Raw genomic sequence first — 63,081 nt, 5'->3', positions numbered from 1 at the left:
ATTTTTTTTACATTATATGACGTTCCTATATGGTCATTCATTTTTTTTTATGACCAGCAGACATCACTAGCAAGTAAGAGGGATAAAAACCAAGAAGCATTTGCTTCACTTGCAGGTTGGTATGTTGTTGTTAAACCTTCTTCACCACATACACCTCAGCTGCTACTCAAAGGATGTAGAGAATCTAAGTCTCGGTCTGGAATGAAAGAATCCATTAAAAGTAGCAGGGAGGTATGTCTTTCTTTACCATTGCAAGGCTTTTTTCTCTGACTTCCAGGAAATAACTCATGGATCTTGTTGAAAAAACAAACAAACAGACATTCTTCAGGAAGTGATATCTGTGAGTGTCTTCTATGTGGTGCAGCTTGCTTTAATTGAAGGGGACCTCTGGGCTTTTCCAGAGTTAGGCACTCAATTGAGAATTGCCAGTCTAGTTTTGGATTTATTTATCAATTCAAAATCAATATATTTTGCCAGTACTACTTTACCTACACTGTACTTACTTAAACGTTGTTACTAATAAAGGCTGATAACCTATATTGCATTAATCCATGTGGACGTTCAACAAGGGGTCATTAACTAACCTTCAGGCAGAAGAGAAAACAGCGAGGGAATCACCAGTCAGGTGGGAATCCCTTTCCCCAGGCACAGAAGACGACTGAGTTGAGTACATTTGGAGAATTACTCTCCTAAGGGCCCCAGTCCAGCCAGGATCGGCCCTAAGGCTATGAATGAGCCAGGCTTGAATGGAAATGAATTACTGGACTTGCATTGAAACATGACTCTATATTTTGTGCCGATGTTGATCTGTCTCTTTTGGAAGCTGCAAACACAGAATATTCTCTCTTTATGATGGCTTTTAATCTAAACTTTTAATGTCACATTATTTAGATTTCTGTCCAGACAGGAAGTTCTTGCAGCTTTAAATTGTTTGCGATCACTTTGTGCAGAGGAAGATGATCCTGCTGGTCTCAGAACATCTGTTAATATAGGAAGTTTCATTCCAGATGTGCTCTGTCATCTTTGACTACATACTCTCACCTTCTATTAAATTATCATGTTGTGTCAGTCCTGGGAAAAAAAACAGGTGTACTTAAAAAAACTGTCAAATAAGAAAGTCAGTTTCCCTTTTTTTTTTTTTTTTTACACACCAACAATGAAAGAGCTGATTCCAATTGAGCTATTCTTTCAGAGCACTGGTTTCAGTGAGACTTTTTCAGGTTTGAGAGGCGCTACTGGGCTGCACCCTTCACCTTCCTGTAGAGTGGAGCCATGTTCCAGTGAAAGCCACCTGCTGTTGTGAGGTGGAGGCTGTCGGGTGGTGTTCCATCAGTCCCAAAGCAAATCTCTTGGGAATCCATCACCGTAACCAACAAAATATGTAAAACCATAAATCTCAGCTCATGCAAACATACAGTAAGGGTGTACCCGTCATGTTTGAGATACAGTTTTATCTATGGTTACATCTGCCAAGACAATTAGGGGATGTAATCTGACTCGTCCTCCTTGCTATGGGCTAAATACACCGAAAATGCGAGAGCACAGAGCTGCTCCTGTCAGAACATAAAAGCGAACTTGATTCGGGATCAGAAGGTGCAGTGAAAAATACTTTTCCACGAAGCAGCTGGATAATCACCGGCTTTTGCCTGTTAATTGCAGTAATCCCGCTGCCTTCTATCAGATGGTAATTATATAGGTTGATTTGTTGTGTATCTACCCTCTGCTGTAAGAAGTCTGTGTGCATGGCTTGACTTGGCTGCAGATCTGGGACCAGCTAACCTTTACTGGAATCCCGCGAGGAGATAATGACGAGGAGAAGGCTGATTCTGATCTGGAGTCAGGAGTTAGGAGGAGGAGGGGGGTGGGTGGGGGTGGAGGTCTCCTCTCCGTCTTGCTGCGGCTTGTTCGCCAAGGCAGGTTGTCTGCCTGCACATGAAACATGTTTATGGAATTTGATTAATTAAAGGTGTGAGTTGGCAGCAGAATCTTGACATAAAGATTATAACTTTGGCACAAAAACAAGATTACCCACCACCCGACCCTGTATGTGCATCCAAACTGTGACAGCTCACACATGTTGCTGTCTGAATTCACAAAGGTATACAGGGATCGCATATCAAGCATTAATATGTCAAGGATGATGGTTTCTGGGGCGTGGAAATTGAAAAGGCTGATATTTGAGAGACAGACTCAGGAGCACTATGCTTTTAAATGATCTGCATTTCTCTGTATTTAGCACTTTTCTAATCTTGATGACCACCCAGTGTTTCACAGGTCAGATTGAGACATGTGCAGCACCTTTCTCTATGAGATGGGGCAATTTTGGGGGGTTCAGCATCTTGCCCGATGCATGTGGAACTGGGAAGACAGGGATCTAACCGCCGAACTTCTGGTTAGAGGACAACCAGTCTACCCCTTAGCCCAGTCGCCCTTAAATATATTGTACATACAGTATCTCGATTGTTATGTCAAAAAAAGGGAAATCACAAGACGTAGAAGGTCATGGGGTCGCTGTGTTTCAAAACATCAGACTATTGCTTTATAGGCCTGAACCATCTATATAATTTAGTGGACGCAAAATATGCATGACTGCAAATGTGAGAATTTCATATTATTGTAAAGCTGAGAAGTGGCTTGTCCCCACGAATCAGCAATAACACCGTTTGCAATGCATCACACGCTCCTCAATAAGTTGTGTTTACATTGTGATTTGTCACTGGAGTTTTCCAAACCCCAGAGACAGCAGCAGGGTTGCACCTCCACTCTAAGTGAACCTCAGGTAATGAATCAGATTCCACATGTTATCCTATGTCTGGAAGATGGAGTATGTGGCGGCTGCTACTGACTGCTCTGCTGCAGCTTCCCATAGAAGTGAGGCTTTTCTCCATTAATTATGTGGACGCGTCTGCAGACTGGAATATGGATGTGTGGAAACAGCTGGGACAAATGGAAAATGACAAACACACCTTGGAAAGATAATTATTGATTTAGTATATATCACTATATGTTCTGTCATACGAGTCAATACTTATTCGACCTTATTTACTTGACTCAGCATGGACATTTGCAGACACAGTATTTTGTCTCACTGCCTGAATCCCAAAGGCAAATGCAGTGTTTATCTAGAAGTAATAGGTCGCCCTCTTGTGGCTTAACACCTGTAATACAAACAATCAGGTCCATTTAGCAGCTGTTCTGGAGCTTCTGATCACAGGAAAATCCAAATGTCATCTTTTTTACTGCCTGAAAAATATCCACAAACAAATACTAAATATAATTTATATATGTAACATATAATAATTTAAGCCCTAATATAAAACTACCTATAAAAGTAACTCCGGACTCACTCTTACACTGAAAAACTGTTTGGGTATGGGCACTTCCTAGATTCAAAGCACGAGTAGAATCAGAATGATCAACTAATTTAAATAAGAGAATTTTATTAAAAATGCATTGTCATGCTTGTAATAAACCTCATTCAAAAGACTGAAGTGTTTCTGTTTTAAAACTTCACCAGGGACTACTGTACAATAAAGGCATTTATAATAGCTTTTTTAAGACAGAGTGTTCTTAGATTTAGAACTTAAATTAGCAGAAAATAAATCACTGAAGAGCCGGTTAATGACCTCACTCAAACAAAATCATCAACTGATTTGAATCGTAGAACATGTAATTAATTCACTCACAATGAAAACAAACAAATACATTTTTTATTTATTGAATTTTTATTATAAGAAACCATTTCAGCACTGGTCATCACTGCTTCACAGGCGGGCTCAATGCAATAACCTGAGTACAGTTTGGTTCCACTAGATGTCAGTGTGTGGCTAAGTGTCAGTGTTACTTCACTATAGTTAGTCAGCAGAATTAGGCAAAAACTACTGAACTGATTTCCATGACATTTTGTAAAGGGTTAGAAAAGTTTAGTTGTTCATATCAGAATTCAACATTGTGGTGATAATTGAAATTATGTATTAAAAATCCGATGCATGAAAATGTTTTTAATAACTTGCTCAGCTACAGTTTGCATTCATCATTAATGTTTAATATTTCTTTATCTCCATAATGTTCCTCATTAATATGAATTGTGTACAATGATCAATTAAATGATCTTTGGTCACAACCAGTAGACAAATGCACTTTGTGTGTTGGGACACTGCTGTATAGTACGGGGTCATGAGCAAGGAAGGTTGAGAATCCACTTTAACAAGAATACAAATTCAGTAACATTTGGATTTGCTACAGTGTGTGTAAAGTGCAAGATTATCACTATCATCCACCACTCATCACAATAAACCGGAATCAGCCTTACAAACCGGAATCTGTTCAAAAAGCAGTCATTAATGGCACTTGTAGACAATCATCACATTAGGTCTCCACTCAGACGTCTATTCTCCTCGATACACGACAATGTTCTTATCTGTCTCGTGGATCTTGATCTCGTAGAGCAGGTTGGGCAGCAGAGCCTTCACCATGTTGTCCCAAATGTAAACAGCCACGTTCTCAGTGGTGCTGATGGACAGATTACAAAAACAGATAAATCACCAGAAAAAAAACGAGTGCACACATGTAACCTGTAGGAAGCTGCTGATAAAGGAGTGTATTCACCTGACAATGCTGGCAAAGTATGGAACGTCCTTGTCCAGGTTTTTATGGTCCAGTGGAGTCATGATGACGTCCTGCGGGACAAGATCAATCAGTCACGACTCTGTTAAACGTTTCACAGTGACGCTAGTGATAAACTATCAAATGCAGACACAAAAAAACTACACAAACACTAAAAGAAATGAAGGAAAAATAACTAGGTTGTGTATTACAGCAGCCTGGACAGATTGAAAACTACAAAAACAGCTTCTAATCATTTAAGTGTTCAGTCATGTTGCAGATTACTTTAATTCCAAGTAAGAATAATATAAATGTTGTGCCACCTTTTCTATTTTATAACAAGGCCATTTCATAATGACCTTATTTATACAATGTGTTAACAAATCTAAATAGGATTTGCATCACTCCTGTAATTTACTACAAGACAATTATATTATAAAACATCATGATATCTGTCTAGCTGAAGAAGAATAACAAATTCTGGATTTGTGTATTTATTCACTGCAGTTTGGTGTCAGTTTCACAAAGTTTGACACAAACTGAGATGTAACAATGAACAAAAAAGAGCACAAAGTCTTATCTTATCCGCTCTTTAGTCTAGCAAACACACTGTAACTTGGCAATATCCACATGTCATCACTCTGATATAAAGTAACTTAAACTGTCAAAAATCAATCTCTAAATATCAATATTTGGCTAACATACTGGTAGCCTCTCTGGAGTCAGCACGACTATATATTGCCGTATCGACATTTAGTCCCATCCCCAGTTCACACAGAGGACACATTTGGGAACATTCAGTGCTGAACTTGGCTACCTCCATTTGGCCTGAATGGGTTCAGAGTCACAGCAGGTTTGAGGATTTGTCAGGAGCTAATATACACCTCAGGACAGACCTGATTTGTGTGTTTAGTGCAGTCTGGCTGGAACAAGTGAAAATAAGGAAGTAAACTGAGGCGAGGTGAGGAGGCACTTTAGCTTTTTCAGAGACAGTGGACATCCTCTGTAAAAAAAAACTGATGGTTAACATTTTGCTAAAACTTCCATCAAAGCCTGAGGAACCAGACTGCAAAACTTCTGCCTCTTTGGTTTTTAATTGGGGAGCATTTAAGCCTCCGTATACCAGACTTTTCCAAACCCAAAAGACAGCAGCAGGCAACATGTGTACCAATAAGCCTTTCCTTACATTCAGCTGAAGTGACGCTACTGCCGCGCCTGTGATTCGTGGAATGAGCGCGATAGGGACGCCATGAGATCAGCACATGTTTGCAGTCCTTTGTTGTAAGGATAATGGGTTAATGCAACCGAGGGGACGTGCGTGAAGAACAAGTCGAGGGTCTCACTCAGATGATCGACTGCAGTAGGATGGTGTCCCACCACAGGACTGAAAGTTGTCTTTGTTGGTGAAATAACACAGTGTTGTTGAGAAGATCTTACCTCAATGCATCTCTTTAAGTCAGTCAGGTTCATGACCATGCCGGTGACACGATCAATCTGTGGAAGGACACGAGACGAAGGTTAATCATCTGTCTGCCGTTCATGTTTTTATCCGCAAAAAAATATTAGCAAAAATTAGCTGAAAACACTGACTCCTCTTCTCTATGATGGAAACGGATATGACCCAGAGAACCTGATGAGACACTCACCTTTCCCCGCACCGTAACCTCCACTGTGGACAGAAATGAGAGCACTGAGTGTCTGGGAGACATGGAAATAGCAGGCTTACAGTTTTTCACACTATAATGTATGACATAAGAGGGGTGAAGAAATCAAAGGGCCTTAAAAACCTTTGTAGTTGTGTCCATGACCATGAGGGTTGTTGCACTTTCCATAGACTTTTTTATTCTCTTCGTCACTCAGGTGGATGCTGAAACAGAAAAGAGGACATGTCTGTGTAAGAAACTGTCTTTATTTGTGTTTTGGTTAGTCATGAGGACTTTTCTGGGATTTTTCTGGTCGTTTACTTATCCTTTTAATAGTCTCTACTTAAATAAACATCATGAACAGAAAAAGCTCTGTCTCCGGTTACTCAAAATTAATAGTTGGGTTATAATCACAGTTAGAGGCTGAAGAGAAGACTGAAATGATACAGACATACTCCAAGACAGACAATTACAGACAAAGACTGTTATTAAATACAATATGTGTTGAGTGAGCCCCAGTGGGAAATTCAGGTGTTACAGCAGTAAATCATATTATATTTAAACAATTTGGTAAAACATGGTAAAAAATTTTTATAGGAGAGTAGAAAAACAATTAGTATGAAGTGTAATAGTAGTAAAGTAAGTAAATAATACGATAACAAATGTGGTAGTTGTGAATGTAGGTTCATTTTGACTGGTTACAGGAGTAAAGGGCTTTAACACTATAGGATGACAATAAGCTAATATCGACTCTAAACAACACAACAGACTAATATTGTGCTACTGACTCACTCTGTCTCATGTGACTTAACAGGGGTTTTGTTTTTATAATGACAGTCAATTAAGGTTGCTCAATTACCCCCCTCCCCGACAATAGACTGTAGCCTATATTAAGATAAATACAGCCTATTGTTCTGAACTGAAGAACTACCAATTAAAATGTTTACACAAAACAAACGTTCTGCCAGTTTCAACTAATAATACATGGGCATGTATCCACAAGTATTAAGGAAGAAAAAATTGCCAAAACCCAGGTTTGATTTAATTTAACATGCATTTAACTAAGTTCAAATATGGGTTTAATTTAGTTAAACTACATTTGACTAGATGGAAACCAAAGTTAATCTAGTTAAACCTGACTAAATTAAAATCCTGGTTAATGTAGTTAATCCTTGATTTCTTAATTAAAATTAAAGTAAGGTTTTTCTGACTTCTTCCAGTATCAGAACATCAGTGATAGTAATAGAACATGAGTTCACCCGGACAACCCGCTGCTCCACTGTTTACTTGTGTGTGTTTACACTGGCCTGTCCAATATGGCGGACGCGTTGACGTATCACAGCAACAGAGGAAGCCAGCGGTGTCTTTGAATACGAATATTTATGTAAACATGTCTATGAATACATTCACGCGGTTTATAGACCTAAGGATCCAGTAGTAACGCGACACTTCTCTGTGGATCCCGTTACATCGCCAGAAGATCGTGGCTCTCGCGGAATCCCGTTGAATATTCTACATATTTTATTTACTTTTCCCTCGCCTATAAAAACTACTGCAGCGTATATTCAAATGCAAAGCCTCGCCGAGAGATGGCTGCTGCTGCTTTCATTCGGCTCAGAGCACAGTCAGCAATTCCGCCCAGGAGAGGCTGCTCATCCCTCAGTCCGAGCCGAAGCTGGGGGTCGGGGGGCCGGGTTACCTGTGGAGCCGGTGGCAGGCGCTGAAGCTCTGGATGCGGGTGATGTATCCCACACGCTCCGCGGAGCTGTCGCTGGTGACGGATCCGGCCATGGTCAGCAGCAGGAGAGAGGAAGAGAAGGAGGAGAAAGGGCAGAGACTGGGAGCAGATAAAGGCAATCCAGCCCTCCTTATGACTCACTTCAGCGCGTGATTGGCTCGGATCAGGGCGTAAATACAACTCACATGTCCAACATGTCCACCTCAGGCGGAGGGATCTGAAGGGACATTTGAGCCAGCGTTTCTAAATGGCTTCACTTCAAGCTCCTTATTGTCTGTGGTGCAGAACACAGCACAGGAGGCAGGGAAATATACGCCATTAGTTACGTTATCTTTACATTGATGATGTAAAAATGTCCATTGTTTATTCTCACCTAAGTGCAAAAAAGTGGATGCACATGCACCTGTTTTTTCAATCATATAAAAAGCCTGAACACCAGATTTATTAAGAGATTATCAGGGGCGAATCTAGGATATTTTGATATCAGGGGCTATAAAGGGGCCACAATTTGTAAGGGGGGGCTGTTCCTCTCCCTTGGCCCTACCCCTAGATATGAAGTGACCTTTGCTGGAAGTGTTCCTCTACAAACGGAGCAACAAGGTAGAGAGCTAGAAAACCTTCACTTAGGAACTGGTACACCACTAAGTACGTCACCAGCAGCTATCAAATGTTATTGCAGTTACAAACAACATCAACTAACGATTGTCTGTTGTAAAGCATTCAGGAATTTTCGTCTACCCCATCGTTTGTAGGGGAGTCCTGAATATACAATCACATAGAGAAATGGGACAACCACTTCAGGCCATGAGCAAAACAACTACTGATTTCAGAGACCATCTATCGATTAGGAGAGGGCAGTCAGACCTCCATGTTACTGATATGCATTTCCTGGCCACATCCAATTGATTCAAAGCCACACATCACTGAATATATTTTGAAAAATGTTCCTTGTTCAAGCACATTGTGTACTTCAGAAAAGCTTAGAAAATAAAACTTCTTAACAATTATCATATTTTTGGTTAACATTGTTGGTAAGTGACTAGTTTATAAAAAGAAAAAACACAAAAAGTGTCAGTACAGGCCAGGGGCACTTCGGGGCCAATCAGATTTCAGCTGGGTGCCACCTGGCCTGCTCCTGATGGTGATACGACTATTCTGAAACATACAGTGTGTGCATAGAGCATGTGATATCGCTCTTTGTCAGTTTGTGTGACTGTTGTGTGACAGGATTACGCAAATACCACTGAACTGATTGTATTAATAGCTTTGTAGAAGGGTGGGGTTTTGGCCAAGAAAGAACCCATTAACTATTAGGGCAGAACCTTCTTAAACATTGTGAGATAGAGCATGGGCCTGTGTCAACATTGTCTTGATTTATCATCAGCAATGCATGAATGCGTGAGAAGCATTTTAATGTTGAGTTGGTTAAGATGGATCTAAAGTTTGTATAAGGCTTTTATTTTGGTTTACTCTAGAATGCTGCAACATGTTGTACAATATCACCATAAGTTATGTTTGTAAAACTGCAATCTGTATAACACCCAACATCAGGAAATTATGTATTCTCGCCACATCTGGAATCAAGCCTGATACACATCTTACCTTAACCAAAGAGGGTATGTATTCACCCCTGTCAGTTTGTCTGTTGGTTGGTTGGTTGGTTTGTGAGCAAAATGAAACAAAAAAACACTGCTGGGCGGATTACCTCAAAACTTGGTGTCAGGATGTGTCAGGGAAAAATCCCTCCATGCAATATCGCTCTGGATCGGGATCAGGGGGCGGATCCAGGAATTTTCTTATCACTTCCTTTAACTCTGTGAGATAAGCTCTAGTTTTTAATGGTATTCAGTAGAGCACATACCTCCACCAAGGCCTAATAGTCCCCTTTAATCCAATCAAGCTGAAGAAAATGCTTTCTTACAACAAATAAGCCAACCGAGGGGGCTCCTTGGTGGAGGTAAATATGTCTGCTCTCCAAAAGGCTGCTTGTGACATATTATTCATGAGCTCTGTTATAAAGTCAGAACACCTTCTGTACATCATAGCACCAGTCTTCTCTGTTTTTATCTCTTTTCTGCTCACACACATCCCTGCTTGAATGAACAGGAAGACATTTTATGAGATGTAATTCCGCTGCTCTTTTATCATGTAACAAACCATGTTCAATGTGGTTCTGGAAGAACTGTATCGTGTCAGAATTTATAGCAAACACTTGGTCGTTGGTCATGGGGCACAATCAATCGTCATGATTGAGAACATGGGAAAATATGGCTTCGAGGAGCAATCTGGAGTTACTGGGGTGTGGAGGGCAGAGAGCTGTGGGCTCTGGCTGCTGCTGAAGCATTGGAGCGTCACCATATAAAACATGGTGGAAATTGGATTTTGTGCTGAGAGCAATGCAATTAGGAGCTAGCTCTAGTTTGCAGACATATTAACAATACGTCTTGGTTGTTAGACCCCTTATCCCTCTTCCTAATCCTCTACAAGTAAGAGATGCATCCTTCACATCTTGTCCCTGCCTCTTAGAGAGAGGATTGTTCACTACTGTAGAGATTCATGGGTATACAGATGATTCACCTGATCCCAAAAATAGAATAAAGAGAGCCAAGTTGCTCTCATGTTACGTTTCCCATTCGTGCAGTGTTTTGCCTGTACCTGTTTGGAATGGGCTGTGTGCTTTAAGCTTGTTGGAGCTTTCTTTTAAAAACTGTAAAAGTGACTGGTAGTAATTGATCTTTAGCATGTTAAGACCAGCAGGACTTAGTAAAGGATCCCTGAAGCTTCACCACCACTGCTTCACAAAGATTTGTTCACCTGTTTATTAAAATTCAACTCTTGCCATATGATGAAGAAGCAGAATAAGTAGATGATCCTAACAGTTGAGCCATAGTTTTATTTGTGCACATCGATTGCCGTGAGACTACATGTGCAAATCATGTGATAGTACAATAATTTCTTTGACACATTTAAAGCTTCATAATATCATGTAAAGCCTTTTTTAAACTTGCTGCACATAGAGCTTCATTATTTACATTCAGACAACAAATACATTGTATTTATATACACATTTCAACCCAGACGTTCCTCATATGGATACTTATGACTGGACTGACATCAGATGTTCATTTTCATAGTATAAATAAAACACAAATCTATGAAAAATACTGAAACTGCAATAGCATTTGTATAGTAGGAGATTCACTGTGCACATACCGATATCAAAAGTGAACATGATTTACCTGAAATGAGAATTATTGTATGTTATGCTGTAACTGTAGAGTAAGCAATGATATTGGTTTCTAACCTATAAACCTATAAAGCCTCTGTAGATGATTGACGTGGATGGTAGCGAAAATACATGATCACATTATTTATAGTGGTAAATGCCTGAACTTTCTTTTCGTCTGAATTATCAGTCCGTTATCTAATCAAATATAATTTATAAAGTCCATTTAATAATTCAATTCCCAACATTCCCAGCTCTGAGTACCTCACTAAATTACATGATGTTTCAGAGAATTCCATCTCATGAGGGAAGAACGTATGGCCAGATTAATCTGAAAGGGGGCCCCAGGGCTAAATGTTGTTTTTGGGCCCCTGTTGACCCCCTCGCCATAGGCCTCCTCCCCTCGTCCACCTCCACTTCCACTGTGCAGTGAGTATCTACACATGAAATGTGTCCCATCTAATCAACAACTAGAAATACATCACATTGAAAAAAAGCAATGATATTGTTCACATTTATCCGACTAGTAGTCCCGATGGACTACACATGGCTGATTTTGCATTTGCACCCAGACCCAGAGGCCTTGAGGCTTGGTCACATCAGCATTTCAAACAAAAACTATTTCGGTCCAAATGTATCTCAGTAAGTCACTTGAAGTGAGTAAATCTGCACTAACATATAATGTCCAACCAGCTTTCATGAGTAAACTACTGTAACGCCTGGATCCCGCCCGGTGTGTGTGCAGCACGTAACAGTTGCGTCCCCTTTGTTGATAACACAGGGAGTTTGCAGCCTGCCTTCTGTGCTACATGAGGTTTCTGGTATGGCCAGTGGTGGCTGGTTAATACAGGGCTCTGTGGCAACTCCAACATCCTGTGGCAAAAAAGCCTGTATAAAAATGTTAAACATAATTTAATTACATAATAATATTTTATTCGTACAATGCTCCTGCCTGTGAGCATACAATAGAAGTTGTTTTCAAATTGTTTATGGTTAACTTCTGTCCAAATACATAACACTTCCTGGTGTGGGGCGCCGGCCAAATGGATGTGAATGTGGGTCCTGAAAGCTCTCTGCACCCTAAACAATGTCTGAGGTACGTACCACGTCACTGAGTTACGTCTGCAAGTACCCAACGATCCACGTTATTTAAGTACCAGGTGACTAACAGGGATCAGAACTCGCTCTCCTCCAGAATTTCCTCCAAGGTCTCTCCGAGTGTCATCTCCCCATCACTGCTGGACAGGCTCTTCCTGGTGAGAAGGTCAAGCCCTGTCACGTTACAGTCCTTCAGCCCCTGACCTTTAACCTCTCCTAATCCAAGCCCTCCACATCCTCCATGTACAGCCACCTGATGCTGGTGCGGGTGAGTTGTGTAAGTTCCACTCTCATTGCAAGAGTCATTCTGCCTGGAGCAGGGGGGGCGGTGCCCTCGAGTGCACTTCCACAGGTGCTTAAGAGGCGCGCCCCTAAAACAGCCCCTGACCTGGAAGGGGTTGGTGAACAGGAAAAGCTGCCAGCGCTTCTTCAGCTCAGCTTGGACCTAAATACAAATTAAGAGATGACAATTATATTAAGTTCCAATTTCATAGGGAGCAAGCTGGCCATCAGAAAAAATTATGTCACCAATCTTAATCAGCAAAGGTCTGGTTTGCAGATTGTTTCTTGGCCACCAGTGAGCGTCACACCAGAATACTTTAAGATGCAGTGTGTTAGATTTAGGTGAAAGGGTTCTATTGGGAGAAATTTTATGAAAAATAATCATAGTTTTGAAATCACTCATGTGTTATCATCTACATTGTGCTATTTGTTGTTTTTCTGTACTCTAGAATGGACCCTATATATTTAAATACGTTACATTTACATTAGGAGCAGGTCCTCTCTACTGTGCTGCTATTCATATGTCAGGAATCACAATATGGTCACCTCGACAACATGTTCCTTCATTTTACATTGCATGCAGTTTTATGGTGTACTACACACATTTTTGAATTTCAGATTTTTATTTATGTTCTTTTGGCGAAGGAAGAAGCATTTTCTGGCATACCTTAAAAAGTTATAATGCTGAACACATCAGCAAACAAATATCTCTCCACACTTGGGCGAAAAATAAGCAACATCACAGTGAATTTTAAGTGTTTCAAGCAATCTGATGAATATAAGCCCAATATTCACTGTTCTTTTGCTCTTTTTTGATTTTCACCGACTGTTTAGTGGCTAAAAGCTCCAATGGGTTCACTGGGATGTGGCCATCTCTGTGTGCCATTTAGTGCAGGACGAGCAGTGTAAGAAGATTATGTGAACAAAAAGCAACATCTTGCTGCTGCCGCTGGGGTTAATGTGAGGGGAGTTTGTGAGCTGAAACCAAAACAATAAGGTAACAGGGCCTGTTTAGAACTAAGGCTATTGTCAGTAATGGCTGGCAATTCTCTATGGGTTTGTCACTGTGAAGCTTTTACCAATGGTCACACATATTGATTAGTGCAGCTTCGAAGTCTTGTGAAAACTCAAGACTTGACTTCTTCGGGTTTTTGGTGCATTTACACAATTCTGACACAGCAAGGTTCATCCATTTAAAATCCCAGATCATACAAAAGAACCTTACCTCTCCGTTAGCAAAACAGTACAGCACAGCAACCAAGAAACCCTAAAAACAAACAAATGAGAAGTTGATGTGAATCTAGGCCACAAACAAACTATTGTCCGGTATGCTATTGACTTTACAGCTGAAACCTGGAAAGAGCTGAGGGTGAGGTTGAGGAAGTTCCTGGCGTAGCGACTGTTGCCCTCCACACATTCATCTATCAGCACTGTAAAGACCACTTCATGGACTCCCAGCAGAGGAATCAGGACCAGTGTTGCTCTTGCCAAGCTGAGGGGCATAAACAAAAATTTGCCATGATTGCAGTTGCTTTTCTTAATGGAAAACACAAGAAGCTAGAAAAGGCTATAAATCTTGCACAGTATTTGCAGAGAAAAGGACAAATGAGGGAGCGCAGGGTTTTGTAAATGCATAACCTTCCCTCCCGTGGTGACATTTATGGTGAAGAGGCCCGAGCTTATAGCGCTGACATTTAAAATTCTGCTGTACGTTGGAGTTATTAACATTTAAATGTTACAACTGAAACTTACTGTACCGTTAAAATACACTACTTAGGGAATAGCTGTCGGCACTTGTTTCCTGACATTTGGACTTGGACAAAGTTACATGAGTGAGTCAAGGGAAACCAGGGGAAGTACCTGTATCTGTAGTCTGTAAATTTCACCTGATCTGCCTTCAGCTTGGACAGCAGCAGCATCAGGATCTTGATGAATATGAAGAAGATCACCTGCAACAAACATCGAAGGAATATTGAAGAAATGTGTCCAAAAACAACTGGTGACCTAAAGGGTGGTTCACTGAAAAATTAAACTGAAATCATCATCAACTCACCACTGTGCCTATGGAGGGGTGGGTGAAGTGTTTGAGTCAACAAAACACTTCTTTAGTGTAAGGGGAAAACTTTGTTGCAGCCAATAAAACAACAGAAAAAACATTGTTTCGGGCGTCCGCACATTGGATGACACCACACAAGCAGCATGGAGGAATCTTGCCATCCAAGCGTTCCGACGCCCGGACATTCATACTCGACTTGAAACGAGATTATTTACACAGTGTTTTTCAGCCTAAATATCCTCTGTTATCTTCCTACGAGGTGCATTAACGGACCTTCGGACACACCATCGTGTCGCTTCCTCCACTAGCATAGCCACTTGAAGAGGACATTTAGGCTTAAACCATGGTTTCATATGTCGGGCTTTACGGACTCTTGGATGACACCACACCAGCAGTATGGAGGCATGTTATGTTCATTCTGTTGTTTTATTCCGCCTGCAGAAGGATCCGGATTTGACTTCAGTTGTATTGGATTTGGCTGCTCCACTGTTTACCCATGAGACTCAAGAAGTGTTGAGTGGACTCCAGCACTTCACCCACACCTCCATCAGCATAATGGGGAGCAGATACTGAGTGAATTTCAAATTTTCTGTGAACTATCCCTTTAAAGTCAAATGAGTTTAAATGATCATTAAAAACCTGTATTTGAGAAGGACCAGTGTATTTGTATACCGAGAAATTAGCAGTCAGTTATGCTTGTGACTGCTTCACCATTCGATATCACATGCCCTCACAAGACAGGAGCCGTTAACAGAGTGTGAAACCAGAGATACATTCCCGTGAGGTCTGATACCATGAGGAGAACAACCCCCCCGGGGGCAGCATTATGTATCTGTAACGAATGAGCTATAACTTCTTGGAAAGGCTTTAAAGGATTGACTCAGAGACTTCACTTACGAGCACTGACAAAGTAATCGGGCCCCTTATTATCCACCAGAACCATCGGTTCACGATTGACCAGCATCTAGAGAATAAACAAAGTTTCCACAGTCAAGCAAGGATCGGAACATTTGAATTAATTCATGAATTTATTGTGAAACATCTAACGATCCACTCACTCTGTGTTTTCATATATAATCTTGACGACGGTCCATGGTGTCACGAATAAGACTGGAGTTCCTGAAAAATAATAAAAGCATCAATGTAACATGTTGAGCGATTTGTGTGTAGACATTTTGTATGATTAAAACACTTTGACTGATACATGTTTCTAGAAAACTGGGTTAATTATAGTGAAGTTTGTTGTAATTTATGTCATATTCAGCCTACTCACTTTGCCATTCCAGGGTTGGCCTGGTGGATGGTGTGCATTGCCTCTGCAGCTTTTTGCTTACTACCACTAGGGGTCTTCATAGTCTTGAAAATGTGCTGGATAGTCTTTTTTCCCCCCAGTCTCTAGTACATTCTACATATGTAATTTAATCAATGTGCATATTCTTCAATTTCAGTTGAATATACATACAAATTCTGCCTCTTACTTGTAAGAAGTATTTTAATCAGATTTTCAATTTCTAGACTGCAAAGAAAATACATATTAGAAAAATAAGAAAAAACTAAAAAAACACATTTAGACAGAATGCACAGGCACCTACACATACATATCAATATCAATTCACAGCGTACCCCATCCCAGCATCATGTACTTCTTCAGCAGTCGTCTCTTAGTCAGCACGGCGGTGAAGAGAAGCGTGTGGAGGAAGACGGCCTCGACCAGGAGCCAGAAGTAGTTACAGGCCACAAAGTATTCCATGCACACTTTGGAGAATTTGCACATAAACGCTGTCTGTTGAGCAACACACAGGGATTAATCAGTCCTGTGAATCATTCGGCTGATTCAAACTACTTGAAATTCATAGGGACTATTAGTTATAATACTATGACTATTCCCAAAGCACTGTTCTTAATATCTACTACTAATAATAATAAGTATTGATTTATTTACTGCAGAGCTTGAGTAGGACTTCCACCCGGGGTCGTCCTTGGGCAGGTTGGAATACATGATGTATAATACGATTTCCTTGGAGATGACAGCCACGGCTCTCAGGATGAACGACACAAACAGATTCATGTGGATGTAGTTCCTGGTGCAGTGGAGCTTCCTGTTAAAGCAGATACAGGAACAGATGGAGGAAAAAAATCGATCCTGGTCAACTTTAAAAGCATTACTGAGGCCATGTGTCATGACATGAAGCAGATTGACGAATGATCGAGAAACTCTATATGCATCTACATGGAAATGTCTCATAGGTTTTAATAAGTCATTTATTATCATTGATCTTCTGCATTGATTTGTAACTATCCCTCTATGCTGCCTTTTGCTCCTAAGGCACTGTGTTTTTAAAGCTAGTATATTGTCTCATACCCCAGTGATTGACTATAAGAATGAAGCTGCAACTTCACAAGTGACACAAAGTTTCCTTCATAAATGTATCATCATTTTACTGCTCGAGTTTCATGTCTGGACTGACGCCTTCAGTCGTCCCAGATCTTAACCATTACCATTCAAAGCAATGAAAATGAGACCAAATTTGTAATAAGGAAACTCTTTCACCGCCATTTGACTACTGACCTCAGCATGCCCATCAGGAGAGTGGCCAGTGTGAGGGAGGTCAGGGACAGGGAATAGCCAATAACAGAGATGAGCCTGAGGGCTGTCTGGCGAAGCATTTCATCCTCCTGGAAAAACACACACACACACACACACACACACACACACACACACACACACACACACACACACACACACACACACACACACACACACACACACACACACACACACACACACACACACACACACACACACACACACACACACACACACACACACACACACACACACACACACACACACAGAATTAAATGAAAGCAGGGATCACAATGTCTCCTCAGATCTTTTAAATAAAGGCAGACGTTATGGGACAACGGTCTAGAAAAAACCCCATCGTAGAATGGATATTACAAATCTAATACTCCTTATAAGTGGTGGAAGGGAAACCACAATTCCTGGCTTCCATCTCCAAAACAGATTCCTCTTTCACACCAAAATTTATGTGCATATACCTGCAATAAAAGGGGATTGAGTATGCCTTTCTTTTTTTCCCCATGCAGTGAGTCATGGTGGACATCCCAAACGCCCCCGGAAACTGAGAAGCTCTCTCTCCTCGCTGTCTTGCCAGTGTTTCATCTTGCACTTGCGTTGTAGCTAAGTTCACAACATTTAAAATAAAATACACAAAACTTCACGGTTATTTACGCACAATGTCTAGAAGTTAAATGTGCATCACAACGTTGCAGCAACAAAGGTGCAGCATCAGCATTTAGAAAAGCGCATTGACCCGGGTGTCTCGTTTTCGTTACTGATGATCGAAGCCTGAGCCAATAAAAACCTGTCAGGTCATTTAACCCGGGAATGAATGCACATTGTATCCAATCCCATTGTAGACAGAAAAAAGATGTGACTGGATTTAGAGAGAACTGAATTCCACACCTTCCTCCTCACCTTGTCCTTAAAGAACTGGTCTTCCTTACACTCTGCGTCAGCTCTCCAGGGTTCAGAGGAATTGTCCCTCTGTCGCCATTTTCCATTTTCTAAACACTCTCTGTGTGCCCTCCTGGAGACATCTGCAGGTAATTGAAAGACACGTTTATATGCATATATAGAGAATAAGCTGACTGACTGTGGCTGGGGAGGAAATCGTTTTAACCTGTGCTAGGTTTTTATTTATATTACTCAGGAGATAGACAGGGACATCCACTGAGAACGGTGGTTCGATCCCCGGCTGCTCCAGTCTTTAATCTGAAGTGTCCATGGGTAAGACACTGAACCCCCAATTGCCCCTCATGGCTGTGTGTGAATGGTGTTTGACAGGAAAGCGTTATTAATTAACTCTAATTCCACCAGTTTTAAAACCCTAACCTGAAATAGTTTAAGGTACGATGCTACTGTACCATTTTAACTCTTTCCTTCCTAATTTTGCAACTTAAACACAAACCACATCTGAGGCGGATATTTGACCATAAGGTGATTCACAAATAAAAATTTGGATATTTGCAGTTTCACCACAGTTCGTTAGAGGAGAATATGAAAGTCACAAATAAAAGTTAATTTAATGTCAAGCTTGTGGAGTCACAAGGTAAAAAGTGAGGAAATCAATCGTTAATAGACTCTAACCTCAGGGGACCATGAACGTGCAAACTAAATTTTTATCACCCTATGACTAAAGCCACTACAGCAGTCTGTCTTGTGATTAACTGAAATGAATGCGGTGACAAAGGAAGGCTGAGGAGCACAAAGGGCCATTCATGTAATAAGGTCAAAGCTACGGTGAAATCTTGAATGTGTGATCCTACATTACCCTCACTTATCCATGGCAGGTAAGATGGACAGGGGACCGACACATTCCCTGGAGATGAATGAGGCCAACAGACAAACGTGTCAAATGTTCCATTGCAGTAGTTTCCTGTAATAAAAAGGAAAGTCAGAGGATCTCATGAAGGTCTCTGCATGTAGAGCAGATGTGAATAAAAGATAATAATAGCTCACCTGTTTTCGGGGTTGAGTGCACCAGAGTTCTGTTGCAGTTCTCCCAGTACGCAATTCGTTTAGCTATGAGACTTTCAAGCACCGAGCCTGTCACCTTCCATGCAGATTCCAAAAGAAGGAGTTATGATGAAGAATTATTAGTGAATACAAAATAAATAAATCTATCCATCTATCTATCAAGTTGTCGTTTGATTCATACATTTAATTCCCTTTCTAAAATGTATGTTTAGCACTTTGGTGCTGTAAAACATATTAGGCTGTTTTCATATTGAAAACACATGCACACACATTAAATATCAAGTAGAGTACTAAGTAAGAAATTTAGGATATAACAAATATAATATTTCTTGGTCAGTGACAAATTTCATGTTTACATGTCTAGAATATACTGGAAAAATCCCCTGGATCGTGGTGAGCAGTGACAAACAAGTTATATAGTTAGTATTATAGTTATAATATTACTATAATTATTGACACAGCTATAGGTGAATTCAGAAATTAAGTGCAGTAAATATTTTGGAGATTTTGAGTTTTCTCAACCTTTCCATTGGTGCACAGACACACACATACACACATAGGTGTGCCCAGGACCTCATAAATTATGTTTTGCCTGATTAGAACCAGGTTTTGGTCCCTATGAGGTCCTAAAAAGGCAACAAAAACGAGTGCACACACACACTGTTGTGCTTCTGTGATGATCTGAAAACATCCGCAGAATTTATTTCTAAATGTAAGTACTTCACCGAACATCTTAATCAAAAGATCTTTTTTGAATGTTTTTAATCAACCAAAGAATTTTTTTGTCCATCCCATTGGAGACATTTGTAAAGGCGGGACAGGCTGGTGATGCAATAAGCAGACCAGACCGTCTAATTTCATTTGGCTGATTTGCTGAGGTCTACACTGATGATGACGGACTCACCCGACATTGGCCGTGTAGACCGGGATTCCTCTGAAGGAGGTTGTTCCTGCAAGGGGTCCTGATAAATTTTGTTTTACTTAGTAATTTGAATACATACAAATGGGTTGAATTAATAATAAAAACAGCGTTTACAGCAAAGAAAGAAAAGTAAAAAAAAAAATCGACAGCTAATCACGATTGATTTATCTTTTGTGCTAATTGCCCTCAAAACTGTTACCATACAGGGATTAATATTGCGCAGACATTAGCTGTTTCTCTGTGTAGAAGCTCATTTAGCCCATTTTGAGGCTCCTCCAAATGCGGCAAACAAATGTGTCCTTCCATCCCAGATAAACAAAAGCTCACATGGATTGATCCTTCTTGGGCCAACCTATCCCAGGATTCATTGCACTGACAAACCATTTTCAAAAAGGAAAAGATTCCACCCAGCGACACAACTTCCAAACATTGAATATCATCCTACAACTCAACCGAGCAGCTACGCTAAAAACAACAGGCATTAAAAATGCAGCTCTGTTGCTAAGCGACAGTCACAAATATAGGAAAATTAAGGACCCTCTTTAGACTAAATCGGTTCATCCTTTGCGGTCAGTGTACATGGACCGTATCCACAGTTTATAAATATTTATTTCCACAAACGAGGCAGCACCTGAATTGGGACACAGTTTTAGCTCCAAATGACGTCACTGGCTCAAGATGGAATCACTCTTATCCAGAATATTTTGGCTTCATTTTACTTTTGTAGAGGAAGTGGAGAGGCATCGTCCATCTTTATATTAACATGCCCCCCCACCCCACAACCCCTCAACCCCACAAATCTTCTGTCTGAGGTCTCTTCCTGTTCAAAGGAAGCAGTTTTTTTCTCTCCACTGCCTATTCTTCTCATCATGGGAACCACTGAGTTTCCCATGCGAATATTACAGGGTCTCGACATTTCTATATAAAGTATATGTTGGTGCTTTACAAATAAAACTGAATTGAATTGAATGAGCTAATTTAAACAAAAATTAAACAAACTTAATTTCATGTTGTGCATTCAGATAAGTGATCACTGTGCTATCACAACATATGACTCAAGAAGGACCATCTCATCCATATAAAATTAAGTCAATGATATAAACACATTTATTGATTTAATCACACTGCTTGTAGTGAAGAGTGTGTAACAGTGTGTTTGCACAGCAGCACATTTCCCTGTATGTGCAGAATTGTGCAGTGTTTGTATTTACCCACTTGGTGGGAGTATTTATTAAGGACCGTGTTGTGTTACAGTGTTACAGTTGTGAAACATGATCACCTGTATGTAATCTGTAATTGATGCAGGTCGTTTATCAGCTGGGCTTTCTGTATTAGTGTCATGCCTGCAGCAATGCAAACACATCACTCTCTGTTTATTCACATAAACATTATGCATGTTTGTGCCCCGAACTCGAGGTTATTGTATTTGACAGCCATCCTATTAGGGCTCGGTTATAAATTATGATTTTAGTCTAATTTGCTGTCATTAGTGAGACGCATTTGCATTTTCTTAATTTGAGAATGAAGCTGCAGACCACAGCTGCCACTTTGCCTATTTATCTTTCCGTGTCAGGAGCAAGGACAGATTTCCCATCTTCACGCCACAGCGGGAAAAGCAGCAGAATTCTGCAAAACCCCCCGGATTTGTTGTTTCGTCCGCCTGACAGTTCGCCTGCCACCTGAGCCGCACAGATATCTCATGTGAGCTGTCTGACAGACGACGTTTCAATTCAGTGAGGCCCGACCCCGTCCAGAAGGTATCACCGGTGAAGGGAAGACAAGAGTCGGTGTCAACCTTCTCTCTCTTTGTTGTGTCCCAAGGGAATAAACCTGCCCTAAATCCAGCAGCAGGATCTTAACTTCCTGAATATTTGCATGTATTATAATGTTGAAGATTAAAGTGAATTTGCACAAAAAACTACTCAGGGATCTCTGAACATATTTCTTTCATAATTTAAGTGTTTCTCTGCTTTTTTTTGCCTATCCCGTGAGAAGAAATAACATCCCTCCCGATTCAATTTCCTAAGCAGATAACAAGTTGTTTTTCAATATGTCACTAAACTGGTATTTTAAGGCAATGATATCAGAAGAAGAGACTGCAGAAAAGGCATATGAGCAGTGGGATCTGCTGTACACCAAACTTTATAGGAAAAAGTCTTCAGATATTAAACATTTTCAACATGTATTTATATTTCTCCAGAGTCAATTAAAGCCGTTTTTTATGCTGTTATTCATGAGAACTTCCCATTAAGTCGTGCCTCATACAACAAATCAAATAAAACATGTTTTCTTCACAATATTATAGAATAGAAATCCAAGATTAAAGGGATTTTAACATTGACCCAGCTTTAACACCCAATGCTATGTAATACAAAAACTAAACGCTGGCAAACTAAAAGGTCTTACATTTGTGTTCAGTATTAATTTACCTGGTGGCTGAAGATAACAAGGACGATTACGAGCAGGAGTGCGGTCCAGGTCCTCTTGTGCCAGCTTGGCAGCAGGGTTGGCATGGTGCTACGTGTTTACATCGAAAGCAATTCTCAGCTGGTTTCCTCCCTCATTCCTCAGCCCTGCATGGACCCACCAGGCCTCATCCTCTCTTTAGCTCCTCTCATCCACTCGCCACGCCACATTTAGCTGACTCGAACTTGACCTCTTCTCAGTCAGCTCCAGAAAGGCTTCGTCAGAACTTAATGGATGATTCTCAAGACCATAAGACGTCCTTCTCCCGCTTGTGATGCTTGGTGTAGCTGGGACACTTCAGTTTCCCAAACTTTCCTTCTGGTTCCTGAAAAATCCTCTTGGATCGGTCCCAACAATCTCCCAGGATTCCGAGCTACTTAAGGGTTCTCTGTCAATTAACTGAGATTTGACCAAAACGTTACTTCCCAATGACAGATTGGATTTCAAGGGCTTATCCTAGTTGAAGAAGTCCACCAGTCATCTGCAGTACCAGTCCCCCTGCCCAGTAGGACCTGTGAGGCTGCAAAGGAGGTGTGTGCGCTCCCTATAGACACAGTGCAACTGAGAGCGCATGTGGATCGTCAACGACAGATCGCCTCTCCCACCCCGTCCTCCCCTAACCAATCAAGATAAGGCCCGGGGAGAGCTGCCTACATAACTGGACTAACTTTGTTGTGTAGGCAAATTAGACGAATGTACAAACAGCCCTTGTGAGCACATACACACACTTAAACAAAATCCCAAATATTTAAATAATCATAACACATACACACACCAGCAAATACCACCTGTACTGTCCACAGAGAGGGAAGCAATGACCCCCCCCCCCCCCCCTCCCTGTTTATCTCTCTCACACAGTAACTGGACATCACCCAGCATCTCTGACACTAATGGGAATCTAGTGTAAACTAAAAGCACTGAAGCCAAACACAGGCAAGCAAATGGGAGAGCAGAGAGCAGACATTATCTGCACGAGCCCGGTGCCCTGCTTGGATCCCGTATCATTAAAAAATAATCAAAATAATTCAATTTAAAATGATCTGGGGAAGTGAAGTGTTCTTTTTCCTTGTTGTTGTAAGTGGGTTATCCAACACATTTACACATTTATAATCCATGATGTCAATACCATTAGAGCTATGTCTCTGATCAGCTGTTAAATCTCCATTCCGACTGTTAAGATGCTTATGACCAAACCACACTTTGTGTTAACCAATACAGATCATGGTGGAGTTAGCTGTCACTAAAACTTGCAGGAAACTAGAGGAATTAGCTGTCTAGAAAAAACGGGTGCAATTGCCTTTAAAAGGTAAATGGAGCTGCACTGTTGGGTGACTGTCTTCTCGGGATCACCACTTGTGATTCGGAATTATTCCTTGTCATAAGTGAGTCCTCTGAAACAGCTTTACAATATACCTTGAATTTTTTCCGTTTGTGATATATTTTGTAAAATTTTCGTAAATATCTGTTCATTGAAAAAGTGCATACATATTTTTAAAAGGCATGTTATCTCAAAGAGTGAAAATGTCCAGATCCAACAAAATTGCATGGATTCTTGTCTGCGTCCTTCCACCAAGTTTCAGGGCAACACATCCACTAGTTTTTGTTCAATCCTTCAAACAAACAAACAGATGAAAACATAACTTCCTTGTCAGAGGTAAAAAAAAATAAACATAAGCACAAATGAACAATAAACTTCAACCCCACATTACTCTTTAGGTTTGCCAACACAAAGAGAAAGGTCAAAAGACACACTTATCTTATCAAGGGAAGAAACAATCCCCAGAGATACATCGTGTAGAGTTCTAATTGTGTTACATGGTGATGTAGCTTTAAAATATCTCTGTGGTGTGGCTGTGACAGAATCCATCACGGAGACAATATATGAAACATTATTACGTTTCAGGACCTCATAGTTCACCAGCCATGCCGTTATTTGTGAGTGTGATGTACGAAAGAGGCAGTGAAATCTAATCTTTCCTGCTCCATGAGCACGATTGTATACAGCTGTGTCAGGGCCATACGTCCACATTTTGTGTCTAACAAAGTTTGTGTCTAATAAGTTACTGACAGTCCGGATGATACTGTATTTAGAGCAGCGGGAAAAAACATATATCATTGTAATTCAAAAAGATTCTAAGGGCACTAAAGCAGTTTGGAGCAGACACGGCCGCAGGGCGCTGGCACTGTGGGATTCTCATTTAAAGCTGGAGAAAGTGAAGAGGCTGTCGATGAGGTAAAGCTAAGTTCAAACGTTCATATTTTGAAACCAACAGAGCTTAATTAGATTTGATCCAAACACAATAGTCTATAGCTCAGTTGTTGTGGATAAGAAGACCAAGTATTTCAACCATCATTGTTGAAGCTTCAGAGCCTTTTTTATTATTATTTACAAATGAGTAATGTGAAAGGGTTTGCTACCACAGAAAACTAGAAATACAATCAGAGAGATGCTCCACCCGCACTGCATGCAGGATTAAATATTCAATATGCATAGGTGAATTTAATTGATTGACACAATGATGATATTATTGGAAGTTGACCATAACAAGAGGGATGCTAGCAAAAGGTACTTATTTTGTGGTGTAGCTATTAATATCAAGGTAGCGATTAAGTTTTTTTGTAAATATTCCTTATCAGTCAATCTGTGCTACATCATATCAAGTGATCAAACGTTTTAATCTTTGAGCACAGATGAATTTTACTAATAGACAATATGATAAACTTATAACAACCTAACAATTATAAGAGGGATGTATGTCAGAAAAATAATAATACCATATTAATACCGCTGTAAAGAGATTGTAAAACCATATGAGTATATTGTATATTTTTTTAGTTATAGCTATCAATGTTAATTCTGTAGACCAATATCTGCAAGTATTTATTATCAATCAACATGTGCTACATTGTTACAATATCACAAGTTTTAAAGGTTCAATGTGTAGAATTTAGTGACATCTAGTGGTGAAGTTGCATGTTGCAGCTTAATACCCCTCACCTTACCCTCCACTTCCAAACATGAAAGAGAACCTGTGGCTCGCTTTAGGTGTCATAAAAACTCAGGATCTGTTTAGTTTGTCCTGTTTGGACTACTGTAAAAAACATGGTGGCCTCCGTAGAAAGGATCCACTCCCGATGTAAATATAAAGTTTTTAAATATAAAGAAGCCCATTCTAGGGTGAGGAGACAACACTTCCTACAAGATGAAACACACTTTTGAAAACATCACTAGGATTATTTTATGTTCAAATAAAATAACACACTGGACCTTTAACTTTTAAACACAGGGGAAGTTTATTGATAGACAAAATGAGACATTATTATAACTTAACAATTAAAAAGGGATGCATGCTGTACAATAAATTGACTTTGTGACATTAATGCCACTGTAAAATGAGAATGTAACATGATGTTCAGATTGTATATATTTTGTGGTTTAGCTTTTCATATGAATGCTGTAGAGGAACATGTGTAAATTAATGAACAGTCTATAACTGAATTAAATACCATTTCAATCTTACACGTGCCTTCACTCTATTTCCCAACTTGCCAAGTTTAGTGCAATTTAAGTATTAAAACTGGTTAAAGCAAGTTATTTCTGCAAGAGAATCACACAAGTGAGCATGTTGAGGGTTGTTTCTAGCACTTTCTTCTTTTTATTGACTGTTTTTAACTTACTTATCAGCAGCAACCTGAATCTCTACTTTATTTAGTATGATGAGGCCCTCAGTGCTAATATCCCACTCAGGCAAAAAAATCATCTCATATTAATAGACCTCATCAGTGATCATGCAGTGACAACAGCATCTGTTTTGGATAAAAGAATGAAGAGAGGCGGCAAAATGTTTAACCAGCTGAAGAGTTTCAATACAAGTTACTGTATAAAGTCCCATTCACTCACCCTGTGGAAAAAGCCTGCACATTTTTACACAGCACTAAGACTGTAACTACCTCCCTTTGTCAAAGTCAAAACAAACTGTCAAAATACAGAGTAGAATATATGTGAGTTATATGAAGCTTGAAATGTGCTGTCTCATACGACTTGGGCTACATAAATCCATAGAGATAGTGATCCTGGCATTTACCTTATACAGTATAAATGTGGGCTACTGGACAGGAACAAGCTGGGGAATCTAATCCCACTGCATTTGTTTCATACTAACGCAGCCAAATTTCATTCACATCTTGGATTAAGAGGTTCATGATCATTGCAAAAGATTAACACAAATCAAGAAAACAGAACACAATTGAAAAAGCCCCCCAGTAATCCCATTTCCTTGTGTGTCCTTCATGTGAGGAGAGAACCATAGTCCTGGATGTGTTCATGTTACTTCATTGATGTTAAAAATAATATATTTGATATGATATTGTGTCCTTGGGCATCCTGGTCCTGAACCCCAAATTGGTCCTTTTTCTCATAGAAAAAAAAGTGCTGCCCATAGATGTACTGTATAAATGTGTGTGTTAATGGGTGAATAACAAAAAGAAAAGCTCTATAGACATACAGACCATTTACTATCATTTACCATTCATTAGGTGGTTAAGGCTCATAATTATTGTTATTATATTAAATGGTGTTCCTTTCATAAAAGGGACAGTTCACTGAAAAATGAAGAGTCACTCATTAGTTATTCACCAATGTGCCGATGACAATTTGCCTTCACTTTTGAGGGAGCAGCCATGTCGTCCGTCTTTCTATAGAGCCTATGTTGTGTTGAGTGGTTGTGAAGAGTGAGTTTTTAATGTTTTTTTGTTTTTATAGCTGAAAAAAGTCAGCTTCAAGACGCTCAAATTGCCGTAAGCCCTCCAAATGCCACATGATAAATGATGGCCCCTATGGAGGATGCACTTGAATGCCACTCTCAGATACTTTCACCTGATTATATATCATCTTGGTTTAAGACATTCGCTGCATTCCAGGGATCACTGTTACATGAAGTGTTACCTCATCGACGATGATTCATGGCAATTCCTAGAAAGTGTTTTGCCAACCCCTTCAGGACAGTTAAAAACATGACAGTCTGACATATATGCTCATAAATAAAGCTTGTAATTGAGTTAGTCTCTGAATTCATATGAAATGCTATTTATCTTCTGAATGAACTGTGCTCTGGTCTATTGGGGGCATAGGTGGAAATGTTAGGGTAAAGTTTTTAAAGCTGAAACATGATTATGTAATCACTTCTGTTTTCCCACCAATCAATTTGACCGTGTGTTATCAACACATTATATAAATTTCCGCCAACACAAATAGCCATAAATTCAAGGAGTGAAGTGACAGATGAAAGTGATGAGCCACACTTAACATGCCTGCCTGGGTCTGCTCGCTGCACCCTGCCTCGGTGCCGGTCCGTCCCTAGCTAACTTAGAGGGGGGTTGGTGTTCTTAGACGCATTAGGTAAACACAGCGTTGCGAATGTTTACGACCTCCTACAAATTGGGTTCGGAAGTGTTTAGCGGACAGGACAGGTGCTATGTGGAAGGTTAAACAGGTTGTGGTGCCGCCGCGTAAACTGTTTGGGTCTCTGAAGCCTGCGGGGTCTGCCTTGCCGGTTTTGGGAGTCGGAATTTGGAGCTTTGACCATTTTTCACGTGAAGAGTACAAACATTTCTTGGTAAAGAGGCGGCCTGGTGTGAAGATGCTGTAAAGGCATTAGACAGCCTCGTTCTTTTATAGCCGGGGGACAAGAAGGGGCATATATTAGAGCCTATATATAAGCGCAAAACTAGATTTGGTTTGTATTAAGTTACAGGTTCATATAATCAATAATATATAATTTACATAGTTATTGTAATAATCAATAGTAGCAGAATATTGCAGCTTTTGTGGACCATATGTTCATCCAGGTGCAGAAGGATTCCCAAGACATAATTTTTTTAACATGTGCACTCAAGTGTTGAGCAAACTTTACCCCTTGCGTTTGCTTTAACATGATCAATTCCGTACAGCACACGTACAGAACATGAGCACATATCCTCCACGTGTTTACATTCTTGCTGAGGCACAGTGATGGTAGGGGGGTGGGATGGCGAATGGCCGCTCTCAGCCGGAAAAACAAACAGGCTGAGGGCCGCGGAGAGAGCCCCGGAGCCCAGGGACGCTCAGGAACATCCTGTCCACCGGTTTACCTGGGTCAACACCAGATGCAGCTCCAGGCACTGCATCATTCCGTCGCCAAATAACAGCATCAGAACCACATAGAGGTGGTGAACGACCCCGGGGGCCAAGTTTGTGCGAGGAGGAAATCACTGTGTTCTTACTGGTTCCAAGGAAAGAAGGAACACAGACAATGGATAATCAAGGCTTTGTATTTTTTTCTTTAAATCTTGTTCCACACTTTGTCTGGTGCAAATGGTCAGACCTTGCCAAGAACAAATGAAGTAGAAAACAATTAATTATTTCTCAAGGTCAAAAAGTTAATAGTTTAACTATAAATTTGGAGGGTAAGATGGCTTTTTTTTCCTATATGGTTTTGATTTTACAAGCTTAAACAGGACATGTATGAACAACTTCAAATATGATACTTTCTAGAAGTGGAGTGAATGGGCTTTTTTCACAAAGAACAGTTACAAGAATGGTAAATGGATTTGTATTTATATAGCGCTTTTCTAGCCTGATGTAGACCACTCAAAGCGCTTTACAGTACAGTTTCACTCATTCACACACACATTCATACAGTGCATCTACTTGCAGCACTTTGTTATTCTATGGGGGGCTGTTGAGGGTTCAGCATCTTGCCCAAGGACACTTCGGCATGCAAATGGTTCAGACTGGGAATCGAACCACCAGGACGACCACTCTACCCCTCAGCCACAGCCACCCCGACTGAATTCCATTAAGCTGCTTCAGGTGCAGGTGTTGTACATGGTGTTTAACTGTCTCACTGTCATGGCTCCCTTCAATAGACCAGGGTACTTTGTGTTTGCTTCATATGCCCGCCTTTTTTTTAATATTGATTGGACAAACGCATATTCTGAGATCTTTGCCAATTCAACAGCATAAAATAAGAAAACTGTCTTATTTTCAGGTATAAATGGCAACATTACACAAACAAAAAGGAGTCACTGAGTATCTTTTTAGTCGATGCCTCCATCACAACCGACCCCCACTCAGCTGCCAGAGGTGTCATATCCTGAAAATGTCCTTCCTGATCTTCTGGTAATCTGGCATCTGCTACCTTTTCACTATATTGCCTTTCAACTAACCTGTGATGAAGTGTTTTCCACAGATGTACATGTATATACTGGCCAGGTCCTACAGATCTCTTCTTTTGTTGTCCTATTGTCTTTGTGGACAAAAGGGAAATTGCAAACTGTGCTTTTTTTATGTCATTCACAAAATGTGACGTAGCAGGTCTTTGTCTCGCTGTAGTGTTTCCAATTTGGACACCGGCACTTTCACAGAGCTTGCTTTCACCCGTGGTCATTCTGGCAACATAAAAGTGATGCAGCCTGCTCATGAATAGAGTGGGGCTATAGTTAATGTCAGTAGCAACAGCTGTCAGAGGTCTGCTGTGTAACAGACCCTACAAGTAAATGTAATGTCACCAAGCTTCCAGCATTACCTGTGAATTCATTTTGCTGAGCCACTTTCTTGTCTGGACATGAACTGAGGGATATTTCTAAAATGTAAGGTGAACATCTTTCATTTTGTTTGCACAAGTTATCAGATAAATTCACTTAAGATAAATGTGGTCTGACGGCTGCAGATGAACATAACCACCGTGATGGAGAGCACTCAGCTAATAAAGCTTTATTCTCATCTCGGGAATGTCATTTATCATGAAATTCTTGCTGAATCATTTGCTGCACATCTATAACTTGTTCCCACAAGGTTATTGCCTTGGGTGAACAAGATAATTTCTTATAAATATATTTATCATGTGGGACCATGTTATTATCTTGAGCGCACAACTTGTCAATGTAAACTGTAAATTTCCTTGTTTGTCTGTTTGTTATCAGGATTTTGCATAAACTTGTGGAAATATTGCTATGACTCTTTCATCCTGCTCTACAAATATTATGCTAGCACAATAGCACTTTGCTCTGACCTATCAAAATTATACATTACCTGCCAGACTAATGTAAGCACCAAGGAGAAATCGTTAGTAGCCTACAAAGTACCCAGGCCCCACTGTTATTGTTTTTGTAGAGCAGGCTACAGGAGAGTATAGAGGCAAAGAAAGTATGGACTCTACTTAGTGACATTATGGTTGCTGATTAATATTAATAATTATATTAATATAACTGTTTTATTATTATTTTCTTCTTTTAAAGTTACAGTTTTGCTTTGATGCGATTTAAAGCATAATGTTTGTATATATGACACAAAAGCTGGAATGCAGACACTTTTTTAGTAAAAAAACAGTTTATTTTCTAACAAAAGAGCAGAAGGTGAACCTTGGTCTGTGTTCCGGAAGGAGTGAAGAAGGTGGAGAGCAGACGAGAAAAGACACAGGTTACAAGTGGGGCCAAAAACAACGAAGCATGTTCAAATGCTTCAAGTAGCAAATTCCCAAGTCTGAGCCAGAGAGCAGCGTGCCACTGAGTGAACGGAACAATCCAGTGAAGAGTGACTGCAACATCTGGGGTTTAAGTACTGCCGTTGATGAGGTAAATGAGATTCAGGTTAGTCCACTTGAGTGCAAATACAGCAGAGAGAGAGCTGGGCAAGCCACACCCACCAAAACACAGAGGCTGTGTCCAAAATCACTCACTAGTCACTATATAGTGAGGTCACCCTTTTGAATTGGTGTCCGAATGTTTAGCAAAGTTTTTACTATATACCTTATATAGTGTGCTCATTGTTTCCAACAATTGAAAAATAGTGTAAAACCGATATAACCAATATTTACCATCAGGCATTGCACTCATGTTGGAGAGACAATAGGTGTGAAGGCAGCAGGAACAGCACAAAGTGTGTGAAACAAGTTTATTTTTTCATTTCAAGATGGCCATTCAACATGTCTTTTACATTAAAGTATTGATGCAAAGTGTAAAACAAACATTAAAAATTTACTCTGTGATTTTCCACCGGCCGACATTGTTGTTGTTGTTTTTGTACATCATAGTCGTGCAGTAATGACATTATTACCGACGCGGAGAAAAATGCACTGTGAGTTCTACATAGAGCACTATTAAGTGAGCTCATCGGGAAAAGAAAAAAACCCGCTCTCAGACACTTCTCGTGTTAGTGAGTAAGCGGGTGATATCTGATGGCAAGTGAGGGCAAAAAACAAAGGAGTAGACAGGAAAATACTGAGGTCATGGCGAACCATCCCAACGTTTAGCGATGCTGTGGCAGGAATGCAACAGGAGCATGAGAATCCCCTCATTTATGACCTTTGCATGGTTATGTATAAAACCTAATATATAAACATGATGGCAACCGCACGCACACAGACTGAGTGTCATTGGAATGAGCTGATGGAGATGAGAGGCTAAGCAAACAGAGAAATCCTTGGCTGCGGTAGTCATGACACCACATTTACTGGTCTGAATCATTACCAACAACATGATGAGTAAATATAAAGCTGAGGATACTGAAGGAGGAATAATGAAGATCTAAATATACACCACACGCTAGTCTGTACTTTTCCCACACTTGTGTCACGTTTCAGTACCATACAGTCGTCCATATCTCTGGTTTAACCAATTTGTCCGGTCCTTTTCTCTAACTCACAGACAAACGAAAGTAGCTGAAGGCGCTTTTGAATCGTAGCTGGGCTCTTGTGGTGAGAGATCACATCGGCCATTGAGGAGGTTAACAGGGCTGTGACACAGGACTCAACTCTCTAATTCCCTTTCAACAGCTATACAGGTCCTCAGGCAATGGATGAAGCAAAATGAAAGATGTTTCCAATCCCATTCATCAACCATCTTTTCTTCTGCTCTCTCCTTCTCTGTTAGATATTTTATTTGACATTATCATTTTTTTTAAACTATGTTACTTTTCAAAAAGATGCTCTTCATATTTTTTTACTGAGTCCACAAATGTCTGTGGAACTAATATCTTGAAAGCACTTGGCAGGGTGTCCCAGGGAAAAGCAGCGTAGAGGTTGGTTTGATTTGGACACGTGATAACTTCGATATTAATCAAATTTAATATACAGGCGACCAGCGCTCTGTAGCAGTCAGTGGGGGTTGGGCAGTGTGCTATCAGTCATTCTGTGCACAGACTTCAACATGTCTCCTTCTATCTCCTTGAATACACTACAGTGGTAAGTACAGGTCACACCGAGGGTAAAAAAAAGCCGACATGTATGAAAAAAATAGCAGCAGTTAAGTAAATCATTCAAACTTAAGTAACCAAAAGTAATAATAATAATTTATGAAAAACTAACTATAAAATCTTCATGGTCACAAAGTTTTTTTAACTTCCCCCTGTACCACAGACTGTTTATAATAAGCTCTGCACACAATGTCCAGCACACACACGATAACAAATCACAGGACATTGTAGACGTGTTTGAGGACGACTCACTAATGACAAGGATTAATTCTGAAGTCGCTCCAGAGCAATAACACGAGACATCAAGCAGCCCATTCCAAAAAATGCACGTTTAGGACAAGCACTGCACAAGTGATACAAATCCATGTTATTAACATGTGTTTTCATGGGAGGTCTATGTGGTTTAGAGAGAGGATTAAGCTCACAGGAAAACAAAAAAGGGAGGGGGGGGGGTATGTCAGCCCAGCCCTCCAAAGATTTATCATCCATTTATATTCTCCCAAACACACACTCAGCACCACAGTCTAAACACAGGGCAGAGATGACTTCACATGGTCACATTCACAGCAGAACTTTTCCACTATAACTTTTGATCAGCATAAAGACACGAATGACGACATCTGAGCATAAAGTGAGGACAGTTTTTTCAGGGTTTTTTTAGGGCAAGTTAAGGAGATTTAGAAAAGAACATTAATGATAATTCATTAGCATTGACTTAACAACTGTAACCAAACATGTTTATTCATCTGAGTAGTTTATAGTTAGGAGAGGGGTCACGAAAAGTTGCTGACATGTTCGTGTAGACAAAAAATCACTAGGACATGGTGAAAGGTTTAGTTTTGATTTTTTTTTTTTTATGTATTCCAATGAGGTTTTTTTTAAAAATATTAAGTAATTCAAATATTCTACATACTTTGATACTGAAAATTGCAAATCAAACCCTATCTTAATCATTTTTGTGATACATTCTCTGAGCCGTTGCTTTGTGTATTTCCACTTCTGCTGAAATATGTCTCCCATCCATTCGCGTGCCTTTTTTGCACTTTTAGCCTGAGATTGTTTTTCTCTGGCCGACAGATAACAATCACTATAATTAATATTTCAAACAGTTATCTGCTCCCCCCTGACAGCTCTGTATATACTCACAGGCAACAGTGCTGGACAGTTTTTGGCTGTAGTTTCAGCACAGAAAGTTGCTCCGTTTTGTTTGTTATTTAAGATGAGAGATAACAACACTCGTGATAGAGCGAGATTACACAACACTGCACTGCTGCAGGACGAGACAGTCAAACACACACGGAGCAAACAAGACATTAAGTCATAATTGATTATGCCGGTGCAAGGTCACTGTGGTCCAACGTTTGCTCGAACATTAATTATGATCTCTATTTAACGTTCTATGAACCGAGGTAATAATCTGCACAGGGCCTGATGTGCCTACCAAGTGGACCAGGGGCAACAATGTGCTGTAGTCCCCCACACAGTTTTCTGTCACCAGCATTAATCAAATACACAAATACATATTAGCAATATATAATTAAAAATAACGATTATTGCCCTTTATATAATGAAGCAATACAATTATCAATAAATATGGAATTATTAAGGTAAAAAAACCAACAGACAAACAGTCTATGTGAAATAGGTACAGAACATTTCTTATCCTACTGATGTCAGTATGTGTTTGGAAATAGAGCGTAACAGTGACAGGTCATTTTGGAGAAGCTCTCGTTCTGAAAGTTAATTTACCAATCATTTTCTCCATTTGACATTTTCAGACAAATCAGATGACAAGCATTAGGAGCAAGAAAATATTGGAAAAGGGCAAAAAGACTGTGAGCATAATTAAGAGTCAGGAAACATAGCATCCCATTAATCTTTTTAAATTATCCTTTTCCTACAACTACCAGCACTGTTAGTCTTGAATTTAACTTTGACGTAAATATAGTGATGCAATATGTTGTAGCTTGTGTCTTGTCTGATTGGTTATAGAGTTTCATATAGTGTTTAGTGTAGTAACCTTGTGTAGTAACCTTGTGTAGTAACCTTGTGTAGCTCATAGCTGATCATAGCTGACATGACTGTCGTGGTTGTTTCTATCGTAACAGCGGGCTCCACCAATCACAGAAGTTGTTATTACACCTGAGAATTGTGGGTAGTGAAGTGCCTGTCAGACAAAGTTGCGGCTTCTACAGGAGTAAATAACGTGTAACAATAGCGTACCTTGTGATACGTCTTCCTTGATCGGTTAAAATATTGTATCTGATAACCAATATCTCTATTCAGAATATAATTTGGAATATTTACTTCTGGAACCACACTGCTGAGCTCTATGGCAGCACATGCACTAACTCACAAACAATTTGACCTACAGAGTCACAGTATGACTGCTTGAGGAATCAGAAACCTCTGGATTTATACTCTCTGGCCTACAGAAGAGAACCAGAGAAAGATTAAACTTGTGTGCTCCTATAACATAAATAAATCATGCTAGTGTGTCTGCACATGGCAGTGGCATGCACACAGGGCCCCAGCAGCTGCTTCAATGCTAATGATTCAAACCTTTCCAAGCCCCTCAATCTCCAAGGCCAATGAACTCAAGTGACAAGGGAAGGTATCAACCGCGGTAGGTGAAGAGCAGTGGTGGAGGCTCTGCCTGGAGTCACTTTTAACAGTGAGAGAGACCAGAAGCTCTGTCAAACAAAGGGGACCAGAGAGGAACTAACCACAACATCTACTCTGGTGAATCGAAGGTTTGTTGCTGTTGTACAGACAGTGTTGGGTGTGTTCAGTTTTGTTTATGGAGTCTGGTTTTATCTTTTAACCTTTGCGTTTCACAGAGGCTCAGACATTAAAGTTGATGTTTCACACTCTCTGTGCCAAATGGCAGCAGAGTAAGAGAATCGCTGCCCAGTGATCAGGACACCAATAAACTACACAGCGTCGTTGAAACTGTCTGGTGAGATTGGAACTGTCAGAGAGTGTCGAACATCGATTGCTCATTCAAAGTTATCTGAATGGAGAGTTTTGTACTTTGCGCACTGACATTTTTAAATGTACTTGTCTCATATATCATAACTCAGTATATAAGGAAGATTGTTATGGCTAAACATCATCACTCATTTGGTGTTTGAGGCCACCTAACACATCAATAAGACCAGTATAGCTTCCAATTCATACATTTTTTTTAAAATTGTCAATGAGAATAGAATGTGAAATAGCGGTTGTAGGTTGAAAAGATATAATAAAGTGAGAGATTCAAACCTGCTCCACAGGGAAAAGGTGATATTCAGAGTTGGATAATAATTCTCTGTGGTGAGTTTGTAACGATGCAAAAGTCCTTTTATATTACACATTCATTTGATCATCTGTTATTTTAAAAACAATAACTCAATCATAATCAGTAAACAGTTCCATTGGTATTACTACTACTACTAATATTAATATGAATAATAGAGCAGCTTTAACTAAGACCAAAACACATGAATGCATTTTGCTGCTATCATAAACACTCGAGAAGGTCTTCTGTAGTTTTTATCCAGATTTTTTAAATAGTGGTGCACTAAAACACACTGAGCAATTCTCAACTCATGCAAAGACCAGCATGAGTCCATGTATGACTCATTAAGAGTTAAGTTGGGCTGCTCACACAGAACTAGTGATTAACAGCTGTTTCTACTATGGCTGAAGCAATAACTGGCTGCATGTTCTCAGAGTCCTGTTGCTTCTGCATCAAAGACCACAAGCCTCAACCAGGAATTTATCTGTCCACTATCTCAAAAGGAAGCAGAAATACGACACGAATGGATACGAACACCAACATCCTTCACATTTTGAGCCAGAGTCTGAGCAGTAACAATCAGGGGATGGAGCTGCTGTGTCCAGCTGCTATAGATGTACACGTTTCGACCAATCATGAGTCAGTCTCAGCTAATGTTTCACCCTGTTATTATAGCATCAAATGACTAATTTAATCAAAAACTTGCTTGCAAATTTGTAATTGAACATATATGCGTGAGTTAGGAACTACATGCCAATAACCACCTTTGAGAAAACTATATTTGATGTGTACTTTTACTTTAAAATTTGGTCCATATCCTATTCACTAACATGGAGGAGACTGGATTTATGACCTATACTGCACCCAGCCACCAGAGGGCGATCAAGACCCTTTGGCTTCACTTTTCAGGAGCAGTTATGATGTCCACCTACATATACAGTCTGTGCTTTCACCCATTGCTGAACTACAACACTATAATTTACAGTATTCATTTATACGAGATGTTGATGGGGAATTAATCTATGATGGCAGATTTAATTTAAGCTATATATATAAATGACAGTTGTCATGTCAGTTAATCAGATGGACTCTTTTATTAGGTGCTGCTGCACTAAACATTAACACACGGCTCAGTTCTTTATGAGTCACACATTAAATCACTGACAACTGACAGGTTTACTAAATCTCTGCATTTCCCTCCACTACTTAAATGACTTTTAGGGGATGGTGCATTGAGATAAACAGTGGATGGTGCATAGTTAAAATAGTATCTGTTAAACCTCAAACAGTGACCATCATCATGTACAACATGATGTAAATATGAAGTTTATGTATTTTTTTGTCATGTACTTTTAAGTCACATGATTTATTTCGATCAATCTGTTTCCACTGCTTTTCGTCGCATTTTGCTTTTGCTGAGTCACCAATTTGTTCTCTTAGGCCAAGCATAAAAAAAAGCTTTTGCAATATTTCCACGTCATCTTCAGGTTGTGTCTGCACATGAACATGTATTAAAAACAATATGAATGGAAGGCACTGACACACAACCTGAATCACTGTTCAATTTCCATGCCTACAGGCATAAAACCATCATCTATTAAATTCAACATCCGTGACACATCTCTCTTGTTAATGGATGCATCCCAAAAATATATTTTACTTATTAGTTGTGTGTAGGTGTGTTTGAGTCACGCTGCAATGACAACTGCGAAAGAATAGTGGCAGTAGAGTTTCTATGCTGGTGTTGAGTATCTTCCGGTTTCTGGTCCGCTTATTTTCCACCACTCAGTTTTCTTCAGAACAATTGAGCAAATACTTTATCTTAAAGAATTGCAATAAAGAAAAGAAAGACGCTGTTAATTCCTTTAAATCAATAAAAAATGGTGGCGAGTCCTCCGGAGATATGATGCTACGAAGCAGACCAATCACAGCTCTCGCAATCTGCGTCGCCTCAACGCATAGTTCGATTTTTTTGAGAGTACGGTGTAGTTACAACAAGAAGCATGAATTGGGCTTAAGGCCCGAGAGTCCACCATGAATTCAGTTAAGCCGCAACAAATTGACCACTTAATAAATATCAGTACCCCAAATATGCATGTTATTTTCAAGATCCATATATTATTCCCTGGGAATATGATGAAAACTCGCAGTTAAAGAAAGTGAAAAAAAAAGTGTCATGATAATCCATCCAGTAGTTTATGTGTAATGCTGCTAATCAGCAAACAAACAAACAAACATGATGAAAACATAAGCTCCCGGAGAGTTTGACGTCTGACAAACTTAACAGCAGTTTCTCTCCAGACAGTCTTCTTGTTACTTTGCTGTCAACTGTTTGATAGGGACTAGTTCAGGGTTAAGCAGTTGCGATGAAAATGATTAACAGTGAGGTTTGTGGCCAAAAGGATAATGAGTTCTGTAAAAGTAATTTTTCAATGCTGTAAAACTGAATCCATGGCATTAGGGTGACGCCAAAAAACAAACTCTCCGATAAAAAACATGATCTAAATGCTTTAATTTAAGATTAAGTATTGATCAAGATGCACTTTTGGCCTCTGTGTCGTATTATTTGCCAGCGTTCTCCTTTGATTAGCTCTCCAGCCCTGTCTCTGGAGAAAGTCCGGTGAAAATCGCTGGTGGAAAACTGTTGATAGAAATCAACACACATCCTGCATCTCTTCAGAATTCCTCTGCAAAAAGTTCCCCAACATAAACACTATCAATTCTCTCTCCGTTCTAGGGCCTGGGTCCAAACCCTGCAGTCGAGATCTGTTTGTGTCTTTTCTCCCATCCTGCCCAGATTTGGCTACAAGTGTCTCCTACTTGGAAACAGGACTGACTCTTTTTTTTCTTCTCCCTCTTCATCCCTCGCTCTGACCTCGGTTTGTCCTCGACAACGACCCTGACAACAGACATGACTAAGGACGTGTCTACTCGCAGGAATCCCTCCATTGAGGCAGGAAGGTGGGGCCGAGCTCCAGCTGAGCCCACATTCCTCCTCGTAGAAGGATTACAGCCTGAGGATAGTGGGAAGGACCCTTTTCCCATTACATAATGGCTATTTTATTGATTTTTTTCTTAAGAAGATACAATCCCACACAAACAGAGACGATGTGCAGACCTGTGATGATGTCAAATGTCACCCTTCCTCTGTTCTGCACTCCATCAGCTGTCATCACCACCCTTTCAATTTGAGAGCAGAGTGGTACGTTGCCCTGTTTGTTCCCTGTCTTCTTGTTTTCCTTGTCATCGCTCAGGTGATAAGTTCAAGAAAACTGAGCAGTAGGCTGTGAATGCTTCAGAGGACTCTCCCATGGCACAAGTTAAAGGTCAGGCAGACGGCTCGTGTTTACTGTGATGACGTCTATCTAAGCGTTATCAGGGGAAACAGCGCCATCTACAGTTTCTGATTAACTGTGACTAAAGAATGTGTCACGATGGACAAATTCCTTTATCATTAAATCATGCTCTGATGTTTTGCAAAAATATGCCAGTTCCACTATTTTGTGTAAGGAAAGTTTTTTTAGTAGAGTTGTTGTGTACAATGAAGTTGTTATTGAGGTAAAAATGGTGGAGTTTTTAGCATTATCCTTGGGGTTCTCTTTTACATTATGCAACCCTTATGCCTTTTAATATTTTTGTATTTTTCTCACTTTGCAAAATCCAGTATATACATGTTGAATAACTTTTTTTAAAGCTATACGCTATTCGCAGTATTTTGTCACTGAAAATTTCCAGTAGCTCCAGATCCTGCTATTTTTTAAGTTTTGGATTATTTTGGAACAATAATGGTTTATTGATAAAAATGTGTCAGTAATGAATATGTTTGTATTGTCACCACTTCTTACTAAAGGTTCACATGAAACATAATTTACTGTAACCTTATTTAATGAGGGCTTTTTGGAACATATTAAAATATTTCTGTATGCAAGTATATTCATTTTTGATAAGCGTGCTTGCGCATTGGTGGTAACGGTAACAAAACGGTCACTCCTTGACTCACGGCATGCCCTCCTAATACGAAAAGGCTTTTTGCTGGATTCAGCATTTCAGTCCTGGTCCCTTAGAGCCATGTAAGGTGAAGGAATTACTTTCTTTAAAAAAAAAGGGGTGGGGTTTATGTGTTTGTTGAGGTAATATCTGTAATCCCAACCTTTACTCCACTGGTTTGTCTTGTGTGTGGAAGCTTTGTTCCAGTACTTTAAAACTGTCTCTTATGTCCTTCTATCATAAAAAATGGTAGAAAATTAACATATATGATGTGTTTTTGTCTGAGGATACTTTTGTCTTTTCTTTTCCCTTTTCAATTATATAATTTCCTTGAAGTCTGTTATTGTTACAGCTACATAGCTGAAAAACATCTCAATGGAATCTTATCCATATCAGAAAGACCTTGAATAACAAGTATGTCAAAACGAACTAATGGCACCTGCAATCCTTATTGTGTGTGCGGGGGCATGTCTTCCCCCTGGGGACAAAAAACAAGTTCCTATAACGTAAACAATTATAATTTAAGGTGAAGACATGTTTTAAGGTTAGTTTAAGGTTAGGTTAAAATGAGGGGTGAGGGTTAGGGTGAGGGTTAGGGTTATACTTGCAGGAACATAGTAGACAAGTTAGGGTCAAAGTAAGACTCCAGGAAATTAATGTAATCAATCTGAGGTCGTGGAGTCATGACTGCGTGTGCAAGTGAGTGTGGTTAGAGTTAAGGTAAGGGGGTAGGAAATGCATAATGACAATGAGTGTCCTCACAACTTTAGAAGGGATAATTGTGTGTGCATTTCATGAGAAAGACTCTCTTGAAGAAATGGAAATGTGTGCTCTGTGTCTCTGTTTTTCTGTTTCATCTCGCTTAGTTTTTTCCCCCCACATTTAAAAAGCAAGACAAACAACTCAATGTTACAGAAAGCAGAGGAACAGATAAAAGTGATGGGAACAATCCACAGCAGAGATATGATCTGAGGGGGGCAGTGTTGCACCTCATGTTTTCAGAGTGTGTAACTATAACATGCAGGAAGTTTGGTTTCAGCTCAGAGCACCGCAAAGTGTGACTGTGTCAGAAAAAATAAAAAAGAGAATATATTTCCTCCCCCATTAATTTTTTTATGTTTAAATCACAGAAACGTGATTATGTCCCAATTAACCAGCGTCAAGAGTAATTATCCATCGATTCAGAAATCTATCAAAGCCAATCTCATTAGTCACACACAGACTGAGAGTTCCCGCCCCCATTCTTTAATTTAAATCTTAACTTCTACCTTCAAACAGACAGGATGACTCCGTGAACACAGTAGGTCAGGAAGTGATACAAAGGGATGCTGATTAAACAGAGTGGATGACAGCAAACATGCTTGTGTGTGTCTGTTTGTGTCAAATTATCGATTATGTCTCCCATGTGAGCACACTGTCTTTGATAGAGTCTTGCACCTGACCACAGGTTAATGGTTTACACTGGAGTACACTGAGGTATATGGTGTAGAGGGGTGGGGTGTTCGCATGCTGCCCCGGTGGTGTCATTACGTGGTCTCTTTGGCTGCAGGGATAATGAACGAGGGATGACAGAGGAGAGAAAGCAGGGCAGGATGTGAAGTGTGGGTGTTGTTCTTAGCCGTGAGAGTGTAACCAAGGTGCTCTCCCAGTGTATCAGCATGACACGGCGCTGAGCTAATTGTCCTTGATTGTGACTCCACTCTTATCTGTTCGAATCATGTTACTGCTGTGATGTAAACGCTGGTGGCTGCTTCATCACAGGGCGGAAATCCATGTTGGGTTTACCTGAAGGTTGAGGTTCAAATTCTAGGCTTGGAATTGTGCATGGATGAGCTATGGAAATGTTACGTCTAGGAGGGATACTGACTTGGATGTGTTCAGTCACAATCCCACAGATAGCTTTGCACCTTGGCTGCTCAGACGGCTCCTCAGTTTAAATTGTGACCTATTTATGGCCCCTGACTTAGAAATATGCTAGATCTGCCAAATACATGGACAAAATGAAAGGTAATTTGACCTTAACCACAGGAGGAGCTGTGAGAAGATCATCATGATGTATATCAATGAATAGAACTGGTTCATGTGTCATCTGCAAAACACCTATGCTGTGTCACTGATGAAGGTGGAAATACTGGTTTAATGAAAGATTTTAGGAAGTCCAATATATTTTCATTTCCTTTTCTCAGACAAGGATAAACATCTGTGGTAAAAAGAATAGTTAAAACCATTTTGTAATAGTTTGGCATGCAGAAAAGCAAAATGTAAAAACTAAATACAAGTCAGTGTGAGATCAGCATTTAACAATAGTTTCCCTGAGCTGAGAGTCAAAGATACAAATCACAGATGAGAGGAATAAATCCTGTCACAAATTCATTTCCTGTCTCTGAAATCATTCGTGATTACAGGTGTCTCACTCTCGATTATCCTTTCAATCATTGTGCATAGTGAGACAGGGTGGAAATGAAATCAGACCACATTGTGCTGGAGGTAGAGAGACAATCAGGGAACTGAGGTTGGACTGAAAAAATGGGTCATTCATTCATTCGTCATGCAGCTTTTTCATAAACAAAACCATAACTATCTTTGCAATCATTCTTCACTGCCTCCCCCAGCATTCTCCCTGACATCTGAAGGTTTACGAATTGGACAAGATGAGACTGAACCGTGTCTTCATGAACGGGTCTGCTTTTGAAATTCGAAACAGAAAAATCGCAACATTTTCTGAGATCTGTGAACGTCTGCGTTCTTTGAATAAGAGATTATAAAAATGGTATGCAGATGGAAAATGACATTCGCTGAGCTAATGCCTCTCGTGAAACTCTCTTTAATATTTCATCATTTGTGGAATGCGTTTGCTTCATGAGATTTAACAGATAGAGAAAGTGAATCAAAAAACAGCGGCTCTACTTCAACATTTGTCAGTTTTAATGAGTTCCACATTCCTGCCTCTGTATTTGATATTATTAAATTTGCATTGTGGTAACTTTGTGAGTTCAGTCGCACTGGATGGAGGCGTACCACCAGGACGGCAGTAATGAAGCAACTTCATAAGAGAGGAACAAATCTTCATAACAATGAGGAGTATAACTAGAGATTGCATTATCAAATATTAATTTTCTCTGTGTGGAGGCAGTTTAGCTGTGTAACACATTAAAGTCATTATCACACTAGCACCAACTATGACCAATAACCAAGAAAATACCAGCTTATTTCTTCTATTCTATTTATCTGTTTCATGTCTCTTAAAGGACACTATTTTGCAAGAGACACTTACAATAGTATAATAAATGAGTTGGAAAAAAATAACTTTAATAAAAGGTAACTTATAAAACACAAGTAGAAGAAATAAAGTCAAATAAAAAAAAAACATACCTCTTCCGACTATAACTTAAATAACATTTTTAACTAACAATTTAGTAGCACTTAAATGACACTTACTTATAGCACTTTGTAGTTTTGCTTTATTTTTGAAGAAATTGTACTTTCTTGATTTTTGTTATTCTTGATTTATACCCTTGGGGTTGAAGGCACTTATTGTCAGTCGCTTTGGATAAAAGCATCAGCTAAATGAAATGTAATGTAATGTAATATATCTTCCTGTATCCTTCAACTTGGGGGCATTATCAATCAAATGTTTTGTTTCCTTCTGGAAGGGATCAACGAATCAGTGAATATTTCGTTGTGACCAAAAATATCCAATCAGCAGGTAGTTGTGTTTCCAAACAACTCTGATTCTGCCCATTCAGAATAAAACTAAATCAATGAGTTTGAAATGAAAGAAATCAAATAAAAAAGTGGTAGTGTGGCTATGGCTTTACCACAAGTTAATCCAAAGTTTAATTTAATAAAAATTAAAAAAAAATTAAACCCTCAACCTGTCCTTTCCTCCCTGTACAATTTCCATCGATCTTTCTTTACAGATTGTCTCCATCTTTCTCTATACATTTTAAGTTCTTAACCTTGCTGTCTACCACTCAGTTTAACCCACAGGAAACATTTAGCTTCAGATGAAGTTGAGCAAATGGGATACAGTACAGCATTGTGTAGCCTCTCATATCTTGTATCAGGTTAATTGATCAAGACTTCTTCTTGGGCAGACGCTACCTGAAAGAGCAACTTCTGACTGTATCTTTTAAAACAGACTTTCACAACAGGGTTCTCACTGCTAGCTCCAATACCTTTTCCATTGGGGCTCTATGCTCCTTCAGTGACAACTCATTTCAGGATATCAGTTGTTATGCTCATACTCAGATTTATTTTATTTTTGATCAAGAACACTGACAACTTGTCAACATACTATCCATAAGTGAATGTCACACAATTCTTGTTAAGCTGTGATAAAAGACAGATTAATTCACAGCTCAAGATAATGCTGACTTCAACATTTTTAATAGTCTAGGTCAAATATCTCATTCCTTTTATCATCATTGTAGAAACATTGATCCAAACCTGATCCTAATTACCCTATAGATTAAAAAAAAGTAATCTCAATGGTTAAATCCTGTTTTTATCATCTCAGAGTCATTAGACCATTTTCCTCTGCTAAAATATCAAGAAACTGTACTGAAGCATCTTTAACCAGTGGATTGAACTCCAGTAATTCCTTTCCCTCTGGAATCAGGAGATAAATCTCTCTGCTCACTCAGATTGACAATAACAGGATTTTAACTTGGATGAGCGAACATTCGACTATTCCTCACCTCTCCTCATTGGCCACCTTTTGTTTCTGTTGATTTTAAGATTTCATTGATTACCGAAAAAGTGCTTAAACACCTTGCCCCTATAGCTGCTTTATTGCGTTAGGTGCCATCTGACCTCCTGCGACCAGAAGCATCGATCCTGATTGTTCCAAGGTCTAGAAGATTTTAAACAAAGATGACAGGGCCTTAGCAGCCTGGGCCTCTAGACTTTGGAACGAGATCAAGGCTTAGAACTTTATTACACAAAGGAGAAAGAACATACAGACAGATTTTTATGATGCAACTGGAGTAAATCATGAGTAAACTATCTTATGATTGCCCTGTAGTGAGGGAGCTAACAGTAGTTTACTTTAGTTAATGCCAGCTCATTATATTACTTCAAGCTGACTACCAATTGTCCCTTTGAGTCGTTATTATGTCACAAAGTTTCTGGGGTCATTTCTCCCATGGGGATGTTTGAGTGGACATTTCTGTACCCATTTATGATGTGATCTTTGGGGTTAAAACCTTATTGGAAATGGGTATAAAAATTAGATGACGATAATTAGCTAAATCTAAAATCGAAATATATGCATTTTACACGTCTTACCATTCATTTCATCATGATTTCTGAGAAAATTAGAAAAGGCCAACGAGACAAGCGACGAGGAAAGATACGCAAAGTAGAAAAACTAAAGAGGACTGGTAGCAGTCAACAGTGTGGATCATGTGAAAAGCTTTATATAAAAACCTCTTCATCAGCATCACCCATCATTCAGCAGATAGCCTCTTGCAGTGTAAGCAGCTATACTTACTGAGGCCTGTGTATCTTAAGACTTGAGATAAACCTAACTGCAGCCACGGTGATAAGAAGCACTGCTTCAAAGGAACTGATGGAAATACTTCCACATGTATCTTATGCTTTATTTAGGAGTCACATGACTTTCAGTTGAATCAGTCTCACATCAAAGAAACATACTAGGTTTTTTTTTTTTTGCAGTTTTTTTTGGCTCCCAAGAAAAAGGGGAAATTAAACTTAAAGATATGCATGAAAGAAACATTTCATTTTGATCTTCAACCTGTCACTTCACATTGTTGTTTAAAACCCACTGAATTAGATTTTTATTTCCTCTGAGATAGTCACACGAGCAACTGCAGCCAATACAGGTGGTGTGAGTTGTGTGTGTGTGTGTGTGTATGTGTGTTGCTATTCTCCAGTGCATTGCTGCTGGGTGTGCATTAGCCTCTCCTGGGATCTTGTGAGTGTCTGGCTGAAGGATTAGCATAAAGATGGGAGTCTGTTTCGGGGGCTGAGGGAAGGAGGTTGAGCTGTACACCCACACAGTGTCAAGGAGACTCAGAGGAGGTGGTTTACTCGCCGGCTAAAGCCAACAGAGAAACATCGTAGATACAACACAGGCCAACAGTTCTTTAACCTCATTGTATCCCCTGATTCCTGCATTGAGCCCACGCACATTATGAATCTTATTTCGTATCATTGCATACCAGCCATTTTGGTGTTGTAGAAATGAAGAATGTCAGACATCTCTCTGATCCTGAGGTGGGAACTTAAAGATGCTGCCTCATAATGTTTTATACTTGAGCACTATAAAGCTTGTCTCATTATTTCTAGAGGAGTTTGACGTTAGGATTCGAAAACCAACTTCTTGCATGAGATAAAAAATACATTAAATTTGGTGTAACATGTTATGCTTCTACGTCGAAGACTTTAAAACTTATGACAAGATGAACAGAACATATGGTAGCTGTACAGGAGGTAATGAAAGGACACAGTGCTACATGTCAGCTAGACGCCAGCACCACACATTTTCCCCTCCAGCTGCAGCACACAGAACTCTACTCTCTGACAGATGCCTTCAGATTTATACTCTTCAGATGAGATGCCTTTTTGATTATCCTCCCACATCGAGGACACAAAATAAACCGTCCGAGTAGGAACCTACTCTGAGACTCTTAACTCAATGCAACTGTGACAGGAACCATCCACTCATGTGGAGCTTGATGAATACAGATACATGTGGCTGCAGGCCTGTATTCTGCTTCTACCTGTTGCAAGAAGATTAATGGACCTTTTTTATTCTGTTATTCTCTCATAACAACTCCGGATAGCTTGCTATTCAAACAATATCAGTTACTTAGATTCGGAATATATAAACATTGTCTTGGGGAAATTATACTGTAACTGCAAAAGTTTGTTGAGCGGCAGAAAACGAATAGGTATGAAATTGAGCATTTGAGAAGAGGAATGCTAGTTTAGCAGGATAGGCTGTATAAATATGCAAGAATAAAGTTGCCAGTGAAGAAGGCAACTCAAGGCTATTGAGTTGCCAGTGAAGGAGGCACTGAGCACAATGTGGTACTTTTTGTACACCTAGTCCAAGGTGTCTCCCAGGTCTGACTGTGTGGAGTGAAACATGGTGCCGCTTGATAACAGCAAATGTGCCTTGTTCTGGGATTTGTCTCCTTCAAAAGGGAAACTTCTATTCAAACGATAATGGCTACCTAGTCACAGATTAAGCATTTGAATCCCAGTAGTTTAAATTAAAGGCTTTGTTAAATTATGTAAGCTGGATACAGAAACTGAGTTGCCAATATTCAGACGCTCATATAACCATAATTCCTTAATAAAGTAAGAGGGAACCCATGGGTTGTTGAAGGAAGCTGTTCATTTAGATAATCACATTTTAATGATGTCATTGTCTCGCAGCCTAGACAACCATATATTAATTTATATTGTAGGCACATGTTTTAATTGTCTTAGTCTTTAACCTTAAACTCTTCATTGACTTAGAATGAGACACTGCTGTGAATAAGAATCAAGAAGTGTTGTAAGGACTAGCCAATTCTCAGTCTCTGTCATTAGAGAGGCATTTATCTGAACTGGGCTCATTTCTGGCCACAATTAATTCATGCACCTTATAGCCCTGTTGTATCTGTTGCCGCCCACCTGAAAGTCATAGATTTGAAGCATCAGTTTAAAACATTCAACCATTGGTCTTTGTTCTTTTCAGTCAGACAGTTTGCAGCTTCTTCTGGAGACATTTCCATCCCCAGGGGAAGCTGCAGGGGACTGTTTCCTCCCTTTCACGCTGCTCTCCGGGGTAAATTAATCACTCCACTCCACTCAGTCAAGTCCTCCTGTCTGCTTGGGGAAGATATCTGCGACTGGTACACGCAGAACAAGAGCCAGGCCCAAGGTGAGTCATCTAAACATATAGACATAGTCTGTGAGAAAATTCTACAACTCGAACCATAGAATAGGAAGCTCACATTAACTTTGAAGGATAACTCGGATGGTTTTTCTACAATGTGAACGTTTCTGTAACTCTGAATGTTCCACTTAAACCTGTTGCTTGATAGTCTGTTTGATAAAAGGGATTAAACTGACAAACAGTGATATTGAATTTGATGCTCTTAGACTGAGATTTCAGTCGGGTACAGCCCTAGTTTCTGATTTATAGGAAACCCTAGTCTGTTGGAGCTGGAAATTATTTTCGTTAGCACAGTGACAGAGAATCCAAACAGTAAAATGACTAAAACAACAAGCTCAAAGTGGCTAAAACGGCTTGCAACTGAAACTGCAGAGTTGTATGACAATACTTTGTGGCTTTACAGTCCGTCCAATATATCAGTTGCCTGAAAATATCTGCCTTTCACATGGATTTTGTCACAATTCAAGTTCTATATAATTGGTTGTATTTGAGTTTTCTATTTATTTATATTGATGATTAGTTTATGGTTAAACCATAACCATTTAAATATCAATTACAATTTTACTCCCTAATATCTGCAATGGCATTAGCCCAAAAAAATCTATATCGGTCAGGCTCTAATTAAAATATATTTTACTTTGGAGTGTCTGCTGGTTTTACGTCACCTTTTCCCATGATTCATGTCACCAGGCTTTGCACCTTTGTTGTTCTTTCTTATTAAAGAGCTAGTTGTTCTTTACTTGGTCTGTTTAAAAAAACACACATTTTCTTGGTACCCCATAAGTTTTTGGTTTACTGACACTTTAAGTTAAAATGTATATGGCATATGCACATGCATTATGGAGGCATTACTGCAGACATACAGAAGCTTCTGTTATAAGCTGTTCGGGGACATATGACCATCTGGCTTTATCGTGTATGACGTCATGTTCATTTGAATGAAATCACGAAAGTTCACACAGACCGGACCCGGACATTAAGTCTCTGTTAATGGAAAAAGTTAGAAAGTCAAGAAAACCAGACTTTTTTAAATTCAACCAGTGAGTGGGTAAGAGCTAGATAGAGAGGGAGGACTGCAGGAGCAAATTGAGTTATCATTGATTTGCACCCATGCTCCCCCCACAGAGTATTAGTTCTCTCCCACAGAAACTTTATCCCTGTTTTGTCAGTTTTTTCTTTCATCTGTTTTGACCAAAAGACCTTAAGAACAAACCAAGGCTTAATAAGCCCCGTCGTCTTGAGTCAGGAACTTAGAAATTGCAAATCAACAATCGCAGACATCTTTCCCCTTTACTTCCTCCGTTTCACTCCCTTTTGATAACCTCAAGCCCTGAACTGTGATAAGTTATAGAACAGATTTCCCTTTGTTTAGCTCCCCTGGGTCTGTTGTTTGGTGTGTTTAAATTATGCATGAGGGTTTTTCTTCCCAGTTCTTTCATTTTACGGGTGAGTGTATTAAAATGTGTGTAAGAATGCACTGAGTATAGCCCATTTGAGGTTTGAGTAGTCCTGTGGGGAATTGTGTGGAGGCATGCAGTATGTCTCCCTGTGTGCCAGATGAAGTGTGTGTGTGTCAATATCCTCCCATGAATAAAATGCAGTCAGGCCCTTTTACTTTGAATCCGTCCGCTTTTAGTGTTCATGACATTCAGAACTCATTAAACTTACTGAACATTCCATAACTGCACTAAATAAACTACAATAATTGTAACTAAAGCCGTTTGCAGACACGAGCCCCAGAGAATATCCGCACAATGGGCTCCAGACTTTCTCTTGAGTATGTCTGTCACACATGAACTAAGCAGCAGAGTTCAAACGTCTGAAAGCCCTTTAAATTAATCACTTGCCTTTTTGAGTTTGAGGTCCTCTCACAGGTGCCACTGTCGGCTAAGCTCTGATGTGTCCTGGTTAAAGCTTACACTAAACACTTAATCCACATAATCAATCTTTGGGGTCTGCATTCCACTGTGAGTTCTCAATATGAGCCTTAGGGTTAGAGAGATGGCCAAACATTTGTAACCACAGATAATCAACAGAGAACAAAATACATTTTCTCTGGATTTGTCTGAAAAAGGCCATTTTAGTTACAGGATGTTCAAGAGATATGTAGCTTCTTACAATGGGCGAATATTTACTTCTGCACCATGGAGGAAAATAATCTGTGCTCAACCTCCCTTCTACAATTTGAGTGAACAGCCACTTGTCTCCCCCCTAGTCTGGAAGTGGTGAAACCCACGTGTCACAGATAAAGGAAATGATTCGTGGTGCACTGTCTTCTATCTGATCTGTTCCTGCTTCAACTGAAATTCTCAACTGTGATTGGCTGGATGGCCATTTAGTCAATGTAACTTGACCAATAGGTCTTTTTTAAATAATTAGAAACTCAAATTTGTTAAAAACATATAGGCTTTATAGTGGCATCTTTCAAAATCAGGCCATTTACCAGATCCACAACCTGCCCCAGCTGCCCAGCGTACCACAGGAAGCTGAAGAGAGCCCATTAGCCCACACTGAGATTGCGTCATGCTTCCTCCTTGCAAGATGTCCATAAAGAGATCCATAAAGTCATCTGTTAAACTGAAGGAGCTTTTAAATAAATTCACTTCTGTGGCTAAATGCTAGCCGTACATCATGACTGGCAACTTAAGGCAATTGTTGCATTAAAAAAAATAAAATAGATGCACAAATAGCTCCCTCTCAAATAGCCATTCATTACTTTCTTTGTCCAGTCGGAACAATTGTGCATTAAGACAAAAAACAATCCATAATTAATGAGAGACTGTTAAATGCGAGACAAGCAAAATTAGTTTTGATGCATGAAAGATATTAAGAGTGGTCTGGATGTTTTATGAACAGAGGCTTGCGTCTCGACATTACTTCTGTTTCCCCAAGTTCTGGTGTGTGTGTGTGTGTGTGTGTGTGTGTGTGCTCCCTTTTATCTTTCACTTTACAACATTATAATGTGAAAGACGTTCCAGACCTTAATGTTGTTTCCCAGTAAGATACCCTGCTACCCACTATTAACCAGACTATCTATCTCAAACAAAGAGACTGAAAGGAGAACTAAACTGAATGACACTGAGATTTGTCATGTTGATTTGATGTTGACAACATTTCTGGCTCTTCATGCCTACTGAGGAATACCTGATACCAATGTGTGCAAAATCAATTTTGGCATGTTCGGCTGTCTTTCGCACAGAGCTTTTGTTAAACTCTCTATGTTGTTAATATATAAATCAATTTGTGCAGTAGCCTAATGAATGAATATTTTCATGGCTCCACATCCAAGTGATTACAATTCTCTGAAATGGCACGGAACAAGGGGTCTTCGGGGAGAGCTTAAACAGCTCAGGCACTCAGTCCCTGTTGGCCTCAGATGATAAATCCCCCTACATCCCAACACACAGGCATTTATACACCTTTGTTGTTCTGGTGTCAGAGGGGCTGCTTGGCCTCTTCTCCTCTCACTGGTCCTAATTAGGATCCATGGCTGCTAACGTTGAACTTCCAAATGGACGCTGAATCAATTTATCAAGTCAGCTTCAAACACGAATAAGCCATTTAAGTCTCACGCTAAAGGCAACATGTCAATTATGAAAATTTAAATTCGCATTTCCATGCCAAGGAAATATACATAGCTTCAGGTGGAGCTTATCATGTGCCAGTCAGGTCTGGGTCACCCATCACAGTAAAAATACATGGCTTTTAAATCTGGAATCGCGAGTTGATTAAAGGGGGATTATGCCCATCTTACCACAAGTTGATATGGTTCCTTGGGATCTTCATGAAATGTCTGTAACATATTTTGGTCAAAATACCACAAGAAACATTTAAAACAGCACCCTTTTTACCCTGTCTAAAACAGCCCTCCTCATATTGACCTGTTGTGAGTGTGGCTCCTGGCTGGGATCGGGTCCAGGGTCTGGGTCCCACCTTTGAGATGACAGATAGGACTGGGTTGGGCTCAGGTATAAATCTTTGGACCTGTGAATAACTCTAGCTACATCTAAGAGCATGGAAGTTCATTTTGAACTTTGGACGGTCCAGGACATGGATGATGAAAGTGTAGACATGAACAGCGATCAGCCACAACATCAACACCTGTGGCTGATTTGAATTATGCAGTTCATGGGTGTAAAATCATAAAGCATTCATATCAAATATCCAAGAATATTCATTTAAAAATCCAAATGGTGACACAAACATGTCAAGAATATATTTGGAAGTTTCCAGTGCTGAGCTGTATCCCTAAATGAACATTCATCCGTTATATGTGAGCTACAACTGTTATTTTCAGTTTAGTGGGAAACTGATATATTTTCTATATCTGGAAATTAAATGCAATTACTGAGCAACATGAACTATATCTATATTTTATTGGCTACCAAAAGCTGAGTATAGTGCCCCCCCAGAGATGGCCAATCAGATTCTGCCACAGTCTCTTCCAGCCAATCATGCATCTGCTGTCAAACTTTATATCCCTTCTAATCCTGATGACATCACATAGTGGTCTGAAACGCATAACATTCACAACACTTCCTCTGTGCACATGTAAATACATGTTTGTTAAACCGTTAAATCAAAGTCCCTCCTGACTGAACATGCCAGTTAATCAGCACAGATGTTGCACAAATTGCTGGGCTTACAGTTTGTCAGGAAATGTCATTTGTCACATATTGTTTGCGTACACTTACAAAAACTAAATGCAACACATTTCTTACAAAGTTACGACAACTGAATTTTGGAACTTTGGAGAAAGCCAGAATTTGTTGTTTGCCCTGTCAACATTCTGTATGCTAAGCTAATTGCCCTCTGGCTGTTGGTTTCAAACACTTCAGAAGAAAAGGGAATAGACCGAGTTTTCAAAGAGCTGAACTACTTCTAAGGAGAAGCTGTGAGTCAGGTTGACTGTGATGCAGTTCTGTACACTTCAGCATCTTCTTCCCTTTGTTGGCTGGAGTCCCTTAGTCACAGCCCGTTGATATGTCCCTTGTTCACTCTTCAGTATTTAAGACCCATTTAATTCAATCAGTGAAACACTGCACTACACATATATCTGCAGTGTTAGATCGCTGCTCCTGGTGCTACTGCCAAACCATTCATCAAGGTTAAAGTCAAATATTACTCAGAGTAATGTAACATGTAACTAATAGATCCAAATGAGCATAACTATCCATCTTTCAATAGGAAAGTAAAGTTGAAAGAGAATTTGCAATGGAAGAATCGGCAGCAGCTCAGAGTTTTGTGCAGGGATGGTGGTCATTACAGTAGAAGCACAAGGACACAAGATCTTTTGTGCTGGGAATGTAAAGGCTTTCTGGGACGCTGTCTCGCCGAGCTCGACGTTTGAACCAGTACAAGTCATTCTCCACACATCCACAGGGCCTCAGTGGCTTTAAAGCATCATCTCTACAGTGGAGTTCACACACTCCAAAAAAAAAAGAAAAATCACAGTGGATTTTGTCTGGAGCCAAAATTCATAAATCCTCCAACAGAGTCGATTTAAATAAATGCAGCATAAAACATTTGCCTGACCTTATTTACAATTCTGATAAAATACATTATCGGACAGATAAATTATTGTTAAACCTTGATTGAGGAGAGTAGGACATGAAGTAGATTGTGTTTTCATTGATATTGCCCAAGCAGGCCAAATGACATTTCATCATGTTCAGCTTGAGAGGATATAACAAGCTCCCATTCCAATTAAACACACTGCGCAGTGCCTTCCAGCCCTCGGCATCAAACAATATAAAAATGTAACTTTTCTGTCAAATGCAGAGTGTGACACTTCTCCTGTGTGTTACAGTGTGGGATTCCTCCAAATCAAGCACAAATGAAAGTCACAACACACAGTATGCTCTTCTGATGCAGATCTGTGTCCCACAGAAATCAATCTCAGAGATGAGAGGGATCCAAGTTTCTGGGTAAGAACTGCTTGGGCTGGGATGCTGCATACTTTTTAATTCCTACTGCACACACAAAATAGACGTGGACACTTGATGATGTAGTCTCCGAGCTGGTTGAACTGCAATAGATGGCAAGCTAGCTGTTAACTTGGTGAGCCAGCCTGACACACAGGAGCCAACATGTACTACCCTTTAAAAATACAATATACTTTAAGGGGTGATATGGTGGTGACCTGTCCATGTTGTGTTGGCTACAGCTCCCCCCTGTGATCATCAAAGGATAACCAGTACAGATAATACAATATAATATAATTAACTTGTATGAGCTAAAGTGCCCAGCAGGTCTCTTCAGTCCATCACAATCTATTAAAAAACTATGTTACAGTCCTGAGAAAACATCTGACCATCATACTCAGAGTGCTGCCCTGAATTAATAACAAATAAAACACATTCCAACTGAGTCTTTATGCATCAGTTATAAAGTGAATGTTCATTGATGTTTGTACTTTCAAGGGCAATAGCGTGAAGGTCAGGGTGTTGAAGAGGCATGTAGGGCTTTCCTTACATTCACAAAAAATACAATACAAAACAGCGCTTTCATATTGCCCAGAGAGAACCACCACTAAGCCTTTAATGGTCCAAACCAGAAAACAGAAAAGTATTTGCTTGTTTCATTGGGGACTTTTTTTTTTGTGTTGGCAGAGTACATTTGTGAGATATTAAGCCAGCGCAGGGCAATTAATACATTTGAAAAATGGAGAGAAAACACTTGAAAGTGTGTGAATTCACCCTGGACTGATCACATGGTATCCAAAGTCACAATAGAAAACATTTGTTCTACCTTTGCACATTCTGTGTAGTACATTCAGGCAAAATATTATTTAGCAGTGCGTTAACCCTAAAAATGATACTTAAATATGAAGTGTCATTGATACGAAATATTCAGTAAGTCAGCTAGTTAATCCAAAGGCATGAAAGAAAAAGGAATCATGAACCTGGTAGCCTCAGAATTTACACTTCTCCAGCAGTAGTGACAGCGGAGGCAGTGACGAACCACAATAACTCTGTCATGTTGTGAATTACAGGCCAGGATTAAAGGTCTGACATGAGGTGCACATCTCGAAACATGATGGAGTGTTGTGGAGCTGCTGCCGTGTCGCCTGGCAGGATGGAGTGGAGCGGAGAAGCCTTTTGTCTCCCCTGTCTGATTCCAGATGAGATGCCACACAATGTCTCCCTGCTCTCAGCGAAGATGCATCACAGCAGACGAAGCTCCACAAATAGCAGCGAACTCAAGGTCTATTGAGCAACATGAAGAAATATCGTGCGTTATCGACTTCTCAGATGTGTTCTGCTGCTGCTCGTCTGAAAACTCTAACGTCAGGATGGTGGTCCTCTGTGAGCTGAAGCAACGCGTCAGGACTCATTCGAACCCTGATCCATCACAAGGCTCTGCAAGTCACACGGAGCATTGCATTCCATATTTGGACCAATCATTATTCAAATTAGTCGCTTCGTTTAGTTTTCAGTGTAAAGCCACTCACATTCCCATAAACTTGAATGTGCTCTCATTCGGATTTCTGATCCAGTCTTGTTGTTGTGAATCTGATGTTTCAGTGTTTCTCATTGTAGATGTTGTGCGTTGTTTGGAAAACAGCCTGTCCATTTCTGCAGACATTTCGTGCACAAGATTGTAATATGTCTAAATCTTTTCTAATTTCTTTTTTTTTTAGGTTTTTGATGGCTAACAATTAAAAAAACCTTAATTAGCTCCAGTCAGTACTACGTCCTTGTTATTGCAGGGGGATGATTATTATATTGTCAGTGCTAAAGTGACAAGTCTACCTCAAGAAATACTCCAACTTCAATTGATGTCATAGACCCAGCTGTGAATTTATCAGGTCTTATTGATACTGACTGTAACGTTCAATTAAATTTGTTTCTACCAAGTATTATGTTGGTTGCTGTAATTTAGTTTGCTGCTGTAATTTTAGCATTGACTCATTTCCCTTCCTCTTCATTGGTTTGTTTTCCAATGAAGAAAATAGAGTTAGATTGTAGAATGGTGAAGTAACCTGTACCAAATCAATACTAAACAAGTTTTCCTGCAGTGATATTTTCCTGTAGTTTTGTTGCTAAATCACGATTAATGTTCTGTCGAGTTGACGTTGTATCGTCAATATGCTTCTATCTGCAACTGCTTGCAAAGGAAATGTATACAAGTTTGGAGGCGTTACATTTGATCCCTATTACTGAAATATACTCTTAATTTTATCACTTTTGTTTTCGTTGTTTTTGTTAATGATAACAAGTGTTGCATATCCATGATTTGGTTTCAGTCAGTGCATGTACTTTCAGTTAGCATTAACGACTCATTGTCAGCATTTTCTTAACATTGAGGCCGTTTGTTTTCCACTTCCTGGTTTGCTGTTGCACTTGCCTGACCTTGTTTGGTCCCTGATCCAGTCTGCAAAGGCTTTGTGTACAGCGAAGTCTGTGAAGGTCAAACTGATATTACATGGCCTGGTCTACGGAGAATTTCCCATTTGTGTCACCAGGTTGTCTCACCCTTACTGTTGCAAAGTTATCTAGCAGCAGCACTTACTCCAGCTCAGCCGCCCGCATAGTTAGCTCATCAGCTTCGTCACTGGCAGGCAATGAATCCTGGGATAGGTTGGCCAGAGATGGATCGCTCTGATCCTTACTTGGGAATGGGAGGACACATTTGTCAGCCACATTTGAATGAGCCTTTCAAATCGAACAGACTAGTCAGGACACAGCTCGTCTTCGCTGCGGCCTGGATTCCTTTTCTCCCGCCAATCCATCCATACACAGAATCAAAGTCTCCTGCAAAGGACTCTGCCAGGATGTCGTTCACCTTTGTAGTATTTGATTGACCAAACTCCTTAGCATTTTCCCATTCTCTGAGCTGGTAAACCTGAATATAGACACCAAATTGCCTTACACCTGCCACAGTCAGCCAGTCTTTGTTGATAATGTTTGGACGCCGGCCCTGTCTGTCTTTGTCAGCCCTTTATCTAAAGTGGACCTGATGTTCTCTGTAAACTGTTGGAAACTCTGGACTCTTGAAGCCAGTCGCTTTGTTGATTCCTTGTTGCAAGTGTTATGTTAACCCTATACAGTGCAATGAAGGAAAAGCCCCCATATAAGCAACGACAAAAAAAGGACCCATCAACCATTTATTTGAGATGCATTCTAATTTATTGCCCCAGAGCATTAACAAACATTCATCAACTCAACACCACAGCTTCCTTCACCCAACCAAACTGCTCCAGTAACATCCACCCGTTCCCCAAAAGGCAGAAAAGTTGTCCATTTCCCTTATAAAGCAAAGGCTCCCCAGACAAATGGAGAAACTTCTGATGCATACCAAATGTGAACATACCAGCGGCTTTTTGTGTTTTCCCATCCTCTGCTCTGCTGTCCTGGACATTCTGATGCTCATTAGGATGCCTGTATGGTGATCATTGAGACAGTACACTCCTAAGGTGTACTAGGTTGGATTAAGAACAAACAAAGCACCCTGTCTCGCCTGTAACCTAGTTCCTTTGATTTATGTATGTAGTTATAATTCAGTGTGTATGCTGGGCCCCCAACTGCAGTCCAGCTGGCACAATTGCTTATTAATATACAAGTGTTCTTAAGGCCAGTCGAGCCCTAATCCCCTTAAACACGATGGAAGGCTTTCCAAAGAGAAAGTGACAGTAAACTAATTCATAAAGCTGTGGTTCACAGTGGCTTTAAGGGTGAGTTTACACATGCAATTAATATGGCAGTGTAGCCTCTCAGATCCTTCTGATCCAGTCAATTCCTTCCTGGGTGCTCAGCAGCAAATTGCCCACATGTCGAGGAATAAACTTAATCCAGAGCCAAATTCAAAAACAACCTCCCGCCAACTGTATCTTTCTAGGCGATTGTTTTAAAAAGATGAAGGGTTTCTGGGAACAGTCAACAATGGCAGAATACTAAAACGCAAAGGCGGTACTGTTGGCACAGCAAAACACTACCTACAGTTAAATACAGGATTCCCTGTTGAGAAACAAACAGATAATCTCCTGTGTGCATGATTAAATTCAGGTCAGAAACATGATCCTTCACTTAATCCTGCTAAAAAACGTACTCTTCCCAACAGCAGGGCCCATCTCCTCCTCGTCCGCTGAATTACCAGACCCCAGGTCACAAATGGTATATAGCCAGCCATTCCTCATTAAGTCTGTTTGCCTGGTAGGTGACTCCAGAGCAACACAGAGGTTGATTCGTCACTGGGAGTGACACTGACATCTCGCTGTAGCTGGTAAACATGACCTCTCCGTCTGCTGGTGGATTAATGACGTTGCCTTGGACCCTCAGAACAGCCAAATTAAACCTGAGCGCACAAACTGACACAGCAGAGAGAGAGATGATGAACGAACTACAGTATATATTCAGAATGATGACTGTAAATTATTGCTGACTGAATGTATATGTCTTAAACCAGCATTAACTAATATATATTTTACATTCAATGTTTGGAGAAAAAGCCTCCCAAGCTAACAAGCTTCATCATTACTTCTTCAAAATGTATTGGTTATCGCAGCTTTGTATTGCTGGTCATATGAAATTGCTGGCACACAGATATGTGCAGTGCAACATGTATATAGCACTCTTCTGCGGAGAGTCAATACAGCCAAACAACAAATCTTAGAATTTCCCTTTTTTGTTTTGCTCAGCATGTCGAGCTAGCACAGACATAGATGTCACAACTTGATGAATGAACTAATGAAGTTAAAGGGTATTTTCACGTCAGCAAGGTTCTTCTCTGAAAGGGCTAGTGAGTCATGTACACACAAACACACACACATACTCTTATTTACCCACTTTCTTAATCAACTATAAGTATAAACGTATATTTATGATGATACTAATTCAAAGATTTGAACTATAAATTTGATCATATTGACATCGTCGTGCAGTTGTAATGTCGATGCAATAAAGACAGTGTTAAAACGTTATTGTTATGGTTTGGTATTTTTGTTTCTTGAAAGCAAAAAGTGATTTGCCTGCCACTTACTAGAAACCCTCTGTAGCAAAGTGTATAGAGAAATATGAATTATTGCAGCTTTAAAGTCATTGTTGATTACAAAGGTGAATAACATAAAGAGATTGTACAGATAGGAGGAAGTTATCCCATAGTTAACTGACAGAAATTGGATTACTTGAACGTATTTGATGAGCTCAGTGGATTACGTTGCTAAGCGGATGACAGATTACGTTGTGACAGTAATTCTCCCCAAACATCACCCACCAGAGGCGAGCCGCCCGCCAGTGCTGATGTCGTCTGAAGCACAGGCCCGAGCTGTCAGTCCCTGAAGCCTCGTCCTCCAAAGCTTTTTTATTCACCGTGCATCGTGTTATGCGTTTCATTTTTCAGCTCTCTCCTCACTTTCTATCCATATTTTATCAGAGCTTTTTTATTATTCATTTTCCCGCAAAACACCACAGGTCTCCTACTAAGAAGATAAGATTAGTTTCACTCCTCTAATCACACTTGCACTTCACTTAAACTGTTGTGTTTTCCTCTTTTTGGTCTATTTTTAAGAGGACTTTTGCTCAGCACGCTGTTTCTCACAGATGTGTCCTCATACGTGGCCGATGTCTGTCAGGTAGATTTTCATTTCAGGCAAGTAGGAGCAGTTTATCTGTGGGTGACAGTTCGTGCCTGCCTGTAAGTGCTTGAATTTCTCTGCAATCAATCAATGAGGCTTTCCCCCCCATTTAGTTGTCATGGGGGAAATCACGAAAACAATCGTTTAAAAAAAATCCACCACTATCCCATCACTCTGTCGAGGGCGAGTAGAGTCAGCAGAATGCAAAAAGCGGTGGTCGTTCCTCTGAAACGTGAAACATGTCACGCGGTGGAATATTGCTTCCAAAAGTCAAATTAATCAATCACCTGGTAGACTCCAGAGTGAGGCAGAATTCAGATAAACATCCCATTCATTACATCTCAGCTTCCTGATGGATTACGACGTCACTGTGGGTCACTACAGTACTGCAGTTACGTCAGTGAATTAGTCTCAGGGTCTTCCCATATTACACTTCATCACAGAACTGGACACAGGAAATTGAAAGCTATTCTCATACGCACTCATCTGCATGTCTCCGTCACTAATGACACTTCTGATTATCACGTTACCTAATTCATGTTAGTGATATATAGATGTGTTAAAGGGCCACTTTGCTAGCTTTATAAATAAAGGTCGGTTTGGTTAGTCATTAGGAGAACTACTCAGCCGTGGAAAACATAATAGATCATGATGTCCTCTGTGGCTCTGGAGGAGCTTCATCATGACTGATAAAATAACCACATGATGTCATCAGTGGCTGTGTAGGCTGGACTCGGAGACTACAAACAAAAAGCCTGTGTGACGAACGGAAAGTGGTGAATATTAAAAACATGGATGTTTCCTGTGGAAGAAAAAGATAACGGGTTACATTATGAAGTTGTATTGCTAAAACCACTAAATTGTTATACTGAATGCATCTGCAAGGCATTTACTTTTAATATTGTGGTAACTACACATTATTAGCATATTTATGGCTATGTTTAGATGACTTAGTAAAAATGCAATATGCTCATTCCTAACTATTAATGTGTAACAACATCCATCTCAGTTTCATATTGTATAAGATCTGCTTTGACTGGAAGCCAAAAAGTCCTCCAGCAAAACAAGGTCAGTTTAACCTCCCTCCAGAATAATATACAGTCGTTTGACAGTGTCCTGAGTTACGAGTCGCGTCAAGAATTGTGCAAAAGTTTGACAGTTAACTAAAGTTATTGTGAGGAAACGCAAAATATTGTGATCCAAGGCAAGACATATGTAAAACACATGTGAGTGAATGCAAAAGTAATCCTCCCCCAAAAGATTTCTATACCCTTCAGGGAGTCAGTACATTACAAAGCAACTGTGCAAAAATAAAACCATTTGGTTACATGCCACTATTGTAGAGATGTGGTTGGATTTGGGCAACAAATTATCATGGTATGGGTTAGAACAGGGGTGTCCAAAGTTTTTGTCCGGAGGGCCACATACAGAAAAAATACCAAGGACAGGGCCACTCACGCCGCCACGCCCCCCTGCCCTGGAGTAGACTGTTGACAGTCGCGTCGCTCAGGGTGGGGCGGCGTGGCGTGGTGGCGTTCTGAGGGACAGCTAGCAAGTCAGCAAAGCAATTCACCGCCAGACCACTAGGTGGAGTAACGTTTTTTGTCGAAGACAACCTGAGAGACACCTTCTTTGTGTGTGGCAGTCTTTGTCGACTGTTTATTACTTTTTCTGTAGTACAAATTTGTCCCTGATCATTCTGCACAGCTTCGTACACTCGTCGACCTGCAAACCGACGTCAGCCGAGATCTCCTTCCAGGAATTGCAGGTCATCTGCATGTCCTTGTATTTAGTCAGTGACGGGTTATACAAGTGGTCATACTTTCAGATCTCTTCTGCCAAGTGCTCTTCTATTTGGTCCATATCCGTTCTTCTAAATCAGGGGTGTCAAACTCAAATACGCAGTGGGCCGAAATCAAAACATTGCTTCAAGTCGAGGGCCACATGGGTTCAACGTTTATTGAAAACTTATTGAAAGAACCTTAGTGCACATATTGAACCTGGAACTAACAAGGCCTATAGAGTATGCCGATAAAACAACATTAATTATGAAACAGCCAAAAATAATTGACTTCAAAGACAAATCAAATGTCCTGTAGTAGCAAGAAAAAAACAAGTTTCCCTGCAGCATCTGCGTCTCCCACAGGCGCAGCTTGGTTTTAAGAGCCCTCAATGTAGCGTACATGTCAGTGACGACACAGCCCCGCCCCTGAAGCTGCAGGTTGAGTGCATTCAGGTGGCTCGTGATGTAACACAGACACGTTTTATTTCGGAGCTCTGTTGTGCCTTTCCCTTTGCTTTCAATAAACTCACAGATCTCCTCACGCAACTGGAACCATCTTTCCAGCACCTTTCCCTGGTTCAGCCATCGCACCTGTGTGTGATAGTCACCATATTCTGTACTTAACTCCTCCAAAAGACTTGAACTGGCGGTGATTTAAACCTTTGGCTCTGATAAAGTTAACCGCTAATGTTATGATGCTCATCACATGTTCATTTTCAAGGCTTTGCCACACAACGACTCCTGGTGTATGATGCAGTGATAAGCTGTCAACTCACTTTTTCCTCACTTTTTTCCTCCTTCATCTTTTCTCGGATCCACCCTTTACATCCGCGAACGTACACTGTGCCTCCCACCTGTCTTGAAAGCTCCGGTTTTCAAATGCCACCTTTCGTTTAGCCATTTTTGGGAGCGGGATAGTGGAAAGTTGTCACAAGTGATATGTGATACTGTGAGCCTTCGTTCGCAGGACCGTGATTGACATGCCGACACACGGGCAGTGCATTGTGGGATCTGTCATTCACCATTGACCCGCCCACTCGTCAGCCAATGAGAGCCTGCCATTGGTCTAGAACTGTCACGTGCCCCATCCTGACGTGTTCACTGACCCTCAGGAATTCTCAATACTTATTTTGTATTGAACACTGCCGGCGGGCCAGCTCTAATAGTAAATAGATTTTATCATGCGGGCCACATATAATTCATTCGCAGGCCACATGTGGCCCGCGGGCCTTGAGTTTGACACATGTGTTCTAAATCTTCCTTGGTTTCTGCCGGTATTATGGGGCATGAAACCGGAAATATGACTCTGGAAAGGATGTAGTTAGCGGACCAATCACAGCCTTGCGGGCTGCGTGAGGCTTGCGTAGCTTTGTCGTATAGTTAAAAAAATTGGTGAACGGACGCAAGCACGAAAGAAGGGGCACGCAAGCACTCAAAGGGCTCTTGCGTGCTTGCGTGCCCCTTCTTGCGTGTCTCTGAAAACGCAGAAGCATGCACCGGTCTCTCCCCTGTCGACGAAGTCTGCCCCCATAAAGCAAAAAAAAGTGCTTTAAGTAAGTGCCATTTGAGCGCTACTAAATTTTGAATTTCAAAAAAAACAAAAAACATTATATTTTTAGACATTGATGCAGGCCAATTAAAAATGGATGGCGGGCCGCAGTTGGCCTGCGGGTCGTAGTTTGGACACCCCTGGGTTAGAATTTTGTGAAGGTT

At 40.1% G+C, this 63,081-nt stretch overlaps 2 protein-coding genes across 2 annotated transcripts; both read right to left on the bottom strand.

Annotated features, from left to right (window-relative positions):
* Positions 1 to 3,702: 3,702 nt before the first annotated feature.
* On the bottom strand, positions 3,703 to 8,124 carry pts (6-pyruvoyltetrahydropterin synthase). The gene is made up of 6 exons (XM_061094661.1): positions 7,948 to 8,124; positions 6,393 to 6,472; positions 6,252 to 6,274; positions 6,043 to 6,099; positions 4,609 to 4,679; positions 3,703 to 4,512 (listed from the first exon to the last, which is right to left on the bottom strand). Exons 1-6 carry the CDS (start codon positions 8,037 to 8,039, stop codon positions 4,389 to 4,391), a joined length of 447 nt encoding a protein of 148 aa, XP_060950644.1. The 5' UTR covers positions 8,040 to 8,124; the 3' UTR covers positions 3,703 to 4,388.
* Positions 8,125 to 12,386: 4,262 nt separating this feature from the next.
* Positions 12,387 to 22,647, bottom strand: LOC133028304 (glucagon-like peptide 2 receptor). The gene is made up of 13 exons (XM_061095499.1): positions 22,564 to 22,647; positions 19,195 to 19,288; positions 19,007 to 19,111; positions 18,151 to 18,272; positions 17,218 to 17,324; positions 16,591 to 16,747; positions 16,272 to 16,431; positions 15,707 to 15,767; positions 15,546 to 15,612; positions 14,453 to 14,541; positions 13,946 to 14,084; positions 13,818 to 13,859; positions 12,387 to 12,755 (listed from the first exon to the last, which is right to left on the bottom strand). Exons 1-13 carry the CDS (start codon positions 22,645 to 22,647, stop codon positions 12,387 to 12,389), a joined length of 1,596 nt encoding a protein of 531 aa, XP_060951482.1.
* Positions 22,648 to 63,081: the final 40,434 nt, after the last annotated feature.

This window comes from Limanda limanda, chromosome 21 (genome assembly GCF_963576545.1).
Source record: "Limanda limanda chromosome 21, fLimLim1.1, whole genome shotgun sequence".
NCBI lineage: Eukaryota > Metazoa > Chordata > Actinopteri > Pleuronectiformes > Pleuronectidae > Limanda > Limanda limanda.
This window is presented reverse-complemented; position numbering and strand designations above follow the sequence as displayed.

Excerpts from the sequence above, each read along its gene's own strand:
- pts (XM_061094661.1), bottom strand. The coding sequence starts at position 8,039 with ATGGCCGGATCCGTCACCAGCGACAGCTCCGCGGAGCGTGTGGGATAC. Across the intron at positions 6,275-6,392 it reads TCATGGACACAACTACAAAG|TGGAGGTTACGGTGCGGGGA; the intron begins GTTTTTAAGGCC and ends TTCTGTCCACAG. Across the intron at positions 4,513-4,608 it reads TACTTTGCCAGCATTGTCAG|CACCACTGAGAACGTGGCTG; the intron begins GTGAATACACTC and ends TCTGTCCATCAG.
- LOC133028304 (XM_061095499.1), bottom strand. The coding sequence starts at position 22,647 with ATGCCAACCCTGCTGCCAAGCTGGCACAAGAGGACCTGGACCGCACTC. Across the intron at positions 18,273-19,006 it reads CCTGCCATGGATAAGTGAGG|ATGTCTCCAGGAGGGCACAC; the intron begins GTAATGTAGGAT and ends AATTACCTGCAG. Across the intron at positions 14,085-14,452 it reads TTTACAGACTACAGATACAG|CTTGGCAAGAGCAACACTGG; the intron begins GTACTTCCCCTG and ends TATGCCCCTCAG.